The following is a 67,505-nucleotide window of genomic DNA, read 5'->3' as shown; positions in this document are numbered from 1 at the left end:
AATTTTCCCTAAATGGTAGAAAAGAGTCAGACATTATAATTTCAATGGAAGACTTGACACAAAAGTTTCTATATCTTCCCCATAAAATGTTTCTGAGCTATACTTAATGCTCAATTACAGTAACTATTGTTTAGTTTTTCTATAACTTTATTTTTTCCCCTAGCCCAAGTCCCTTCCCCCAAATTATTTTAATATCTAGCTTTACAGCATAATGTGGCCTTTATTGTAAGATGCTTCTAATCTTTTCTGTAAAATTATGGAGTGCAGAGGAGGAAAGATTGCTTAAATAGGTTTTAAAAACAGTAGTACACCTTTTACATATTTTGAAAAATGTCTCTTAAAGGTAGCCTTTGGTGACTTCTCTTAAAATGTGACTAATAAACTCTTCCATTTTATACTTAGTAATTTTTGTTTTCCACACTCAGTAGTCATTCACACATGATCTCTAACATAAAGTAATTGAATGGAACTGCATTAAAACTAGAAGACATCCTGCACTTTGGGGTGGAGCCACATGAGATAGAGGGGGAATTTTAAATTCATTTTATATTATATATTCAAATTTCTGTTCAACAGAGGTGCACTTTTCATTTAATAAAATTTAAACTGCAAAGTGAGACATTTTTGAACTAACGGAGATCATTCAGTATCAAACAAGTGGGCAATCACCAAAGAGAATATAGACCATAGACACAGACACAGAAAACTCATGGTAGAAAAACGAAGACCTTCATATAGTCATTGCAGGCACAACACATCACATACACACAGCCATTAATGTCAGGGCTTATAGAAGAAAAACAAAACTTCCCACAGAAATTGTATTTCTACTGCAGAATAAATTCTGAGATATTGCCTTAATAGACAAATAAATTTATAAGCTGACTTCTATCCACCAAACCATCTTTACCTTTAGTTCCCTTACTCACTGATATTGAAAGTCAGAGAGATTACATAAATTGTCCAAGCTTACACAGCTTGATGACTGATGGAATAAAGATTTAGCCTAGAACATTTTTACAGTAAAAAGTATGTCCTTTGAACTTGTGGAAGAGGGAATATTTTCTTAGTGCTGATATTAATACCTTATCCTAGAAATGTTTGACTTTGAGCAGCAGGGCAGGATGAGGGAGAAGCTAAGCTTCACAACTAAGGTTAAACTATAAATAATCTTATTTCCAATGGCATCTGGGTTTACCCCATTATTATTATTATTATTCTGGCTGTGCCCTGCAGCTTGTGGGATCTTAGTTCCCCGACCAGGGATCAAACCTGGGCCCCTGGCAGTGAAAATGCCGAGTTCTAACCACTGGACCACCAGGGAATTCCCTACCCCATTATTGAGAGGGAAGAAACCTTTTGCCTTCTTATCAGATGATGAGTACCTGATATATCAAATATGGTTAAGTGAAAGCAGGATAAAAAACATGAGGAAAATACAAAGACCTGAGGGAAAAACCATGAAAGTTGCTTATCAAAAGGGTAAAATGTATTGAAAAAAGACATTATCTTTCCAATTCCTCACTATGATTTAGACGGCTACATTTTATAGTCAAAAGACAACATTAAAAAAATTCTAATTAAACAGTTATCCATCCCATGATTTTAACTTTTAAAAAATTCAACTTAAAATAAAAGAACTTGAGTTGAATCAATCCTGCATATTTGAGCTGTACGGTTTGGTTTTGTTCACTTGCAGTTTCCATCTGGCTGCCAAAGTAAGCCTAGGAAAGTGGCTTATGTGGCTTTCCCATCTGGGATCTCTGATATCAGGCCAGCAATCTCCTGGGAGACCTTGCATTGGGTCACAGCCAGATTTAAGGCTGTTATTTTGAGTGCTTAATGTTAAGCTTGAAACCAATAGGAAATTAAGTGAGGTGTGGAACATCCACAGGACGGGGCCTTCTCCAGTGGGTGAGCAATAGTGATTAAGAACACAGCTTTCAGAATCAAGCTTTTGATGCTGGATTTAGCTATTTATCATGTGTTTGACCATTGGCAAATCACTTAATTCCTCTAAACCTCAAGTTCATCACATGCAGTTATTGTAAGAATTAAAGGAAGAAATATAAGTGAAGCATTGATCACAATGCCTATTACCTAGTAGAGCTCAATAAATAATGTATTTACCAATTAACTCTAATTTTTAATGCCAATAGATTGAATATTCAAGTTCATCATCATTTATCATCTCTAATTGTATTGTCTAAACAATATTGTAGAAATAACACAAATAAAAGGTAAAAAAACACCCAAAATTTTATTCATCACCTTAAAAGTCAGGCACAAATTCTTATTTTTTAAATTATTAGTATATATATGCTAAGAATATTTATATGGGGAAGTCACACTATAGATACAGTTTCATAAGCCAATAAAATTTCAGTTCCATAAGGGCAAGGAACATGTTCACTGCTATATACCCATTGTGTAATACATATTTATTGAGTTGAATTGAACATGAATTTTAAGCATAGTCTCCATAACCATTATTTTAAATGAGTGGACTGTAATTTACCTAACTAAATTCATTATTGATGTAACCATAGTTTCCAGTCTTCAAAAGATAGTCCTAATTTATGACTGTTATAGATCAATGAATGCCTGTTAATTTTCAGTGCTATCTTTCTCTCTAAATAGTGGCCCAATTTGAATAAATTATATAATTTTGGTTAACTTTATTATTTTATAAATAATACTGTGATGGACATCTTTTCACATAAAGCTTTTACTCCTCTGGCATTATTCCTGTAGGAAGAATTGACAAGATTAGGATTTAGTCAAGTAGGGATATTTCAAAATAAATTGTAAATTCTTCCATTTTTGTGTGATTCTTTTAAGAAAGAAAAATGATAATCTATTCATATTCTTACAATTTCTTACTTAATTATGTAATTTCATCAAAGTTTAGATGGAATTAATCATATTGTCACTGTTATTTCTCTACCAATGGATTTTATGATCTATCAAAATCAAGCAAAGCAAAAATATTGTCTATTCTCAATAAACCTTTATTTTACAAGTGGCTTCCAAACTGTGGTTTGATTGATCAATTCACTCAAGAACTCTAATAGGTATTAATTGTTCCACAACATTTCCTTATTTATATAAATTAAATTAAAATTTCCTATATACTCCCAGCTTAGTAGGATTGTCAAGAAGTTGATTATCAATGTTTAAAGGACAGCTTTCCTTCTTTGGCACTTACACGGTCCTAACAAATAGGTACATGTAGAGAAGTCTTAAGAGTCTGGTTATTTTCATCAGTATCATTGTTTCCTTTGGTTTTTCAGGCAGTGTGCTGTGAACTATGAGTTTCATGGTTTTAGTCTTCCTGGAACACAGGGATCCTCAACATTCCCCTAGAGCTGAAGTTGTTTGAGCATAGCTTCTAAAGGAACCTGTATGGCGGCTTTCTATCCAGTTTTTAGGGAGACCACGCCTAGCCAGTTTCCAGGGTTACTCTCTGTTCTAGTCAGCTCTGGCAGCTATAACATATTACGATAAACTTGGTAGCTTAAACAACAAACATTATTTCTTATGGTTCTGGAGCCTGGGAAGTCCAAGATCAAGATGCTGGCAGATCCAGTGTCTGGTAAAATCCTGCTTTCTCATTTGCAGATGGCTGTATACTCATATGGTAGAAAGCAGAGAGAGAGGGAGTAAACTCTTCTATCTCTTCTTATAAGAGCACTAATCCCATTCATGTGGTCTCCATCCTAATGACCAATTACATCCCAAAGACACCACCTCCTAATACCATCACAATGAAGGTTAGGATTTCAACAGATGAATTTTGGTGGGGTCACAAACCTTCAGTCCATAGCACTCTCCTCTCGTCTAGTCCATAGGGCTTCCTTGTGAATAATTCGACCTAATTCCCTTAAGGGCTTAAGCCTTCCAGAACTTGTGCACGTTGAGAACGTCTTCAGAGCAGCTCCAATTCCAGTTGGAGTACATAAAACACAAAATGCTATTAATTCCTCCTAGTGGGGAAGATAGCCTAGAACTAAATAACTCCAGAGCCTACTTAGTCTCTATTCTTGGAGGGTAAAGCGTAGAATAAATGAGAGATGCTTTAATTTTTTCTTTGTTGAGATAATAATAGTTTAATAATAATAATAGTGATAATAATGTCTTCAAGTGATACCAGTTGAATCTTTTTTTTTTTTCTTTTTCCTTTCCATAGCATAATTATTTGCCAGCTATAAGAAGCTCTATTAGGTGCTGTGAGGAATCGGATATTTATGTGGGATGGGGGATGGGATCAAGGTAGAACTTGATGAAGTGGTGTTAAGAGAATCATATGCTCTCAAGTAGCTCAGAATCTAGTAGCAAGACAGGTAGCTCACCATGAGTCTAGTGGTTGAGAGCAGGCACTCTGTGTTCAAATCTCAGCTCTGTCACTATCTCTGCTCAAATTAGTTGATTTCTCTATACCTTAGTTCTCTCATCTCTAAAATGGTTAATAATGCTCTTCTAGGATTGTTGTGAAGATTGTGTGTTAATATATAATATTATTACTATAATAATAAAAGAACTTAGAAGAATATATGATGCATAATAAGGGATTAATAAATTTTAGCTATAATTATTAAGAAAAAGCAGACTATAATATGGTAGGAAGATCACAAACAATATATTAAAGGAAAATGAAAGAGAGAAATTAGATTCTCATGGGACGACCAGTGATGTTTTCACACAAGAGATGACTTTAAGTTGACCTTTGAAGAACGGGTAGAAATCAAACAGGTAGAGATAAGAAGATCATTCCATGTGAGAAAAGTGTGAGTACTTAGAAAGACATGAGGGTTTTTTTTTGGTATCTTTTGAAAAATATTCATTAGCCTCATACGTGAGGCAAATAGAATGCAAGAGAAGGTTTTCAAGTGATGTAGCCTGATATTATGTTGGAAACATGAGTTGAGGAAATTAAAAAGTCTTATATACCAAGTTAAAATATTATGATTTTAGCCTCTTAGGTAACAGAACATGATCAGAGGTTTTCTGAGCTAGTAATATAGACTTGCATTTTTTATGGAAACAATGACAGCAATGTTATGTCTGGTTTAGAAGGGAAGGAGACTGAAGACAGGTAGATTTCTGAAAGGGTTTGTGAGTGATGATGAAGCAGGGAGAGTTAAAGATAACGGTGACTTTTTGCCTGAGTGACTGAAAGAATATTTATCCTATTAACTGAGCTAAGAAAAATGCTGTACACATTGGGAATAATCAGTAAGGGAAGTCTGGCCTGTATGTTTCTACCAGTCTAAATTTGGGATCCAGATGGTACCTATTATTATTATTGTTTAACATTTACTGAGTGTCGACAGCAAGCTAAGCCTGGTGTGGAATATTGGAGAGACATGCATATCTCCACTTTTACACTCCCACTTCCATCTGGTCCCTTCACTTTGTTGTTGTCATATTTTCTGGGCACTTGTAAGTTGGTCACTGGTTTGTTATTCACTAATAATTACCAATTACTTGATGGTGAAAAGATTGAAAGTTTTTTTTTTAACATCTTTATTGGAGTAAATTACTTTACGTTGGTGTGTTAGCTTCTGTTGTATCACAGAGTGAATCAACTATACATATACATATATCCCCATATCCCCTCCCTCTTGCATCTCCCTACCACCCTCCCTATCCCACCCCTCTAGGTGGTCACAAAGCACAGAGCTGATCTTCCTATGCTATGTGGCTTCTTCCCACTAGCTATCTATTTTACATTTGGTAGTATATATAAGTACATGCCACTCTCTCACTTCTTTCCAGCTTACCCTTCCCCCTCCCCGTATCCTCAAGTCCATTCTCTACGTCTGGGTCTTTATTCCTATCCTGCCCCTAGGTTCTTCAAAACCATTTTTTTTTAAATTTTAGATTCCATATGTATATGTTAGCATACAGTATTTGTTTTCCTCTTTCTGACTTACTTCACTCTGCATTAAAGACTCTAGGTCCATCCACCTCACTACAAATAACTCAATTTTGTTCCTTTTTATGGCTGCGTAATATTCCATTGTATATATGTGTCACATCTTTTTTATCCATTCATCTGTCGATGGACACTTATGTTGCTTCCATGTCCTGGCTGTTGTAAATAGAACTACAATGAACATTGTGGTACATGACACTTTTTGAATTATGGTTTTCTCAGGGTATATGCCCAGTAGTGGGATTGCTGGGTCATATGGTAGTTCTTTTGTTAGGATTGTAAGGAACCTCCATACTGTTCTCCATAGTGGCTGTATCAATTTACATTCCCACCAACAGTGCCAGAGGGTTCCCATTTCTCCACACCCTCTCCAGCATTTATTGTTTCTAGATTTTTTGATGATGGCCATTCTGACTGGTGTGAGGTGATAACTCATTGCATTTTTGATTTGCATTTCTCTAATCATAAGTGGTGTTGAGCATTCTTTCATGTGTTTGTTGGCAATCTGTATATCTTCTTTGGAGAAATGTCTGTTTAGGTCTTCTGCCCATTTTTGGATTGGTTGTTTGTATTGAGCTGCCTGAGCTGCTTGTATATTTTGGAGATTAATCCTTTGTCAGTTGCTTCATTTGCAAATATTTTCTCCCATTCTGAGGGTTGTCTTTTCGTCTTGTTTATGGTTTCCTTTGCTGTGCAAAGGCTTTGAAGTTGCATTAGGCCCCATTTGTTTATTTTTATTTCCATTTCTCTAGGAGGTGGGTCAAAAAGGATCTTGCTGTGACTTATGCCATAGAGTGTTCTGCCTATGTTTTCCTCTAAGAGTTTTACAGTGTCTGGCCTTACATGTAGGTCTTTAATCCATTTTTTTTAAAATAAATTTATGTATTTATGTATTTATTTATTTTTGGCTGTGCTGGGTCTTCGTTTCTGTGCAAGGGCTTTCTCCAGTTGCAGCGAGTGGGGGCCACTCCTCATCACGGTGCGCGGGCCTCTCACTATCGCGGTCTCTCCTGTTGCGGAGCACAGGCTCCAGACGCGCAGGCTCAGTAGTTGTGGCTCACGGGCCCAGCCGTTCCGCGGCATGTGGGATCTTCCCAGACCAGGGCTCGAACCCATGTCCCCTGCATCAGCAGGCGGACCCTCAACCACTGCACCACCAGGGAAGCCCCTTTAATCCATTTTGAGTTTATTTTTGCGTATGGTGTTAGGGAGTGTTCTAATTTCATTCTTTTACATATAGCTGTCCAGTTTTCCCAACACTACTTATTGAAGAGGCTGTCTTTTCTCTATTGTATATTCTTGCATCCTTTATCAAAAGTAAGGTAACCATATGTTCATGGGTTTAACTCTGGGCTCTCTATCCTGTTCCATTGATATATATTTCTGTTTTTGTGCCTGTACCATACTGTCTTGATTACTGTATCTTTGTAGTATAGTCTGAAGTCTGGGAGCCTGATTCCTCCAGCTCTGTTTTTCTTTCTCAAGATTGCTTTGGCTGTTCAGGGTCTTTTGTGTTTCCATACAAATTGTGAAATTTTTTGTTCTACTTCTGTGAAAAATGCCATTGGTAGTTTGATAGGGATTGCATTGAATCTGTAGATTGCTTTGGGTAGTATAGTCATTTTCATAATGTTGATTCTTCCAATCCAAGAACATTGTGTAGCTCTCCATCTGTTTGTGTCATCTTTAATTTCTTTCATCAGTGTCTTATAGTTTTCTGCATACAGGTCTTTTACCTCCTTAGGTAGGTTTATTCCTAGGTATTTTATTCTTTTTGTTGCAGTGGTAAATGGGAGTGTTTCCTTAATTTCTCTTTCAGATTTTTCATCATTAGTGTATAGGAATGCAAGCGATTTGTGTGCATTAATTTTGTATCCTGCTACTTTACCAAATTGATTAGCTTTAGTAGTTTTCTGGTAGCACCTTTAGGATTCTCTATGTATGGAATCATGCCATCTGCAAACAGTGACAGCTTTACTTCTTCTTTTCCGATTTGGATTCCTTTAATTTCTTTTTCTTCTCTGATTGCTGTGGCTAACACTTCCAAAGCTATGTTGAATAATAGTGGTAAGTGTGGACAACCTTGTCTTGTTCCTGATCATAGAGGGAATGATTTCAGTTTTTTACCATTGAGAATGATGTTGGCTGTGGGTTTGTCATATATGGCCTTTATTGTGTTGAGGTAAGTTCCCTCTATGCCTACTTTCTGGAGAGTTTTTATCATAAATTGGTGTTGAATTTTTTTGAAAGCTTTTTCTGCATCTATCAAGATGATCATTTGGTTTTTCTCCTTCAATTTGTTAATATGGTTTATTACATTGCTTGATTTTCATATATTGAAGAATCCTTGCATTCCTGTGATAAACCCCACTTGATCATGGTGTATGATCCTTTTAATATGGTGTTGGATTCTGTTTGCTAGTATTTTGTTGAGGAATTTTGCATCTATGTTCATCAGTGATATTGGCCGGTAGTTTTCTTTCTTTGTGACATCTTTGTCTGGTTTTGGTATCAGGGTGATGGTGGCCTCGTAGAATGAGTTTGGGAGTGTTCCTCCTTCTGCTATATTTTGGAAGAGTTTGAGAAGGACAGGTGTTAGCTCTTCTCTAAATGTTTGATAGAATTCACCTGTGAAGCTATCTGGTCCTGGGCTTTTGTTTGTTGTAAGATTTTTAATCACAGTCTCAATTTCAGTGCTTCTGATTGGTCTGTTTATATTTTCTATTTCTTCCTGGTTCAGTCTTGGAAGGTTGTGCTTTTCTAAGAATTTTTCCATTTCTTCCAGGCTGTCCATTTTATTGGCAAATTGTTGCTTGTAGTAATCTTTCATGATCCTTTGTATCTCTGTAGTGTCAGTTGTTACTTCTCCTTTTTCATTTCTAATTCTGTGATTTGAGTCTTCTCCCTTTTTTTCTTGTTGAGTCTGGCTAATAGTTTATCAATTTTGGTTATTTTCTCAAAGTTCGTCTTTTAGTTTTATTGATGTTTGCTATAGTTTCCTTCATTTCTTTTTTATTTACTTCTGAGTTGATTTTTATAATTTCTTTCCTTCTGCTAACTTTGGGGTTTTTTTGGTTCTTCTGTCTCTAATAGCTTTCGGTGTAAGGTTAGGTTGTTTATTTGAGATGTTTCTTGTTTCTTGAGGTAGGATTGTATTGCTATAAACTTCCCTCTTAGAACTGCTTTTGCTGCACCACATAGGTTTTGGGTAATCATGCTTTCATTGTCATTTGTTTCTACGTATTTTTTGATTTCCTCTTTGATTTCTTCAGTGATCTCTTGGTCATTAAGTAGTTAATTGTTTAGTCTCCATGTGTTTGTATTTTTTACAGATTTTTTTTCTGTAATTGATATCTAGTCTCATAGCGTTGTGGTCAGAAAATATACTTGATACGATTTCAATTTTCTTAAATTTACCTGTGCTTGATTTGTGACCGAAGATAGGATCTATGCTGGAGAATGTTTCATGAGCACTTGAGAAGAAAGTGTATTCTGTTGTTTTCAGTTGGAATGTCCTATAAATATCAATTATGTCCATCTTGTTTAATGTATCATTTAAAGCTTGTGTTTCCTTATTTATTTTCATTTTGGATGAGCTGTCCATTGGTGAAAGTGGGGTGTTAAAGTCCCCTACTATAATTGTGTTACTGTTGATTTCCCCTTCTATGGCTGTCAGCATTTGCCTTATGTTTTGAGGTGTTCCTATTTTGGGTGCATAAATATTTACAAATTTTATATCTTCTTCTTGGATTGATCCCTTGATCATTCTGTAGTGTCCTTTTTTGTCTCTTGTAATAGTCTTTATTTTAAAGTGTATTTTGTCTGATATGGGAATTGCTACTCCAGCTTCCTTTTGATTTCCATTTGCATGGAATATCTTTTTCCATCCCCTCACTTTCAGTCTCTATGTGTCCCTAGGTCTGAAGTGGGTCTCTTGTAGACAGCATATATACAGGTCTTGTTTTGGTATCCATTCAGCCAGTCTATGTCTTTTGGTTGGGGCATTAATCCATTTATATTTAAGGTGATTATCAATATGTATGTTCCTATTTCCATTTTCTTAATTGTTTTGCATTTGTTATTGTAGGTGTTTTCCTTCTCTTGTGTTTACTGCCTAGAGAAGTTCCTTTAGCATTTGTTGTAAAGCTGGTTTGGTGATGCTGAATTCTCTTACCTTTTGCTAGTCTGTAAAGTTTTTAATTTCTCCATCCAATCTGAATGAGATCCTTGCTGGGTACATTAATCTTGGTTGTAGGTTTTTCCCTTTCATCACTTTAAATATGTCCTGTCACTCTCTTCTGGCTTGCAGAGTTTCTGCTGAAAGATCAGCTGTTAACCTTATGGGAGTTCCTTTGCATGTTATTTGTCGTTTTTCCCTTGCTGCTTTTAATATTTTTTCTTTGTATTTAATTTTTGATACTTTGATTAATCTGTGTCTTGGTGTGTTTCTCCTTGGATTTATCTTGTATAGGACTCTCTGCTCTTCCTGGACTTGATTAACTTTTTCCTTTCCCATATTAGGGAAGTTTTCAACTATAATCTCTTCAAATATTTTCTCAGTCCCTTTCTTTTTCACTTCTTCTTCTGGGACCCCTATAATTCAAATGTTGGTGCATTTAATGTTGGCCCTGAGGTCTCTAAGACTGTCCTCAATTCTCTTCATTCTTTTTTCTTTATTCTGTTCTGCAGTAGCTCTTTCCACTGTTTTATCTTCTTGGTCACTTATCCTTTCTTCTGCCTCAGTTATTCTGCTATTGATTCCTTCTAGAGAATTTTTCATTTCATTTATTGTGTTGTTGATCATTGTTTGCTCTTTAGTTCTTCTAGGTCCTTGTTCAATGTTTCTTGAATTTTCTCCATTCTATTTCCAAGATTTTGTATCACCTTTACTGTCATTACTCTGAATTCTTTTTCTGGTAGACTACCTATTTCCTCTTCATTTGTTTGGTCTGGTGGGTTTTTACCTTGCTCCTTCATCTGTTTTGTGTTTCTCTGTCTTCTCATTCTGCTTAACTTACTCTGTTTGGGGTCTCCTTTTTGCAGACTGCAGGTTCATAGTTCCTGTTGTTTGTGGTGTCTGCCCCCAGTGGGTAAGGTTTGTTCAGTAGGTTGTGTAGGTTTCCTGGTGGAGGGGATTAGTGCCTGTGTTCTGGTGGATGAGGCTGGATCTTGTCTTTCTGGTGGACAGGACCACGTCTGGTGGTGTGTTTTGAGGTGTCTGTGACCTTATTATGATTTTAGGCATCCTCTCTGCTAATGGGTGGGGTTGTGTTCCTATCTTGCTAGTTGTTTGGCATAGGGTGTCCAGCACTGTAGCTTCTGGTCGTTGAGTGGAGCTGTGTGTTAGTGTTGAGATGGAGATCTCTGGGAGAGCTTTCTCCTTTTTATATACATGGAGCTGGGAGGTCTCTAGTGGTCTAATGCCCTGGACTAGGCTCTCCCACCTCAGAGGCATAGGCCTGACCCTTGGCAGGAGTACAAAGGTCCGGTCAGCCACACAGCTTTGGGGAAGTCTGAGGTCTTCTGCCAGCATTCAGCAGGTGTTTTGTAGGAGTTGTTCCACATGTAGATGTATTTCTGATGTAGTTGTGGGGAGGATGGTGATATCCACGTCTTACTCCACCACCATCCTGAAGGTCTCCTTAATTCTTAGATTTATTAAAATGCACCTAAAGTTTCATCATAGAACATGATGTTTATGGTTGACTTTTAGTAGTTATCTCATTAATGAGGTTAAGGGAATTTTCTCTATTCCTACTTTGCTAAAACATTATTGTTATTATTTTTAGTTATCAACAAATTTTGAATTTTAGTAATTTTTAATTTATTAAGCTAATCTGAATATTTCTCAAATTTAATGTGTTAAAATATATAAGTAAATCAATTACTTTTCTATTTGAGTATAATTTCTCTCATGATAAATCCCACTGATTGATGATATAATTCATACACACACACACACACAGTTGTATTAGATTTACTTATTTAATATATTTACAGTTTATGTTCATATGTAAGAATGTATAATTTTTATATTGTCCTTATTGCTGATATCATAGTTCACCAAGGTTATAAAATTAGTTGTACAAAGTGGCCTTTTTTGATTCTCTGTGATATTTAGTATAAGAAATATTATACAATTTTATTTTATTAATTTATGGTTTTATCTGCTCTCCCTTCTATGTACTTTAGACTTATTCTATGGTTCTTTTTCTGGCTTCTTGATGCAAATTTTTAGCTCATTTATTTTCAGTTTTTCTTGTTTTTGATTACAGAATGTGTTTTGTCTGCTAGCAAGCATTTAAGAATTTTTTAAATAATTTCATTGATCCTGAGAAATATACTCTCCATGTATGCTCGAAAAGAATTTATATTCTCTTTCTGGCATACATATAATATAATTGTATACAATATATACCAATTATATAAGTACTAAATGATAAAAATAGCATAAATATGTATATATTTATATATAATTATCTTATAAATATATTTATACTCATTACTATCTATCTGTTTAATCTACTGCAGTATGGTATTGGCTAAAGTATAGACCTATAAATAATAATAAAGAGATTCCAGACATAGGCTCACATATATGGTTAACCAATTTTCATCAAGGAAGCCAAGGAAGTTCAGGATAGTAATTTAAACAAATAATGCTGAAACTATGAGATATTTTTCTACAAAAGAACTCTCAATCCCACCTTGCACTATACAAAGATTAATTAAGTTGAAATGAATGATAAACATAAATATCAAACTTAAAATTATAACTATTAGAATAAAACATAGAAGAAAATCCTTGTGGCCTTGGGTCAAACAAAAATTTTCTTAGCTACAACACAAAAGTCATGAACCATAATGTTTTTAAAAAATTGATGAATTGGACTTCCTCAAAATTTAAAACTTTTGCATTTCAAAAGGCACTCTTTAGAAAATGACAGGATAACTTTAGACTAGGAGACTATATATACAAAATAATTCTCTGATGAGGGATTTGTATTCAGAATATATAAAGACCCGTTATAACTTAATAAGAAAATAACTCAATTAAAAATGTGCAGAAGATTTGAGCAGAAACTTCATCAAAGATGATGCATAGGTAGCAAGTAAAAACATGAAAAGATGTTCACTACCATTAGTCATTAAGGAAATGCAAATGAAAATCACAGTGAAATATTATTACATATGTATTAGAATGACTAAAATAGAACAGACAGTACCAGGTACTGGCAAGAATGTGGAATATTTATACATTGTTGGTGGGAATGCAAAATAGTATAGACATGTTAGAAATCAGTTTTCTCACAAAGTTAGATACTTATCATTTGACTCAGAAATCTCGTTCCTGCATATTTACTCAAGAGAAACAAAATACATGTTCACAAAAAATCCTGTATGGGAAATTTTATTGCATGTTGATAATTGACAAAAACTAGAAACAACGCAAATGTCAATCAACTGTTAAATGGATAAACAAACTGTGGAACACCATGGAAAGGAATTCTATGCAGCAATAAAATGGAAGGATTTACTGATGTATGCAACAGATGGATGACTAGCAAATACATGATGCTAAGTGTAAGAAGCCAGATTCAAAAAGCCACAAATTGTATTATTCCATTAACATGATGTTCTGGAAAAGCCAAAACTGTAAGTTTTTTTTTTTTTTAATTGCTAACAGCAAATGTTTATTCATGATTGAAGCCAAGAAGAATTTATAAATGCATTTTAATACCTTGCTGATAAAATAACATTTCACCTTTTCAAGCTCGTAAGGAATACAGGAAGATATTGTAAAGGCTTTGATGTGTATATCTATCTATCTAACAAAAAAAGAACAGTGGTAACCATGGGCTGGATGTGGGAAAAGTAGGTTGACAAAGGAGCATTTGAGAATTTTGGGGAGTGATGCAAATGTTCACTATCTTTAGTGTGCTAGTGGTTACACATCTGCATGCATTGTTAAAAATCATAGAACTGTACTTGGAAAAAAGAAAAATATATTGCATATAAATTATAGCTTAATAAACCTGACTTAATTTTTTAAATTTCTTTTTTTATGGAGGTCTCATATGTATTTGTGGGACATTTTTCTTGAATGCTTTATATTTTTGTTAGTATTTTAGATAGTATATTTTTTAATTTGTGTTGCACCATTTATTAAAGCATAAAGTTAGGGTTAATTTTTATGATATCTGTTAAGTTCCAACAAACCTGCTGAACTGTTACATTATTTTATTTTTCAAATGCTTTTGAATTTTTCTCTGCACACAATTATCTCATTAGTGGATTATAAACATTTTGTTTATTCCTCAAAAAATAAAAAAACAAGGAAAGTAAAGCTCACAGAGTATTTATCATTTACTTAAGTCCACAGGGCTTGAAAGTGCCAGAACCATAATTCCAACACTGTTCTTTCAAATGTAAATCTCAGAGCATTCTTTAATTCGTGTTTTACTTTTATTATTTAATTGCTTTAATTACTTTATTTCAGGCATTTGTATTGGATGTGTATTGTTTGGATATCTCATTTATGCCAGTTCAGCCCCTATTTACTATTTTCTAATAATAAATTCTCAGTTTCCATCAAGAAAACACCCAGTGCTGCACTCCATCTGTGACTTTGGTTGAGGTTGATGCATGCACATCTGATCAGAGCAGCACATGTGCTGTCCACAGTAAATGGTTTAGGGATCAACACATGACTTACTCCAGGCTTATCATTCAATCTTCGAAATTTAACTGGACATATAAAAGGGAGGAGCACTCTTTCCACTAGGTTTACAGTGCTATAGAATATAAGTGTGAAGCTTTCACAGTGTTCTGTGGGGAGAATCTCCCTGAGGATGAAGCCAGAACACAGGAAAGCAGAATCAAGGGGCAGAGACAGAATTATGATGGCATCTTTGATTCAATTTTCCTGAAAGCCAAATTTGTCCCTGGACTTTTCAGTTATGTGAAATAATAAAATTTTTGCTTGAACTGGTTTGAGTATGAGAGTATCCTCTGATATACTGAAGCATAAAATAAAACATTGATCTGGAAACTGAGAGGTGTCACATGTAATGCATGGTATCAAGGGCCTCACAGACTTATAAAGAAGAGAAAGAATGCACATAAATTTGTAAATTTATTATGATAATAACTCTTTTCCGTTGCCTCAATGTCTGATTACCTCACTTTTGAGACCATTTGTAAGAATAAATTGTATTAGATAAATGTAAGCCATTCCCTCATTCAAGCCAAGAAGCAATAGTACTTTCAATTCTACCAAATACAGGGAGAAAAAAATGAAGTAAATCCTGATCTGAGTAAGGAGATGTCGTCCTAAAAAGCTCAGTTTCAGATTTTATTTAATGCCATTGACATATCCTTGGACGTACTTTATTTCAAAATCTAGATTCCCTAATCATTGTGAATTTTAAAGATCAGAAGAAGACGTGATTCTAAACATTTAAAAATAAACAGCTTTAGCATCTGTGGAATAAAAGCACATGAAGATGACTTCAAGATTTGCTATCTGAAGCTGGGAATAAAACCAAGGACCTTCTCAGTGCTCACAACTCTCTCCCATTTCTGTAAATCATACTATTGTTAAATTAAAAAGCTGAAGAAATAAGTGTACAAATCTATGCATTGAAAATATTATATAACAGTTTTTAAAATGCTGTAAATTGGAAATCAGTCAAAATCTATAGGCTTCGTAATCTCAAATGACATTTAACACTTTCTACCCAGCAAAAGGTTAATTAAAAGTAATTTTTAGACCATACCAATGTGAAATGGGAGAAGAAATTTTATGACATGAAGAGAGTTAAATTGTGAAAATTTATGCCTGTAAATACTGATAAAATGTCAATCTCTGTATATATGGACAGTGTATAAATTGGCTAAGATCAAGTATGTCTTTGACACATTTTTTTTTACAGAATTGCATTAAACCTATAGAACAATTTAAAGAGAATTGACATCTTTATAATGTCCAGTGTTACAATCCATGAACATGAATTGTAAATCATGAATCCATTAGGGTCTTCTTTGATTTCTTTTGTCAACATTTTGTGATTTTTAGGATAAAAGTCCTTTACATGTATTATTACAGTTATACCTGACTATTTTATTTTGGGGGGACAATTGTAATTTTTTTTTAAAAAATTTTGATTTCTACATGTTTCTTTTGATTTTTTTTAAAATTGGGATATAGTTGTTTTACAATGTTGCATTAGTTTCTACTGTACAATGAAGTGGAGCCCCTGTGCTATACAGTGGGTTCTCATTAGTTATCTATTTTATACATATTAGTGTGTATTTGTCAATCTCAATCTTCCAATTCATCCCATACCCCTTTTCCCCCTTGGTGCCCATATGTTTGTTCTCTACGTCTGTGTCTCTATTTCTGCCTTGCAAACAGGTTCATCCGTACCATTTTTCTAGATTCCACATATATGCATTAATATATGATATTTGTTTTTCTCTTTCTGACTTACTTCACTCTGTATGACAGTCTCTATGTCCATCCATGTCTCTGTAAATGACCCCATTTCATTCCTTTTTATGGCTGAGTAATATTCCATTGTATATATGTACCACATCTTCTTTATCCATTCATCTGTCAATGGGCATTTAGGTTGTTTCCATGACCTGGCTATTGTAAATAGTGCCACAATGAACATTGGGGTGCATGTGTCTTTTTGAGTTATGGTTTTCTCTGGGTATATACCCAGTAGTGGGATTGCTTCTTAGTATATACAAATACAATTGATTTTTATGTGTCACTCATGAATCTTGCAACTGTGTTGAAATCTCTTAATAGTTCTAAGAATTTTTTTGTATATTCCTTGAGATTTTCGATGTAAACAATCATATCATATGGAAATAGGGCCAATTTATTTCTTTAATTTTTTTCTCACCCTATTGCACTGACTAGAACTTCTAGTTTAATAAGAGTAGTGAGTACAGACATCCTCACCTTATCCCAATTTTAGAGGGAAAATATTCAGTTTTTCACTCTGTTTTTTTTTTTTTTACACCCTTGTACAATCATCTTTATTGATTTGTAAAAGCTGTATACACATCTAAAACCCTGAATTTACTTTGTAAAAATAAATCTTTAGCAATAAATGTCACTATCAAAATCCCATTATTCTCAGGCTATTATGTAGTTATTTACATGCTTTTCAGCAACGGTTGAAAAGAATCTTAGAGGACGAAAGCCAGTATATCAAAAAACCCTGTAAATTGCATTTGCAATTATACTGTTGTTTAACCGCCATATGAAAATACGGCTACATGCCTTACATTAATGATAATGTAGCTATCTGTGTTGCTATGGTGTGCTAGCAGCACACAAGCTGCCACCGGTCTCCACTCTGTCATCAGTGCATGCTTTACTGCACGATACTTTCCCAGTGGAACACCTGTGACAAACTACTTATGGAGAATGATAAAGTGCTATGAAAAAGAGGGACTAGGCCCACACCTGTCTCTGCCATCTGGTCTTTTTCTCACTCAAGCAGTGTTGTATTTTTAGAAAACCATGCCTCTACTGAACATACTTCATATTTGATTTTAAAAAAAGTCAGTATTTTAAAGTTGGTGAGCTTTGTCTAGGTGTTTTGAGACAGAAACATGAAAAGCTTAAAGGCACAATAAGAGGGAAGTGAATGCTACATATAAAATATATTTCAAGTCTTCTAGGTTACTCAAATCCAAAACCTTCTGAATTTGAAATTCCAATAATCAATTTCTGTTTCAGGTCCTTTTTGTTCTTGTAGGGGGGAAGGCAAAGTTGACTGAAGCAGGTGTGGGCCACAGGCAACCAGTTAGTAGAAGTTTCATTCTTTGAGATTTTAAAGTTCAAATCAGTCATTCCTCCTACAGGTACTCTGTCACTTCTTGTGGTAAAATGTAGCAACTTCTTTTGAAGATCAAGAGGAAATCCAAGCACAACATCCCAAAAGTATCATATAGTCAAGTCGGTTTTCGCATAGCCATCATACTGAGCACTTCTCTGCAGGGCGTGCATATCCAGTTCAGGACTTCCACAGACCAGAATTTCAACCTCTTCTGGACGAAGCAGCATTAGGGCATTTGAAGCACACACACTGTGAAATCCATAATAAAATGCAGCAAACTGCTTATACATGGATTTGTTGAGAAGAAAGTCAATATAAAGCTGTGCATATTCTTTCCTATTTTGATTGGTAACTGGAATTTTATCACCACCTGGCTTTAAATTATGGGACTTGATTATTCCGAATTCTTCTTGAAACACCTGAAATGTTGAATAGAAATCTTCTTCAACATTGCCTTCATATGACAGGAGTTCACTTAATCTATCTTTGATTTCTTCAGTGATCCATTGGCTGTTTAGTAACATATTGTTCAGCTTCCATGTGGTTGTGTTTTTTTCTGCCAACTCAGGCATAATTTGACACAGGTCGTCAGTGGTAACACTGCAGATGCCCACTGGCGTATTTTGATCTTTAGGAACGATGGGAGGGCTCAATAATTTCTTGTAGCAGCAGGGGGGGAAACGAATATCCAAAACAATGCTGTTATAAACAGCTAGTCCCATAAGAATTCCAACCAATCGGAATTCAGAATAGTTGTCACATTTAAAGCTGCTAAACCAATGGCAGTATGAATCCTTATAATACGTAAACATGCCATAATCTGGATGAAAAATTTGGCGAATTAGAAGAAGGAACCATTCTTTAGTCAAGCCGCCCATACCCAAACCAGCTTCCCCTACAAAGGTAACTTTCAACTTCTTTTTCAAGTCTGCTCTTTTCTGGGTTAACTCATCAAGAGAATCGCTGACCAGATGTGTCCGCCTTACTTTCATATTTAGAAATAACATATTCATATCAGGTCTCTGTCTTCTAGATACTTTATCCACCAGACTTTGCTGTGAGAATTTCCAAAGCTCTGCCAGGTGTGGTATTCTTCCATGAGAGCAATATGATCCAATGTAGAATTATAGAAATCAGTATAAGGAATAAGGGGAGGAAGAACCAAATTGTTTGCAGGATTAAGTAAAGCCAACTTTAGATGATGATGGGATCCACCAGGAACGCTTTGATATAGGTGGAAATTCTTCAGGCTTTGCAGGAAACAGGCGTAAAGAAATAAATTGCAGCAATCTCTCTACCAGTTGTTTGGACCTCTTCTGGGATAATTTTTTAAACCAGTGAACTAGGAAATGATGGTCAGCTTCCACTAACGTAGCTATCTGTCGTAGCAAGTGAGCATAGATGACATATGTAGATGTGTTATTAAATTGAGGATTCTGTAAAAGTATAAAATATGCTCTAAGGTAATCTTTTGTTCGTGGACATTTCCATTCTTGTAACAGGCTGTTAATGATTTCCTTTAATACTGTCTTCTGAATGTCTTGAGGCTGCTAGTGTTGGAGGGTCTCCTGCAGAGGCGGGGGGTGGCTCTGTCTCACCGTGAGGACAAGGACACAGGCAGCAGAAGTTCTGGGAAGTACGCCTTAGCGTGAGCCCTCCCAGAGTCAGCCATTAGCCCCACCGAAGAACCCAGGTAGCTCACTCTGTTTTTAATTAATTTATTTTTATTGAAGTATATTTGATTTACAATATTGTATTACTTTCAGGTGTCCAACAAAGAGATTCAAAGTGATTCAGTTATATATATATCAGATACATATACATATCTGATCCTGGACTTTTGCTTGTTGGGAGTTTTTTAATTACTGATTCAATTTCAGTCCTGGTAATTGGTCTGTTCATACTTTCTATTTCTTTCTGATTCAGTCTCAGGAGATTGTACCTTTCTAAGTATTTGTCCATTTCTTCTAGGTTTTCCATTCTATCAGTGTATAGTTGATCATAATAGTCTCTTATGATTCTTTGTATTTCTGTGGTGCTGGTTGTAGTAACTTTTTTTTCAATTCTGATTTTATTGATTTGGGCCCTCTCCCTTTTTTTTGATGATTCTGGCTAAAGGTTTATCAATTTTATTTATCTTTTCAAACAATCAGTTTTGGGGTTCATTGATTTTTTTAGTCTATCTTTCATTTATTTCTGCTCTGATCTTTATGATTTCTTTCCTTCTACTAATGGGGTTTTGTTTGTTCTTCTTTCTCTACTTGCTTTAGGTGTAAGTTTAGGTTGTTTATCTGAGATTTTTCTTGTTCCTAAGGTAAGCTTGTATCATTATAAACTTCCCTCTTAGAACTGGTTTTACTGTGCCCCATAGGTTTTAGATCATCTTGTTTTCGTTTTCATTTGTCTCTAGGTTTTTTTTTCTTTTAATTTCCTCTTTGATTTCTTCAGTGATCCATTGGCTGTTGAGTAACATATTGTTCAGCCTCCATGTGGCTGTGTTTTTTGCAGTGGTTTTTTTTTTTTTCTTGTAGTTGATTTTTAATCTCATAGTGTTGTGGTCATAAAAGATGCTTGATATGATTTCAATTTTCTTAAATCTACCAAGGTTTGCTTTGTGGCCCAGCATGTGATCTATGTTGGAGGCAGTCTTTCACTCTTGATGCATGGTGATAGCTGGAAATTTTAGTAGATGCTCTTCATCAGATTGAGGTAATTCCACTTTATTACTAATATGCTTAGAGTTTTTATCATGAATTAATGTTGGATTTTCTAAAATGCTTTATCTTTGTCAATTGATATGCCACTTGATTTTTCTTTTTCAGCTTATAGATATGGTGAATTAAATTGATTGATTTTCAAATGTTGAAGAAGTCTTCCATACCTGTTATAGATTGCACTTGGTAATGATGTATTTTTTTAATACTTTTCTGGATTCAATTTTCTAATATTTTGTTGACAGTTTTTATGTGTAAGCTCATGGAGATACTGGTCTGTAGATGTTTTTCCTCTTTCTTTCCTTTTTATTTTGTGCTGTCCTTGTCTGGTTTTGATATCATGTTGATACTAGTCTTATAGAATGTGTTGGAAAATGTTTTACACTTTTATATTCTGGAAGAGATTATATAAAATTGTTGTATTCTTTAACTGTTTGGTAGAAATCTTCAGTGAAACATCTGGGTCTGGTTTCTTTTTGGAGAGCTTTTAAATTACAAATTCAATTTCTTTAAAGGTAATAAGATTATTTAGTTTGACTATTTCATCTTTACTGAGCCTTAGTAGTTTGTGGGTTTTGAGGAATTTGTCCATTTCTTCTAAATTGAATTTATGACTGCAGAATTGTTTGCAGTAGTCTCCTCTTATGCTTTTAATGACTACAAGATCTGTAGTGATGTTTCTTGTTTCATTCTTAATATTAGTAATTTATGTCTTTGCTAGTTGCTTTCTTTGTCAGTCTTAGTAGAGCATTATCAATTTTAATTTTTTCCAAAAGAAACAACTTCTTTTTCATTGATTTTCTCTATTGTTTTCCTGTTTTCAATTGCATTGATTTCTACTTGTGTCTTTATTATTTCTTCCTTATTCTTGCTTTGGGTATATTTTGCTATTCTTTTCCTATCTTTTTGTCATTCTTTTTAAAATTTTTTTTACATTATTGATTAGAGGCTTTTGGTGAATCTCACGTATTTTAATATGTTGTATTTTCATTTTTATTTAGTTCTATGAATTTTTAATTTACTTTGAGATTTCTTCCTTGACCCAAGGATTATTTAGGCTGTTTCCAAGTATAGAGACTTTTTTAGAGACTAGACTAATTTCTAGTTTGATTCTATTGTTTTCATAGAACATACTATAAAAATTACAAGTATCTTACATTTGTTGAGGTTTGTTTTATGACTCAGGATATGGTTTATCTTAGTGAATATTCCATAGTGTTTTAAAAAAAGTGTATTCTGCTATTGTTGTATCAACCCATATATTTGAGTAACCACTAAATTTAAATGATATGAGGTATACATAAGGCCTAGTCTCTATCTTTGAGTATCTAATAAAATGGTCCAAGAAAATCTATTTATAAAAATAATTATACATATATCCTCATTAAAAATAATAATAATTATAAAATGGTGATAATCAGAGATTTCCAAATGATTTAGATGAGAATGTTTTTATAGAAAGAGTGGTATTTTTGTCAGACATTAAAGGATGGGTAAAGCTCCAACATACGAGATTTGAAGGAAATATATTGGTTTTGTTTATGTAGGGCATGGAGGCAGAGAGAGGAAAAGGGAAGGAGTTTGACTACCTACTCTTCTAGGATATAGGATTCTACCAATCGAATGTTAAACATAACCAGATCTAAGCACTGGGTGTTGATATAAAAAGATTTCAGATCTCATGCCTCTGGTGTTTTATGTTTTCCTTCCTGGGGAAGCTCTGTTCTAAGGCTATTAAAAGTCAGTGATTTACAGAATGTTAGTACAAAATTGGACTTTGAGAAATTAAGAAATCTAGGTCTGTGAATGTTTCACAACAATAGTTGATTTCCATTTGAAACAAAAGAGAAAGACCTGTTACAAACTATACAAATTATAATATGCCAGAACAGGCAAGAACTAAAAGTGTAAGGCTTTGGGTAAAGAACCAAAACATTTTTTTTTTTTTTTTCTGTTAAATAAGAGAAAGCACAGTTTCCCTAGAAGTTAAACATGTATTAAGAAATTATAAAACATATTAATCATATAATTTTTCCTACTACAACAAACAAGTCAAAATACGAAGAAACATTGGAATTATTCATAGCATGTAGGGGAAATGAAATACATAGGATATTTTATGTCAAATTGATAAAAATAAAGTTTCTTATTTGCACACATTTTACATATCCATTATTTATATTTTGCAGATGAAAAATGGAGGGTTAAAGACATATGCAGCACTTGACCAGCATCACATAGTTGATTAGAGGTAATTTTTTTCAATTTTATTCAGGATCTTGGCCTCCATAGTTCATGCTCTTTCTTGTAAAACAAAAACCACAGCTCTCTGCTCATAATAAAAATCTTTACAAAAAGGCAAAAAAAAAAAAAGCATGTCAGTGTTCCCAAAGAGAATATTAACTACATATTCCTTAATAATGCTCACATTTCTATATCTTGGTTTTCCCTGTAGCTCATAGGTTAGTCTTGCTCAGTGTCATTAGCTGGGCTTCCTCTTTTCCAGATTGATAACATGGAAGAACCCAGGGCTCAGTCCTTGATCTTCTCTTCTCTATCTTCACTCACTCCCTTAATGATCTCATCTAGTCTCATAGGTTTAAATACCAACTTTATGCTGATGGTTACCAAATTTGTTTCCCAAGCTCTGACTCTGTATACCCAACTGTGTCCTCAACATCTCCTTTTGGATAATTTATAACATCTCACCCTTCACCTGTTCAAATGAACTGCTACTTCTGTGCCCCAAACTTGCTCCAACTTCAGTGTCCTCCCTCTCAATTGATAGCAATTTTATTTCTCCATTTGGTTAGGCAAAAAAAAGAAAAAAAAAAAAAAACCTTGGCGACATTACTGATTGTTTTCTTCATTTAATACCCTATATTCACTTTGTAAGGGAATCCCATTGCCTCTACTTTCAAAATATATCTTGCAGAGACCTTCAAAATGGCAGAGAAGTAAAAAGTGGAGATCACCTTCCTCCCCACAAATACATCAGAAACACATCTTCATGTGGAACAACTCCTACAGAATGCCTACTGAATGCTGGCAGAAGATGTCAGATTTCCCAAAAGGCAAGAAACTCCCCACGTACATGGGTAGGGCAAAATAAAAAAGAAAAAACAGAGACAAAAGAATAGGGATGGGACCTGCACCTCTGGGAGGGAGCTGTGAAGGAGGAAAAGTTTCCACACACCAGGAAGCCCCTTCACTGGTGGAGATGGGGGGTGGCGGGAGGGGAAGCTTCAGAGCCATGGAGGAGAGTGCAGCAATAGGGGTGCAGAGGGCAAAGCAGAGAAATACCTGCAGAGAAGATCAGTGCCGACCAGCACTCACCAGCCTCAGAGGCTTGTCTGCTCACCCGCTGAATGGGTAGGGGCTGGAAGCTGAGGCTCTGGTTTTGGAGGTCAGATCCCAGAGAGAGGACTGGGGTTGGCTGTGTGAACACAGCCTGAAGGGGGTTAGTGTGCCACAGCTAGCCGGGAGGGAGACTGGGAAAAAGTCTGGACCTGCCTAAGAGGCAAGAGACAACTGTTTCAGGGTGCGCGAGGTGAGGGGATTCAGAGCACCACCTAAACGAGCTCCAGAGACAGGCGCAAGTCACGGCTATCAGCAGGGACACCAGAGACGGGCATGAAATGCTAAGGCTCCTGCTGCAGCCACCAAGAAGCCTGTGTACAAGCACAGATCACTACCCACACCTCTCCTCCTGGGAGCTGTGCAGCCTGCCACTGCCAGGGCCCTGTGATCAAGGGACAACTTCCCTGGGAGAACACAAGGCACGCCTCAGGCTGTCACAATGGCACGCCAGCCTCGGCCACTGCAGGCTTGCCCCGCATTCCGTACCCCTCCCTCCCCCCGGCCTGAGTGAGCCAGAGCCCCAGATCAGCTGCTCCTTTAACCCTGTCCTGTCTGAGTGAAGAACAGACGCCCTCAGGTGACCTACACGCAGAGGCAGATCCAAATCCAAAGCTGAGCCCCGGGAGCTGTGCGAACAAAGAAGAGAGAGGGAAATTTCTCCCAGCAACCTCAGGAGCAGCAGGTTAAAACTCCACAATCAACATGATGTACCCTGCATCTGTGGAATACCTGAATAGACAGCAAATCATCTGAAAATTGAGGTTGTGAACTTTGGGAGCAACTGTAGACTTGGGGCTTGCTTTCTGCACCTAATTTGTTTCTGGTTTTATGTTTATCTTAGTTTAGTATTTAGAGTTTATTATCATTGGTGGATTTGTTTATTGATTTGGTTGCTCTCTTCCATTTTTTTTTTTATGTAGATATATATATTTTTTTCCTTTTTCTCTTTTTCTGAGTGTGATGTATATGCTTCTTTGTGTGATTTGTCCTAGGGTTCTCTCTGTCTGTTTTTTTTTTTTTAAATATAGTTTTTAGCACTTGTTATCATTGGTGGATTTCTTTTTTGGTTTGGTTGCTCTCTTCCTTCTTTCTTTCTTTTTTATTTTTTCTTTTTTTAATTACTTTTTAATTTTTTTAATCTTAATTTTTTTTTAATTTTTATTTTAATATTTTATTTTATTTTTTTCTTTCTTTCTTTTTTTCTCACTTTTCTTCTGAGCTGGGTGGATGACAGGGTTTTGGTGCTCCGGCCAGGTGTCAGGCCTGTGCCACTGAGGTGGGAGAGCTGAGTTCAGGACATTGGTGCACCAGAGACCTCCTGGTTCCATGTAATATCAAACAGCGACAGGTCTCCCAGAGATCGCCACCTCAGTGTTAAGACCCAGCTCCACTCAATGACCAGCAAGCTACAGTGCTGGACACCCTATGCCATGCAACTAGCAAGACAGGAATGCAATCACACCCATTAGCAGAGACGAAGCCTAAAATTATAATAAGGTCACAGACATCACAAAACACACCACCGAACGTGGTCCTGCCCACCAGAAAGACAAGATCCAGCCTCATCCACCAGAGCACATGCACTAATCCCCTCCACCAGGAAACCTACACAGCCCACTGAACCAACCTTACCCACTGGGGGCAGACACCAAAAGCAACGGGAACTACGAACCTGCAGCCTGAAAAAAGGAGACCCCAAACACAGTAAGTTAACCAAATGAGAAAACAGAGAAACACACAGCTGAAGAAGGGGCAAGGTAAAAACACACCAGACGAAAAAAATGAAGAGGAAAAAGGCAGTCTCCCTGAAAAAGAATTCACAGTAATGACAGTAAAGATGATACAAAATCTTGGAAATAGAATGGAGAAAATTACAGGAAACATTTAACAAGGACCTACAAGAACTAAAGAGCAGACAAACAATGATGAACAACACAATAAATGAAATGAAAAATTCTCTAGAAGGAATCAATAGCAGAATAACTGAGGCAGAAGAACGGATATGTGACCAGGAAGATAAAATAGTGGAAATAACTACTGCAGAGCAGAAAAAAGAAAAAAGAATGAAAATAATTAAAGACAGTCTCAGAGACATCTGGGACAACATTAAATGCACCAACATGCAAATTATAGGGGCCCCAGAAGAAGAAAAAGAAAGGGACTGAGAAAATATTTGAAGAGATTATAGTTGAAAATTTCCCTATTATGGGAAAGGAAATAGTCAATCAACTCCAGGAAGGGCAGAGAGTACCATACAGGATAGATCCAAGGAGAAACATGCCAAGACACATATTAATCAAACTATCAAAAATTAAATACAAAGAAAAAATATTAATAGCAGCAAGGGAAAAACAACAAATAACATAAAAGGGAATCCCCATAAAGTTAACAGCTGATCTTTCAGCAGAAACTCTGCAAGCCAGAAGGGAGTGGCAGGACATATTTAAACTGATGAAAGGAAAAACCTACAACCAAGATTACTCTACCCAGCAAGGATCTCATTCAGATTCGACAGAGAAATTAAAACCTTTACAGACAAGCAAAAGGTCAGAGAATTCAGCATCACCAAACCAGCTTTACAACAAATGCTAAAGTAATTTCTCTAGGCAGGAAACACAAGAGAAGGAAAAGACCCACAATAACAAACCCAAAACAATTGAGCAAATGGAAATAGGAACATACATATCGATAACTACCTTAAATGTAAATGGATGAAATGCGCCAACCAAAAGACATAGACTGGCTGAATGGATACAAAAACGAGACCTGTATATACGCTGTCTACAAGAGACCCACTTCAGACCTAGGGACACATAGAGACTGAAAGTGAGGGGATGGAAAAAGATATTCCATGCAAATGGAAATCAAAAGGAAGCTGGAGTAGCAAGTCTCATATCAGACAAAATGGACTATAAAATAAAGACTATTACAAAAGTCAAAGAAGGAAACTATAGAATGATGAAGGGATGAATCCAAGAAGAAGATATAACAATTGTAAATATTTATGCACCCAACATGGGAGCACCAAAGTATATAAGGAAAATGCTAACAGCTATAAATGGGGAAATCAACAATAACGCAATCATATTAGGGGACTTTAACACCCCACTTTCACCAATGGACAGATCATCCAAAATGAAAATAAATTAGGAAACACAAGCTTTAAATGATACATTAAACAAGATGGACTTAATTGCTATTTATAGGACATTCAATCCAAAAACAACAGAGTACAATTTCTTCTCAAGTGCTCATGGAACATTCTCCAGGATAGATCATATCTTGGGTGACAAATCAAGCCTTGGTAAATTTAAGAAAATTGAAATAGTATCAAGTATATTTTCTGACCACAATGCTATAAGACTAGATATCCATTACAGAAAAAAAATCTGTAAAAAATACAAACACATGGAGGCTAAACAATACGCTACTTAATAACCAAGAGATCACTTAAGACATCAAAGAGAAAACCAAAAAATACTTAGAAACAAATGACAATGAAAACACGACGACCCAAAACCTATGGGATGCAGCAAAAGCAGTTCTAAGAGGGAAGTTTATAGCAATACAGTCCTACCTCAAGAAACAAGAAACATCTCAAATGAACAATCTAAACTTACACCTAAAACAATTAGAGAAAGAAGAACCAAAAAACCCCCAAAGTTAGCAGAAGGAAAGAAATCATAAAGATCAGTTCAGAAATAAATGAAAAAGAAATGAAGGAAACAATAGCAAACATCAATAAAACTAAAAGCTGCTTCTTTGAGAAGATAAACAAAATTGATAAACCATTAGCCAGACTTATCAAGAAAAAAAGGGAGAAGACTCAAATCAATAGAATTAGAAATAAAATAGGAGAAGTAACAACTGACACTGCAGAAATACAAAGGATCATGAGAGATTACTACAAGCAACTTTTGCCAATAAAATGGACAACCTGGAAGAAATGGAAGAATTCTTAGAAAAGCACAACCTTCTGAGATTGAACCAGGAAGAAATAGAAAATATAAACAGACCAATCACAAATACTGAAATTGAGACTGTGATTAAATCTTCCAACAAAAACCCAGGACCAGATGGCTTCACAGGAGAATTCTATTAAACATTTAGAGAAGAGCTAACACCTAACCTTCTCAAAGTCTTCCAAAATATAGCAGAGCGAGGAACACTCCCAAACTCATTCTATGAGGCCACCATCACCCTCATACCAAAATCAGACAAAGATGTCACAAAGAAAGAGAACTACGTGCCAACTTCATTGATGAACCTAGATGCAAAAATCCTCAACAAAATCTTAGCAAACAGAATCCAACTGCACATTAAAAGGATCATAAACCATGATCAAGTGGTGTTTATCCCAGGAATACAAGGATTCTTCAATATACGCAAATCAATCAATGTGATACATCATATTAACAAACTGAAGGAGCAAAACCATATGATCATTTCAATAGATGAAGAAAAAGCTTTCAACAAAATTCAACACCCATTTATGATAAAAACACTCCAGAAAGTGGGCATAGAGGGAACCTACCTCAACATAATAAAGGCCCTATATGACAAACCCACAGCCAACATCATTCTCAATGGTCAAAAAGTGAAACCATTTACTCTAAGATCAGGAACAAGACAAGGTTGTCCACTCTCACCCCTATTATTCAACATACTTTTGGAAGTTTTAGCCACGGCAATCAGAGAAGAAAAGGAAATAAAAGGAATCCAAATTGGAAAAGAAGAAGCTGTAAGTGTTTGCATATGACATGATACCATACATAGAGAAACCTAAAGATGCTACCAGAAAACTACTAGAGCTAATCCATGAATATGGTAAAGTAGCAGGATACAAAATTAATGCCTAGAAATCTCTTGCATTCCTATACACTAATGATGAAACATCTGAAATAGAAATTAAGGAAACATTCCCATTTACCATTGCAACAAAAAGAATAAAATACCTAGGAATAAACCTACCTAAGGAGGTAAAAGACTTAGAAAACTATAAGACACTGATGAAGGAAATCATCGATGACACAAACAGATGGAGAGATATACCACGTTCTTGGATTAGAAGAATCAATATTGTGAAAATGACTATACTACCCAAAGCAATCTACAGATTCAGTGCAATCCCTTTCAAACTACCAATGGCATTTTTCACAGAACTAGAACAAAAAATTTCACAATTTGTATGGAAACACAAAAGACCCCGAATAGCCAAAGCAAATCTTGAGAAAGAAAAATGGAGCTGGATGAATCAGGCTCCCAGACTTCAGACTCTACTACAAAGCTACAGTATTCAAGACAGTATGATACTGGCACAAAAACAGAAATATAGATCAATGGAACAGGATAGAAAGCCCAGAGTTAAACCCATGAACATATGGTTACCTTACTTTTGATAAAGGATGCAAGAATATACAATAGAGAAAAGACAGCCTCTTCAATAAGTAGTGCTGGGAAAACTGGACAGCTATATGTAAAAGAATGAAATTAGAACACTCCCTAACACCATACACATAAATAAACTCAAAATGATTAAAAACCTAAATATAAGTCCAGACACTACAAAACTCGTAGAGGAAAACATAGTCAGAACACTTTATGACATAAATCACAGCAAGATCCTTTTTGACCCACCTCCTAGAGAAATGGAAATAAAAACAAAAATAAACAAATTGGACTTAATGAAACTTAAAAGTTTTGCATAGCAAAGGAAACCATAAACAAGACGAAAAGACAGCCCTCAGAATGGGAGAAAATATTTGCAAATGAAACAACTGACAAAGGATTAATCTCCAAAATTTACAAGCAGTTCATGCAGGTCAATATCAAAAAAACAAACAACCCAATCCAAAAATGGGCAGAAGATCTAAACAGACATTTCTCCAAAGAAGATATACAGATTGCCAACAAACACATGAAAGAATGCTCAACATCACTTATCATTAGAGAAATGCAAATCAAAACTACAATGAAGTATCACCTCACACCAGTCAGAATGGCCATCATCAAAAAATCTACAAACAATAAATGCTGGAGAGGGTGTGGAGAAAAGGAAACCCTCTTGCACTGTTGGTGGGAATGTAAATTGATACAGCCACTATGGAGAACAGTATGGAGGTTCCTTAAAATCTGACAATAGAACTACCATACAACCCAGCAATCCCACTACTGGGCATATACCCTGAGGAAACCATAATTCAAAAAGAGTCATGTACCACAATGTTCATTGTCATTCTATTTACAATAGCCAGGACATGGAAGCAACCTAAGTGTCCATTGACAGATGAATAGATAAAGAAGATATGGCACATATATACAATGGAATATTGCTCAGCCATAAAAAGAAACAAAATTGAGTTATTTGTAATGAGGTGGATGCACCTAGAGTCTGTCATACAGAGTGAAGTAAGTCAGAAAATTGAAAACAAATACCGTATGTTAATACATATATATGGAATCTAAAAAAAAAGAAAAAAAAGGTTCTGAAGAACCTAGGGGCAGGACAAGAATCAAGATGCAGACGTAGAAAATGGACTTGAGGACACGGGGAGGGGAAGGGTAAGCTGGGACAAAGTGAAAGAATAGCACTGATATATATACACTCCCAAATGTAAAACAGATAGCTAGTGAGAAGCAGCCACATAGCACAGGGAGATCACCTCTGTGCCTTGTGACCACCTAGAGGGGTGGGATAGGGAGGGTGGGAGGGAGATGCAAGAGGGAGGAGATATGGTGATATATGTATATGTATAGCTGATTCACTTTTTTATAAAGTAGAAACTAACACACCATTGTAAAAAAATTATACTCCAATAAAGATGTTTAAAAAAAAAAAAAAAAATATATATATATATATATATATATATATATATTGCAACCGACCACTTCTTTCCGGTCCGCTTGTGAATATTATGTTTTGCCTAGATTACTTTGATAGCCGTTAACTATTCTCCCTATATCTATCTTTGTTCACATCCAGTCCATTTTCATCATAATAGCCAGAGTGATCATTATAAAATATTGTTGGGACTTACCACGTTTCTGCTTCCTGCAATAGTCTCCTATTTAAATTTCACTCAAAATAGGGATAGTCCTACTTAGGGGGAGTACAGGTTATCCCAAAACTGAGAAGCAACTTCATAAGAAAAAACTAGAAATTTTATATCTACTATGTCTATATTAACAAATTCCATTCCCTCTTACTCCTTCAAAAAAAGTGTTTACAGTTGAAAGAGTAGCTTCTTACATCTTTTAATACCATTCATGAAATGGCAAATTTCCACCAAGAAAACAGGAGTATTCAAACTGACTTTTAGGTTTGATTTTTAAAATTTGGGTCTCAAATCTGTTGGTTTCACTTAATAGGAAAGATACTATGTAACATATTATGCACTGTTATTGCAAAAGAAGGAAATTCCTGAACCATCTGTAAGATTTTCTTTTGGTTTAAATAACCTATTACTCATATTCTCTCCTCTAGTTAAATCTATTATACTTCTCACTTACACCAGTATCTTTCAGTAGTAGTTTATAATTACATTTATTGAACATCTACTATAGGTCCTGAGCTGCCTTACATACATAATTTAGTATAATTCTTACATCACTGTAAAGCAGATTTTATTATTAACTGTTTTGCAGGTGAGAAACTGATGATATGAGCAGTTAAGTAAATTGTATTGATACAAGGTCACAAATCTGCTAAATAGCAGAACTGGGATTTGAACTCAGGCTTGAGGCCATATTCCTTCCTTTAGCCATATTGAATTTAATTCATTGATTGAAATTATTTACCATTAAATTTCTTCTTCACATTAAGCTGCCTTCCTGTAACTAACATCAGTTAATCCTGGGTCTCTTTTCCAGAGTAAAACAGAATGGATCTTCTTGTTAATTTTATAACAGTTCTTGTTATATTGTACTGATGAATTAATTTTTTACCATTATGAAATAACCCTCTTTAACCATTGTAACTTTCCATGGTCTGAAGTCCACTTTATTTGATAATGATGTAGCCACTCTAGCTTTCTTCTTATTTTTTTACTTTCGTTTTATTGAGGCTAAATTCACATCATATAAATTTAACCATTTTAAAGTGTACAACTCAGTGTCCTTTAGTACATTTCCAGTAGTGTACAACTATCACCTCTATGTAGTTCCAAATCGTTTTAATCACCCTGAAATAAAACCCCAAGCCCCATAAGCCATCTCCCCAGTTTCCTCCAGCCCCTGGAAACCACCAGTCTGCTTTCTGTCTCTAAGGATGTATCTATTCTGGATATTTCATATAAACAGAATAACACAAAAAATATAATGTATCTTTTGTGTTTGACTTCTTTCAAGTGGCATAATGTTTTTGATGTTCATCCATGTTGTAATAAGTTTCAGTACTTTGTTCCTTTTTAATGACTAAATAATATTCCACTGTGCATATATAACACATTGTCTTTATCCATTCAACCATTGATGGACATTTGGGTTGTCTTCACTTTTTGACTATTGTGAATAATGCTACTGTAACATTATGTACAATTATTTGAGGACCTGTTTTCAGTTATTTATAGTATATACCTTAGAAAAGAATTGGTGCATCATGTGGTAATTCTATGTTTAATTTTTGAGATACCACTGGACTATCTACCATAGTGACTGTCTTCTTATTTCTTCACATAGTCTATCTTCTTCAATCTTTTTTCTTTAAATCTACATCTATGGATTTAAAATGCCTTTTTGATTTTTGATTTTGGAGAAAGCATATAGTTGAGTCATGCTTTTGAAAATATAGTTTAACTTTTTCTGCTCTTAATTCAAATGTTTATATCATTTACAGTAATTCAATTATCAATGCATTCCACTATTCACTGAAAATCTATTCATTTTCATCAGTCTTTATTGTTTCTGTGCTTTATTTTTGTTTTATTGCACTTGCCTTCAAGTTCATTACATTTATTTGGTAGATTCTAATTTACTGTTAATTTAATCCAGTGAATTTTGGTTTCAGATATTATATTTATTTTTCAGATCTGGAATTTTGTTTTCTTCTTGTATATCTTTTCTTTCTTTCCTTATTATGTTCATGCTTTTATTTTAATGCATGAATGTAATTGTAATAACTGATTAAGTCCTTGCCTGCTAATTCCATCATTTCTACTATATTGGGGTTGTTTCAATTGAGTCATTTTTTCTGACCAAGAGTCACATTTTCCTGTTCTTGGCATGTCTAGTAAGTTTTTATTAGATACTGGACATTGTGTATTTCATGTTGTTGAGTGTCAGGATTTTGTTGTTTTCTTTAAAATGGTTCTAATAGGGAGTTAAATTACTTGAGATTAAGTTTGATATTTTTGAGGCTTGGTCTTAAATTTTATCATGACAGTTATAGAGTGGCCTTTGCCAAGATAATAATTTAGCTACACTACACTAATAATTCAGAAGTACTTACCCAACTGGGGTCTTTATTGAATGCTTTAGTGATCAACAAAGATGCTTCATTCAGGATGGTGGAAATTTGAATAATTTCCACCCCTTTGAAAACTCTTGGAACCATTTACTCACAGCTTCCCTGTCCTCTATTTTCCAACATTGTAGAGACTCACTCAAGCAAGGCATGTACATCTTAATAAGAATAGAGAACCTGATTAGATTTCTGAAACCCTTTGGAATATATCCCTCCTTTCCATAACTCTGCCCTGCAAATTTCAGTTATTTCAAACTTACTGATTTCTGATCTGTGCATTCTCAAATCAGTGATACTACTGTACTTTTCATGGAATTTTCCTTTGTGATTGTTAAATTTACATGTCAACTTAGTTGGGTTAGTGCCCAGGTATGTAGTCAAACATTATTGTGGATGTTTCTGTATGGGTGTTTTTAGATGAGATTAACTTGTTTTTTGGACTATTATTATTATTATTTTTTTTTTTTAAATAAGAAGTTTATACCTCTTTTTTTTTAATTTATTTATTTATTTTTGGCTGTGTTGGGTCTTCGTTTCTGTGCGAGGGCTTTCTCCAGTTGCGGCGGGCGGGGGCCACTCTTCATTGCGGTGCGCGGGCCTATCTCTGTCGCCGCTTCTCCCGTTGCGGAGCACAGGCTCCAGACGTGCAGGCTCAGTAGTTGTGGCTCACGGGCTTAGTTGATCTGTGGCATGTGGGATCTTCCCAGACCAGGGCTCGAACCCGTGTCCCCTGCATTGGCAGGCGGATTCTTAACCACTGCACCACCAGGGAAACCCTGGACTACTATTATTTTTAATAAACCTTATTTTTATAATAGATTTAGGTTCACAGCAAAATTTAATAGAAGCTACAGAGAATTTCCATATACATTCTGCCCCCAGAAATGCATAGCCTCCTCCATTATCATCCCTTACCAGAGTGGTACATATGTTACAACGGATGAACCTACATTGACATATCATAGTCCATAGTTTACCTTAGGGCTCGCTATTGGTGTAATATATTCCATGGGTCTGGGCAAATGTATATTGACATGTATTCACCATTAAGGATTATACAGAGTAATATCATTGCCCTAAAATTTATCCATGCTCTGCTTACTTATCCCTCCCTCACCCAGCCCCTGACAACTACTGATCTTTTTAATTCATCCATAGTTTTGCCTTTTCCAGAATATCATATAATTGTAATCATAAAGTACATAGCCTTTTCAAACTGTTTTTTTTTTTTTTTCATTTAGCAATATGCATTTCAGGTTCCTCCATGTTTTTACATGGTTTAGTAGATTATTCTTTTATAGTGCTGAAAAATATTCCATTGTCTGGATGCACCACAGTTTATTTATCCATTCACCTACTGAAGGACCTCTTGGTTACTTCCAGTTTTGGCAATTATGTATAAGCTTCTGTAAACATTCCTGTACAGGTTTTTGTGTGGACAAGTTATTAACTTCTTTGGGGAGATACCAATGAGGGCAATTGTTGGGCTGTATGGGAAGAAAATGTTTAGCTTTGTAGGAAACTGCCAAACTACCTTCCAACGTAGCTGTACTAATTTACGTTCCCAATGAATGAAAGTACCTGTTGCTCCATATCCTTACCCACATTTGGTGTTGTCAGTGATTTGCATTTTGGTCACTCTAATAGGCATGTAGTGGTATCTCTTGTTTAAATTTGCATTTCGCTGATGACATGAGATATGGAGCATCTTTTCATATGCTTATTTGTCCTCTGCATACCTTCTTTGGTGAGACGTTTGTTAAGGTCTTTGGCCCATTTTTTAATCAGGTTGGTTGTTTTCTTACTGTTGAGTTTTAAGAGTTCTTTGTATATTTTGGACAACTGTACTTTATCACATATGTCTTTTGCAGATATTTTCTCCCGGTCTATGTCTTGTCTTTTCATTCTCTTTGCACTGTCTTTCACAGTACAGAAATATTTAATTTTAATGAAGTCAAGCTCATCAGTTCTTTCACTGATCATGCCTTGGATGTGGTATCTAAAAAGACATTGCCAAAAGCAAAGTCATCTAGATTTTCTGCTATTTATCTTCTAGGAGTTTATAGTTTTATGTTGAAATTAACTTTTAAATGGTGGACTCATAGTAAAGCAGATAGTGCTTTATAATGTTAATAGGCCTCATCTAATCAGTTGAAAGCCTGGGTTAAACAAGACTGGAGCAGATGGCCTTCAGAATTGAACTGCAACATTGGCTGTTCCCTGATTCTCCAGCCTACCTACCCACCCTGCAGATTTTGGACTTGCCAACCTCCATAATGCATGAACCAAATTCTTAAAATATTGATAAATCTCTTTCTCTATACATATAGACATGCTACTGTTTCTATTTCTCTGAAGAATCCTAACTAATACACTGTTCCTACTTTATGACCTGGAATATGTCTCCAGGAAGAAAGTTTGTGTGGCACAGCGCTCACCTTTGTTTGTTTTCTTTGTCTCAGAGACAATATTTCTGTGCTGTTTGTTGTCCAATATTTAAAAACTGAATTTTTAATATTTTGCTCAATTTTTAATTTTTTTAAGGTGTGAAGGTTAAATTCAGTCCCTGTTCCTTCATTGAGGCAAAACTTAAAGTCCAATGAAGGTATTTAAATAGGAAACAACTCAATTTCCATGCTCCTTATAAACTTTTATTTCCCTCTTCTCTCAATATTTGAATATCAATCCTTTTCTTAATTTGTCTGTTAATAAGATGTGACTGTTTTTTATTTAACTTGAGGTAATACATAAACATTTGTTTAAAGTCAAATCAACATGAGTTCAAATGATGTTTCCACCACACACTAAGTGCTATGAACACTTCATGTACTTTCTCAGAGCTTTTATTTCCTCACCTGACAACTGTGGATAATAACTGCTTCACAGACTTATTGGACATAAAGCACCTGGGACACTATGTACACTCAGTAATTGCTAGTATACTAGCACATATTTATGAGAAGTTCCCCACTCTTCTCCTCCATTCAAATGGACATAGAAAGTGAAGCCATTTGTATTCCAAGTTTATGTTTTCAAACCATATTCAGTCTAGGGGTAGATACCTGGTGGTTATAAAATTTAAAGCTCAGAAATTTCATATAGAAACCATGTTTCCTACCATAAATACCAGAGACAAGAAGAAAGAGAGACAGACAGAGAAAATTCCCAAGATGGGAATATATTCCTAATAAATACTCAATTCCTTGGATTCACTTGTTTCTAAGGCTCAGACATCAACTGCATTCTACTCCATGATTTCTGAGACAAACTACTACCCTTACAATAAATGTTTATTATGGCTGAAGTTAGATTAAATTTGGTTTTTGGACTTTGCAACCCACAGAGTCCTTAATAATAGTATTTATCATTTCTTCAACCTTGATTTTCTTTGTTACCTTGGGAATTTTAACTCATGTATTTCCCCTTTGTAATAACCTAGGTTATGATTCACTTGTTTACTCTGTAATATTGTGTAACATATAAAGGGAGATAGATTTTCTACAAAATATATTTTTTTAAAATGGTTTGCAATGTAGAAGTCAGCATAATTATAAACTGATCAGCAAAACTACACCTCAGATAAATATATTTTATAAGCCTTTCAATGTCCCCACTTGTACTGTTTCTTGTAATTCTAACTCTTTAATTTTAAATGACTTTATAGTCCAGCTTTTTGCAGGGAGAAAATAATGAAATATGAATCTTGTTCACAAAACGTAAATGAATTCAGAACTTAACAATCAACGTAAATGTAAATACAGACAGGTTTCCAATGTAACAAAAAATGTAACAGAGATATGCCTCAATTATACCTAAATAAATATTGCACAGAGTACTGCTCAACATTAATTCACGTCATGATATCTTACCATAATAATAGAAAGGCCCAGGGAACATTTTTGGTATATGATGAAGCATCTTCAGGAAAGACCCAAACTGCATTACACAGACTCAAACATCTAGAAAGAACATAAAGAGAGTATCTGATCCAGAATCCTGCTTTCAAGTGTTATCATCAGCCTTTATTTTACACATGGGTAACTTTGACCTAAAAATATAAAAGGTTGTGGTCAAGGTCACACTTTTTTCAAAATGAAGTCATGACAAGAATCTATTTTTCATCTATTCATTCATTTATCCATTCAGTTATCTATATAGCAAATAACAGTTCAGTGAGTCCTTGTGTGCTGGTCACTGTGGTATTTGCCAAGGATAAATGGTAAATTAACCAGACAGATTAATTTAACCAATGGGCCTCATAATTTTTATTTTTTAAAAAACACAATTCTTCCACATATATTATTTTCAAAGAATGTATTTATTTCTTTATTTATGTATAATGGACATAGATTCTTATTTTAATCAATAGATTATGACTCATTATTATTACTCCTTAATTTAATGCACAAAGTTTCACAGATTTGCTCAGTGAGAGCCTTTTAATACTGAATTGTGTGCCCTTTTGTCTTACAATCATGATTATTAAGGAATTCCTTACTCTCTGGCATAGCATATTGTTCCAGGATTATTCTGAGTATTTCTAGACCCAGCTCTAGAATTAGGCATTTCTCCAAGGAGCTTTGGTTCTTTTTAGTGGAAAATAATTTTTAAGAACCAAGATCTGGGTGATACTAGGTGTACTCATTGTTAGGTGTCTCCTGATATGATGCACTGACACAGCTCCAACATCAAATCAATGGTATTTTTGCCAAAATGCACTTGATTCCAATGATGAAAAAACATCTGAAAAGCCCAAACTGAGAGACATTTTACAAAATAAATGATTCACATTCTTCAGAAAATGTTAAGTCAATGAAAGATAAAGAAAGACTGGGGAAATATAGTATGTAAATGAAAATTTAAAAAAAAAAGATAATTAAATGTAACTTGTGGTCATGAATTAGATCCTGCTACAGAAAAAAATATATAAATAAATAAGTACACAACTATTTAAGTGTAGTTGTGATTACTGCTAACAAGAAAGGGTATGAGATGCAATGTTCTAATTATATTAATAAGGAAGTGAAAATAAAGAAAATGTATGATAAAGGAAATGTAGTTTACTATATGGAATTTCCTAGCAGTTTGGTATGGTATACTAAATAACAGTATATATAGACACAAGGAAATGGACAGGAGTTCAATTCCCAGTCTTATCAAATTATCAAGTCCCAGCCTCCTCATTTTTGAGTAAGTCACTTACAGTCACTCTCATTAATTGTGTGATAATTATGTGAAAATGTTTTAAAAACTAATGTATTTTACAAATAATAATCATTGTTAAACCTAGAATAATTTAGACCTTTTTTTTCTTTCTTTGACTTAATCCTGGTATCCTATGGCCACAGCTCACAATATTACCCAGTTTTTTCCCCCAAAAGCAACTGAAAATACCTTCTTCATTACTTTTTTGCTCTACAAAGCTTACATTATTTTCTGTATGTCATGACATAAACAACAAGCAAATTGATGGCAAGAAGTACGTCTTCATTATCTTCATCTCTTCCCAACAAAAAGCTCAATATCTGGAACAAAGGGTGGACTCAGTAGTATTTGCTGAGTGAATGAATGGTTATGGATAGGTGGAAACACCACTGTATTAGGTGTCCAAATATCTCACTATATTATCTTAGAAAGTCAACATATCACTCTGATTTCTACATTCTCACCTATAAAATCAAAACAATATCTGCCTTAAATGGCTTTTTGTTGTTGTTGTTGTTGTTGAGGTATAGTTGTTTTACAATGTTGTATTAATTTTTACTGTACAGCAAAGTGGAGTTCCCTGTGCTATACAGCAGGTTCTTATTAGTTATCTATTTTATACATATTCGTGTATATATGTCAATCCCAATCTCCCAATTCATCTTACAGCCCCTTTCCCCCCTTGGTATCCATATGTTTGTTCTCTATAACTGTGTTTCTATTTCTGCCTTGCAAACAGGTTCATATGTACCATTTTTCTAGATTTCACATATATGCATTAATATATAATATATATATTTTAAAAATCTAAAGCATTTACATTTTTTTAAAAAAATTATTTATTTATTTATTTATTTGGCTGTGTTGGGTCTTCGTTTCTGTGCGAGGGCTTCCTCTAGTTGCGGCAAGCGGGGGCCACTCTTCATCACGGTGCACGGGTCCCTCACTATCACGGCCTCTCTTGTTGCGGAGCACAGGCTCCAGACGCGCAGGCTCAGTAGTTGTGGCTCACGGGCCCAGTTGCTCCGCAGCATGTGGGATCTTCCCAGACCAGGGCTTGAACCCGTGTCCCCTGCATTGGCAGGTGGACTCTCAACCACTGCACCACCAGGGAAGCCCAATATATAATATTTGTTTTTCCCTTTCTGACACTTCACTCTGTATGAGAGTCTCTAGGTCCATCCACGTTTCTACAAATGACCCCATTTCATTCCTTTTTATGGCTGAGTAATATTCCATTGTATATATTACCACATCTTCTTTGTCCATTCCTCTGTCGATGGGTGTTGAATTTTGGAGAAAGTTTTCCTGCCTCTACTGAGATGATCAAATGTTTTTTATTCTTCAGTTTGTTAATATGGTGTATCACATTGATTGATTTGCATATATTGAAGAATCCTTGCATTCCTGGGATAAACACCACTTGATCATGGTGTATGATCCTTTTAATGTGCTGTTGGATTCTGTTTGCTTGTATTTTGTTGAGGATTTTTGTATCTATGTTCATCAGTTTTCCTGGCCTGTAGTTTTCTTTTTCTGTGACATCTTTGTCTGGTTTTAGTATCAGGGTGATGGTGTCCTCATAGAATGAGTTTGGGAGTGTTCCTCCCTTTGCTATATTTTGGGAGAGTTTGAGAAGGATAGGTGTTAGCTCTTCTCAAAATGTTTGATAGAATTCGCCTGTGAAGCCATGTGGTCCTGGACTTTTGTTTGTTGTAAGATTTTTAATCACAGTTTCAATTTCAGTTCTTCTGATTGGTCTGTTTATATTTTCTATTTCTTCCTATTTCAGTCTTGGAAGGTTGTGCTTTTCTAAGAATTTGTCCATTACTACCAGGTTGTCCATTTTATTGGCATATAGTTGCTTGTAGTAATCTCTCATGATCCTTTGAATTTCTTCAGTGTCACTTGTTACTTCTCCTTTTTCATTGCTAATTCTGTTAATTTGAGTCTTCTCCCTTTTTTTCTTGATAAGGCTGGCTAATGGTTTATCAATTTTTTTTTATCTCTCAAAGAACCAGCTTTTACTTTTATTGATTTTTGCTATTGTTTTCCTTATTTCTTTTTCATTTATTTCTGATCTGATCTTTATGATTACTTTCCTTCTGCTAACTTTGGGGGTTTTTTTGTCCTTCTTTCTCTAATTGCTTTAGGTGTAAGGTTAGATTGTTTATTTGAGATGTTTCTTGTTTCTTGAGGTAGGGTTTTATTGCTATTAACTCCCCTCTTAGAACTGCTTTTGCTGCATCCCATAGGTTTTGGGTCATCGTGTTTTCATTGTCATTTGTTTCTAAGTATTTTTTGATTTCCTCTTTGATTTCTTCAGTGATCTCTTGGTTATTAAGAAGTGTATTGTTTAATCTCCATGTGTTTGTATTTTTTACAGATTTTTTCCTGTATTTGATATCTAGTCTCATAGCATTGTGGTTGGAAAAGATACTTGATACGATTTCAATTTTCTTAAATTTACTAATGCTTGATTTGTGACCCAAGATATGATCTATCCTGGAGAATGTTCCATGTGCACTTGAGAAGAATGTGTATTTGTTGTTTTTGGATGGAATGTCCTATAAGTATCAATTAAGTCTATCTCATTTAATGTGTCATTTAAAGCTTGTTTTTCCTTATTTTTTTCACTTTGGATAATCTGTCCATTGCTGAAAATGGGGTGTTGAAGTCCCCTACTATGACTGTGTTACTGTCGATATCCCCTTTTTTGGCTGTTAGCATTTGCCTTATGTATTGAGGTGCTCCCATGTTGGGTGCATAAATATTTACAATTGTCATATCTTCTTCTTGGATTCATCCCTTCATCATTCTGTAGTGCCCTTCTTTGTCTCTTGTAATAGTCTTTATTTTAAAGACTATTTTGTCTGATATGAGAATTGCTACTCCAGCTTTCTTTTGATTTCCATTTGCATGGAATATCTTTTTCCATCCCCTCACTTTCAGTCTGTATGTGTCCCTAGGTCTGAAGTGGGTCTCTTGTAGACAGCATATATACGGGTCTTGTTTTTGTATCCATTCGACCAGTCTATGTCTTTTGGTTGGGGCATTTAATCCATTTACATTTAAGGTAATTATCAATATGTATGTTTCTATTCCCATTTTCTTAATTGTTTTGGGTTTGTTATTGTAGGTCTTTTCCTTCTCTTGTGTTTCCTACTTAGAGAAGTTCCTTTAGCATTTGTTATAAAGCTGGTTTGGTGGTGCTGAATTGTGTTATCTTTTGCTTGTCTGTAAATGTTTTAATTTCTCCATCAAATCTGAATGAGATCCTTGCTGGGTAGAGTAATCTTGGTTGTAGGTTTTTCCCTTTCATCACTTTAAATGTATTGTGCCACTCCCTTCTGGCTTGTAGAGTTTCTGCTGAGAAATCCTGTTAACCTTATGGGAGTTCCTTTGCATGTTATTTGTCATTTTTCCCTTGTTGCTTTTAATAATTTTTCTTTGTCTTTAATTTTTGTCAATTTGATTACTTGTGTCTTGGCATGTTTCTCCTTGAGTTTATCCTGCCTGGGACTCTCTATTCTTCCTGTACTTGGGTGGCTATTTCCTTTCCAATGTTAGTGAAGTTTTTGATTACAGTCTCTTCAAATATTTTCTTGGGTCCTTTCTCTCTCTCTTCTCCTTCTGGGACCCCTATAATGCGAATGTTGGTGTGTTTAATGTTTTCCCAGAAGTCTCTTAGGCTGTCTTCATTTCTTTTCATTCTTTTTTCTTTATTCTGGTCTGTGGCAGTGATTTCCACCATTCTGTCTTTAAGGTCACTTATCCATTTTTCTGCCTCAGTTATTCTGCTATTGATTCCTTCTAGTGTGTTTTTCATTTCAGTTATTGTATTGTTCATCTGTGTTTGTTTATTCTTTAATTCTTCTAGGTCTTTTTTTAAAACTTTTCTTGCATCTTCTCGATCTTTGCCTCCATTCTTTTTCTTGGGTCCTGGATCATCTTCACTATCATTGTTCTGAACTCTTTTTCTGGAAAGTTGCCTATCGCCACTTCATTTAGTTGTTTTTCTGGGGTTTTATCTTGTTCCTTTAACTGGTACATAGTCCTCTGCTTTTTCATTTTGTCTATCTTTGAATGTGGTTTTCATTCCACAGGCTGCAGGATTATAGTTCTTTTTGCTTCTGCTGTCTGCCCTCTGGTTGATGAGACTATCTAAGAGGCTTGTGCAAGCTTCCTAATGGGAGTGACTGGTGGTCGGTAGAGCTGGGTGTTGCTCTGATGGGCAAAGCTCAGTAAAACTTTAATCTACCTGTCTGCTGATGGGTGGGGCTGAGTTCCCTCCCTGTTGGTTGTTTGGCCTCAGGGGACCCAGCACTCGAGCCTACAGGCTCTTTGGTGGGGCTAATGGTGGATTCTGGGAGGGCTCAGGCCAAGGAATACTTCCCAGAACTTTTGCTGCCTGTGTCCTTGCCCCTGCACTGAGCCACAGACGCCCCTTCCTCCACTGGAGACCCTCCTAAACTAGCAGGTATGTCTCTTTCACTCTCCTATGGGGTCACTGCTCCTTCTCCCTGGGTCCTGGTGTGCACACTACTTTGTGTGTGCCCTCCAAGAGTGGACTCTCTACTTCCCCCAGTCCTGTCGAAGTCCTGCAATCAAATCCTGCTAACCTTCAAAGTCTGATTCTCTGGGATTTCCTTCTCCCCTTGCCGGACCTGCAGGTTGGGAAGCCTGACGTGGGGCTCATAACCTTCACTCCAGTGGATGGACTTCTGTGGTACAATTGTTCTCCAGTTTGTGAGTCACCCACCCAGTGGTTATGGGATTTGATTTTATTGTGATTGTGCTCCTCCTACTGTCTCACTGAGGCTTCTCCTTTGTCCTTGGATTTGGGGTATCTTTTTTGGTAAATTCCAGCGTCTTCCTGTCAATTGTTCAGCAGTTAGTTGTGATTCTGGTGTTCTCACAAGAGGGAGTGAGAGCATGTCCTTCTACTCCACCATCTTGAACAAATCTCTTAAATGGCTCTTGTAAATCAATGAAAATAATGGCCTTGAATGAGCTTAACTAGTGTAATATGCCATGTGTATCAGTTTTCTAAGGCTGTCATAACAAATTACCACAGGCCTGGTGGCTGAAAAAAACAGAAATTTATTCTCTCACAGTCCTAGAGTCCAGAAGTTCAAAATCACAGTGTTGGCAGGGTTGGTTCCTTCTGGAGTCTCTGGGAGAATCTGTTCCATGCTTCTTTCCTAACTTCTGGTATCTTCAACAATCCTTGGTATTCTTTGCTTTGTACATGCATCACTTCAGTCTCTATTTTTGTCTTGCATAGCTTTCCTTTGTGACTCTCTGTGTCTGTCTCTTCTTTTTTGTCCCTTTATAAGGGCATTCATGATTGTATTTACAGTATTTACAAAAGGGAAAAAGAAATTCTCCCATTCCTGAATGGAATACAAAGTTGCTTTTATGCTTTAGGGTTTAGCTGTTGATAGTGTCCCAGCATTTGGATGGGGTTGATATGGTGCTCAGTGCCTCTGGTTGTATCCCATACAAAGTTCTATAGATGATGATAATAGCTAGCGCCCAACTCTGTGTAGTAGAAAAAGCTGGTAAAATTGGTGGAAGTAGGTGGTAGCTGCTTTTGAAATTTCTGCAAAAATTGCCCACCAAAAATACTTAAAAATAGAACTACTATGTGATCTGGCAATCACTGCTGGGTATATATCCTAACAAAAATCACTATCCTAAACAGATATCTGCACCCACATGTTTAAATAAAGGAGAAGGGATGGATGTAAAAAATTGAAGGAAGGAAGGAAGGAAAGAAGAAAGAAAGAAAGGGAGGGAGGGAGGAAAATGGAAGGAAGGAAAAGAAAACATGTGATGTCAACATACTCCCATTTTATGCTAATAGGTGTATTACCTTGAATAACATAACTTCTAAAAATCATAAATTTGCCTTAGATATCTCTAAAAGAAGACATAATTGGCTTTAAGTAGTTTTCTCTGAAAATATTTTTATAATAGTAGGAAAGTATAATATTATAAATTTTTCTCATCTTTTAGAGGAGTCTGTATATACAATTCTTATCTTCATGGTTGAAAGGAAAATCAGTGCTATCACAGAAAGAACTTCATGACATTAAAGAACTTAATTCTGAGTTTAAAATCCTTCATATTTTAATCTCTTGTTAGGGATTTATAAAGCTACATTTCTTGGAACTTGAATTACTTTTGCTTTTGAATTGATAAATCATTTTAGCTAGTTCTCAGAAACCTGTATATCCCACCTTTTCGTACAAGCACCTTCTAAAAGCTCCTCCCATTTGGCCATAAGATGCTGTGTTAAGCTGCCTCCTTCACTGGACCCACTTCCCTGTTTCAAAGTCTTGCATGGTCCTTCCTAAGCCAAATTGCTATGTCTCGAAGGTTCTCCCCAGACTATGTCTATGTCTGTTTTCTTGGCCTGATGCCCAGTTGTACATATATATATATTTATATATGCATAAAGTGACATAGAGATTAAACTTCAGTGACTCCTCAAAATTAAAAAAGAATAAAATAAATTGTCTATTAGAAAAATCTTGAGATTCTAACAACTATATTGAAAAGAATACAATACTTGGTCAATACATCTAAGGTTTTTGCCATGTAAAGAAAAAAAATTATTTACACTAGATTATTAGTGTTTTATAAAGGTGGAAAACATATCCAGAATATTCTTTATTTTGTTCTAAAAAAGGGACTTCAAGTAGAAATATAGTATCTGTGTCCTCAAATGTATAAAAGACATTTAGTGAATGATATCTTCAACCATGTTTCCATATTTTTCTTAATCTCCCTTTAGTGTTACCTTACTACCATTTCATATATGATCTCCAAATTATTAGCACTGTGAAAAAGTTGAAGCCAGCTGAATGAGGAAATAGTCATCACCCAAAGCTTTCAACCCTACCTTTACAAAGACAATATATCTGAAAAGAAAGACCTATCACCAAGGAAACATCAAATCACCAAGGTCTCCATTTCCCAGAATATACCTGCAAGCCAGTACACAACTTTCAGGTTTCATTACAAAATAAACTATTGACGTTTACTTATGCAGTTTTTCTTTCAGACATTTAGCTAGGTCAATATTCACTATTTCTTTTTATATTTCATTTTTCAATTCTCTTCAAGATATAAATAAGAGATATGTGGATTGAGCGAATGATGTCTGTTTGATCTGTGTATTTGTAAGAATCCAAGTGTTCATTCATCTACAGCATAAGGTTGCTATTATATCAAGAACACTTGCTGCAATAGTATTAATTACCCAGGGCTTGCTACATAATTTATGGTGCTGAAATGAAAGTGTGTTTTCAAAAAGCAAAGGAAATGTGTCATTAAAATTACTAGCATTTTCCTTTCTTCCATGGTTTTTCTCTTGATTTATCATGGTGTTTTCTTAATTTGATGTCACTCTAAGCAAAGAAAAATTTAAATTTTAAATCATTAGTATGCATTTTTTTTGTACATCTTATTTTGTACAATGCCAAATCTAATGCAATTATAAAAGCACTTAAACTACATGCAGAATCACTGAAACTGCACAATTTGTATTTTGTACTTTGTGCATGTATACATATTTCATTCTTACCAGAACAGTGAAATGCTGCACAAAGCCAACTCGATTGATTTTATTTTACTTCTTGATATTGCATATTCTATTAGCACACTCTACTTCCAGGTACTAATGAGTGAGGAAGATTGAAAGGCAAAGGAATTATGGTTTACCCTATCTTTCCCTTTCCTTTTATGTCATTATTTTTACCACAAGTGATTGGCTAATATAAGGAAATAACATGAGTAAGAAAAGGATATGATGGAGTCCCTTGTTCATTCATGTTTCTTAGGACACAACTGCCTTCTATCCTTATTCAGATAGTTTTGGTTCAATTAGAAAGCATGGCTTCTCAGGGTTGTCAGTGCCACTCTTACTCTATTGTAAAAATAGCATGCTTATCTTGTATGAAGTTTGTCTGGCTGAACTCCCATGTATCTTGGGTCCACCAGAATTCAGTGCTTACAGAGCATCACCAACACTGTCTGTCAATGGAAAAGAGGACACACGTATTGTATTGTTTCACTAGGACATCACTCACAAAACACAAGTTCTAAATTCATCGATCAAATTATTAAGACTTTCAAGATAATGACAGCAGAACATTGAGCCCTTCTGAGCTTGGAGCCCTATGGACTGCCCAGATTGCATGCTCATGAGGCCATTCCTGTAATTATCATTTATTGAATGCCTCCATATGTCCAGGGCTTTACATGAATTTTCTTTATTAATCATGACAAAACTGTTATCCTTATTTTTAGAGGATAAAATAAACATTTGAGTAATTGACACAGAGATATAGATAACACATAGATACAGAGAACAGATTGATGGTTGCCAGAGGCAGAGGTGGGGAAGTGGGCAAAATGGGGAAAGGGGGTCAAAAGGTACAAACATCTAGCTGTAAAATAAATAAGTCATGGTGATGTAATGTACAGCTTGGTGACTATAGTTAATAATACTCTATTGCATATTTGAAAGTTGCTAAGAGAGTAGCCATTAAAAGTTCCCATTAAAAAAGAGTAATTGATCAACTTAATCTGTATGTCCCCTGCTCTACCAACAGATACAATTCAAGACTGAGTGAAAGATCAAGCGGCAACAAAATCTGAACTTGGTAATTTTAACTAACTCTTTAACGTTACTATAATATATAATCAAAATAAAGGGAATTGATTATATTGCATGGCTTATAGAAATCAATCATAATTTAAAAACTATACTATAGGTAGTCCTTGCTTTGCATGGTATTATGTTAACTGGAACTTGTGAATATTAGTATAGTGTCATCATTTTCTATTTCCATGGAATGGTGCAAAGCAAGTATTACCTTACTGAATTCATTATGTTTGTATAGTGATTTACAGTGCATATTTTTTTTTGTTTTTGGATCATTAAGATGTTATTTACTGTGAGGATTAATTCCAGTAGGCCTAGAATTGGCCTCAGCTATGTTACTGGAGTACCTACACAACACTGACGCTTGGTCCAGGCATGAAATATAATTGTTAATAGTGTCACTTTGTAATCATATGTCCAAAGAGGTTTGAAGATGGTTTGCACTAGTTTGTCAACATTATTTAATCAACAACAGTGAGACTGATGGTTTGTATCTGGTTTTGGTGAGACCCCCAGAGAGTTGTGCCATTGGGGCTGTTTACATGTCAAGAATATGCCTATGTGGCCAGGAGGAGTATAGGATACCCCAGTCAAGACTCCATTATGGACTCCATGGTTCCCAGATGTGCTGTGCACACATTGGTAGTTTCTGATCCAAGCAAGAAAGCACTTGCACAGCCTTACACACAATCAGAGCTCTTGCCTGGATTCTCAGGCTGTGAGGTCTTTGGCTATGAGGCATACCCTTACTTTAATACTGTTTCTCCATTGTACCCTTTCCTTTGAATAAGCTGTAGATTGCTACACATTGTCATTTTGGGTCCTATCATCTTCTTTAGCAAGCAATCCTGTCTAACCAACACCATTAGTTCATTTACATATACTATCTTTCAGTAATTTATGGGCACGATATTATAAATTTTATTATTTCTAAAAACTTGTATAAGCAACACCATAATCAGGATATAGATTACTTCCTCAACCTAAAAAGTTTCTTGTGCCTCTTTGCATCTGATTCCCCCTGCCCCACTTTAGGCAACCAGATATAGAAAGTTCAAATTCACTTTTCTGTTCTAGGAAAGCAGAACACAACATGACTCCCAAATTGTATACCTAAGTGCACTGAGACACTACAGCCAATTTACAGGGGTGTATTGGAATCTTTTACATATTTGAATAAAACACAGATACCACATAAATTACAACTGTTAAATTATTTGAATCTAACTACTTAATAAACAGAATTGCTAGGTGTTTCTTTGATTTGAAGCATCATAAAGAAATTACTGATACATCAGTTAGTTCTTTGAACTTAGAAAATTTGGGAACGTCTTATATCCATCTCACTGTGAAGAGGAAGGCAGATGTTATTGAGGCCTGAATGGTGGGGGAGGCATATTGGTCACAATTACATTGGCAAAAAATAACAACAACAACTAGCCATGGCTATAACAGATAGGAGTTTTTTCTTTCAAGAATCAAGAAATTCAGAATAAGATGTTGATGACTGAGACAGCTGCTCAAGATGTCATCAGAGCTGTAGGCTGTCCTGATCTGCTATCAGTAGTGCATGGCTTTCACTGTCATGATGACAATATGACTGCCACACTCCCAACATCACATCTGCTATCCAAGAAGGAAAAAAACAAACAGAACAGCTGAGATGTAAAATGACAAAGACATCCTAACAGTTTAGTCTGTATTTAAAAATAACTTCCTTAGAAACTAGCCTAGAAAATTCCTTTTGCATCTTATTGTTCAGAAAAGGGTTACATGATCATGCCTAACTACAATGAAGTAAAGCAAATGGAATTTTTTTTTTTCTAGACTTTAGAGGAAGTCAATTGAAAATGACTTTGAGTGCAAATAAACATGAAACATGTTTCAGATATGTTAATATCGCAAAATATTATTCCACTAAGTGCTACCAGAACTTATTTGTTTCTAAATCTTCTAATGCACTGCTTATAAGTTAGCTGCTTTGGTACAGCATAGGAAAATGATATAAAACATTGTATTGCTTTTGTTGGGAAAAAAACATCTAGTTTGTGTGCTGAAATAAATCTTTACCATTATGTAAAGGTAAAGTATCCTATGATTGTATCTTATACCATCATCTAAAATCCTGTTGAGTTCAAAAAATAATGGTTGTGGAAAAATTGTCTATTTGTTGGGGTTTTAATTTTTTGCGTTCTTACCAGAATATTGTGCCATACTCCATCAGGCAGCCTGCCCATTCCCATTTCCTCCACTTCATTGAATAATCAGACTTCTTGATGTAGAAGAGATGGATAGAAACTTGTCTATGATGGACATTTAATCAACGACCGGAATTGGCTTTACTAGTTTTGAGACGTGATAAATTTAGAAAGTACTGACAACTGTCAGAATTTTGAGGTTAAACATAATAATGAATAACTAAAACTTTCTGAACATGCCAAATTCTGTAAATACACTTGAATGTTTAATTCATTCTTTGGGCATTAGATGGCAACAAGAAATGAATTTAAGGCAGTGTTTAGATTTTATGTATTAAGCTTGATGCTTGACATTTTATGGGACATTTATTATTTTTCTAGATGAATATCCTTTTAAGGAACTTAGAATAAACAGTCTACATAGGAAACAAGTGTGCTGATAGCCCAAGATTGAATAGATCATATAAAACAGGAGGCAATAAATGGGGAATGCATTCAATAGTTAATGTTATTTTTTAAAACATCATGAATTTTTATAACATTTCTAAGATATTTAACTTCCACTTGAAATTGGAAGCAATTTTAGATCTCAAAATTCAAGTAATTCTGAAAGTCTTCAAAAGATTTTTTAATGTGAAGCACATAATAATACATAACCCAAGTTCCCTACTCATTTCTTTATAGTGCTACCAACCTGAATATCTGTAATAAGTTTCTATTCATTCTATGTCTTTGGAATAATTTAAATAGAGGCACTATAACTGAGGCTAATTTTTTTAGCTACTAAAGCTATGGTTTTGTCCCATATAATCCTATTTCCAAACTCACCTGTGCCTGAGGGTCTCAATAATAGGATGCCCATTAAACGATTAATGTTTAACCCTGAGACTTGGTGTCCTGGGAATAAGAAAGATATGAAGAAATGAAAGATTTATGTCAGAAGAAAGGCAAAGTATACAGCCGGTCATTTCTACCTTCATGGATTATGAAAAGAAAAAAATGGAGACAGAGGTATATTTACGAGGTCAAATATCAGGATTATTACTTCCCCACACTACTTCCCATGAAGTTATCAATACATAGCAGTTAAAATTTTTAAAAATATATACAGAAAGGTATAGATATGGAAGAATCTAAAACCTCTTGACCCAGGGTGAGAGGAATAATATGGAGATATGACTAAGAGGAGGACAAGTAGATGAGCCTAAGGTAGGACCCTGGTGTTTCATGGCGTGTTGCCTGCACATGGCAAGCAAGGGTTTGGAAGTTCCCACTGCCCTGGTGAGAAGATTGAAAGTTACTGAAAGGGCCAGTGGACCAGCAGATGCCAGGTTGGAGAAAGGAGTAGGGAACATAATTTTTATGGCTTTTTAGTAGTGAAAATACTATCTTCTACAAATCCCTCTGATACCGGAATTTCCTGCACTAAGCGGTGTACCAAACCATTAGGACATTTTTCCTGATTTTGCCCCATGTACTTATTATACAAGGGGCTATAGCCTCTAATGCTTACTTATAATAGAATGTGGTGGAACGAGGTCCATTAAAGAGTACATGTCTTTTCTTAAAGGGTTGGAATCCACTCAACTTAGGGACCAGTTGCCATAGAGGAGTACTGGCCCAATGTTGCTAGATTTTCTAATTTTTAAAGAAAAGTCATAAATCTTTATCTTCCATGGATCTTCTACATTTTTCAATAAGATCAAATAATACAGTTTAAAAGAAAAACAGAAGCCAAATAAAGCATATGATTCATTAACCACCAGTTTGCTGACTTTGTTATAGAGAATGTGCTGGGTTGCTCCTTCACAAATCAGCCCTTTAAATACGTGAGAACATATAAAGAGCCCCTAAAATTTAGTTTAACATGGATTTTTTCCCAGATAAGCAGGGAGTATGGCACATACACATTTTCCTTGTATTCCTGCTTCCATTTATTTTTTTCAAGTACTTCAGTTTGAGAGTCTTGGGCTCACCCAATCCATGTGAAATGTATGTGTTTTTCTGCATCACTCCATGTAAGTTTAAGCACCAAGATACTTAATCCAAGGACATAGCAGTCAATATCAAATGAACTTATTTAGATCTACCTGAAATAATCACTAATGAAGAGAAACTTTTGTTTTCTTTTTCCTGGTTTGTTTATAATATTTTCTTTTGTGTACCTTTGAGATTTCACCCTGATGTCCCTATGTTGAGTTTTTGTTGTTGTTGTTTTGTATTTTTTTAGTTCTGAGCATTTTATAGAATGTTTCTTTCTCAAAAAAAAAAAAAATACAGTAGCATTACGAAATGATAATCACATTTCATTTAGTATTCATTTGGTTGGAAAATAGCATAAATCTTCTTGAATTCACTTCTACCTAATTTCCGTGCACACAGGATGACAATAGCCAGTAGTGACATTGTTTTACATTTACTTTACCAGAAGAGTGTACCAAACATGTGCTTTTTCATATTTTGTTTGCTTGAAAAAATATTAGTTCAAAGTAGTCTTATAAATAATTATAAACAGAAGTTGGAGTCACATGGCAAATATGCTGATGCGGCACGTCCTCTCCTTCTACACACATCTACCTTACAAATCCTTTTGACATAAAGTTGAGCTCAATAATAAAACATAAAATCCCCAGAATCACGAACCGAAGGGAAAAAACCCTCAAAGCCAGTTTGGTAAATATGAGCTTACATAGTAGTGACCCATGAGGTGTTTAGTTCTAAATATAAGCCCAGGAAATTGGTAGTCATTTTCTAGTACCCGAAGTGGGGAGAAAAAGACATGAACTTGGAAGTATTTAAGATGGAAGCACTGAAATTGAACCCATTTAAGGTAATTCTAAAAAGTGTTTAGCTATTTAAATCAGTAAACACAATATTCACTGTAGACCTATAAGTATTTAGCTATTTAAAACAGTAAACAAAATAGTGACTGTTTAAAACTGTAAATGTCATGATTGGTTAGATTTAAATATATGGAGAATTAAAATGATGGTATATAATGTGTTTTGGGGAAATGAGAATAAAGGGTTCTTAAGGTTCTTGTTATAGGCAGAAAGAAGTTAAAAGCAACTGTTAATGTTAGATTTTATTAATAATGTATGCTGTACCCTCTGAGAGAAACCTTAAAACAGGAAGAGTACAATATGTAACTTCCAATCAAAAAGAGAGAAAAATACTGTAAAATATTTCATCATTTCTAAGAGGCCAAAAAATAGAGGAAAGTAAATACAGAGCAAGTGGCAACTGGTAAAATAGTATTTTTAAATAAAAGTATGTCATGAATTCCATTATATGCAAATGGCTCATTGTCCGCTTTAATACATAAAGATTATTAACATTTTATATAAAAGTAAGTCCAATTATATGCTGCTTCCAATAGATAGGGAATTGGAAATTGTATCTGTGGAAATCACTCCATGTATAGGACAGATGTTAAAGAAATAGAAAATATTGTAGAAAACAAGCTAAGATATATGGATGACAGAATGAGAGGGCACAACTGATATTTAATAGTATTTCTAAACAGTGAGATTAGAAAGAATTTTGAGGGAAAGAATCTCTGAAGAGATGACTGAGAATTTTCAGAATTGAAGAATGACATGATGAGTCTTCAATCTGAGACAGGGCCCCCCCAAATTTTAATGAAAAATAAATAAAAATAAATAAGCATTCAGACACATTATGTTTAAATTATAGAGTATCACACAGGTGGAACAAATAAGTAGATAAGATGAGTTTTTCTGACTGAAGGGAGGGTAAAGATCAAGAGTCTTTCTCACACCAGACTGTTAGTTCCTAAAGAGCAGGGATCAGTTCTTGTTTTTCTCTAAACTTTTGGTGTCTAGAATAGTATCTCACTTTCAAGTACTGTCTGACCTTGAAGAGCTTCCAAGGCAGAATGAAATTCACGTTATGATAAAAGCAAAAATTAAAGTGATGTAAGAGCAGAGAGGAGGAAATAATTCTTTTAAAATAGATAATGGAAAAGACATAGCCAAGCAAATAGCGTATGAGACAAATATGAAGGATTAAAAAAGGTGGCAACAGCCCTAAAAGAATGGCATGAGCAAAAATATGGAGACAAATATCCCATTTGAGGAATGTTGACTGGCTCTATTTGGAGGGATTACAGAGGAAATGGAAAGGTGTATTGAGGACTGTAGACTGCCCATGGTTGACAGTACAAATCTGGGAGGGGCAGACTGAAGAGCTGTAGAGTTGAGCTCTAATCAGTAGAATCTGGAGTTTTTCTGAAAGGCAAAAAAAAAAAAAAAATCCAGCAAGTTTGTTTTGTTGTTGTTCAAGCAGGGAATCATTATGATCAGATCCATGCTTTAAAAAGATAGGATATATTAAAAGAAGGAGTTACTGTGGGCAAGAAGTTCAATTAAAAAATCAAGAGAATGGTCCAGATGAGGAGAAAGTATGCTTTTGTCTTTATGATGTTTTGAGTACATCTTAAAGTGGTGTGTGTGTGTGTGTGTGTGTGAACATTGGTTTTAAATTTGCACATTTTTTTTGGCTATGGTATAGTACAATTAACTTTGAACTTTGAAAACTCAGTACTGCCACTTTTGAGCTATGTAGTCACGGGAAAACTATTTTAAAGGTTAAATAACTGGATAGCAACTTTCTCATCTTACCTTATCTTTAAAATTCCTGATTGCTGTGAGAATTAAATGAAATGAATAATTAAATGAAATGAATAATTAAATAATTAATAATTAAAATAAATAATTAAATTAATAATTCATTAATTCATTATTAATAATTAATGAATAAGTTTTGCATATATAGAAGCTCCAATTACTGTGCTTAGGACATATAGACAGTAGTTATTGTTGAATAATAGAATGAAAGACTGGAAAGCAGCATCCATATTTTCCCGTTTGACTTAAACCTTTCCAGAGCTTTGTGCTGTTAGGTAGTGGCAGCTTAACCTCTTAGCCATGGGTCAGAGTTGATCATGTGAGAACATCTTTCATGTGACTCAGAGACTCACACATCTATTTAACGTCTACCTTGTTTTAATCATGGGCTCTCAAAAGATGTTCTTTCTTCCTCTGGTACCATAGAGCTAATCATGTTGCATATACTATGCACAATATTGTTCACAAGGTTAATGTCATATTTAGAAAACTTTGACCTCTTAGTTAACAATAAGTTCTAATTTGATCCAATAACTTGCAGCTATCAGGCTGCATAAATAGAAGCAAAGTACCCAGAGCATAAGATAAAAGAGCGCTCTCTATTAGAACACAGGGGAGTACACATTCAGTTCTGAACATTACTGTCCTACATTGTCTGCACAGTTGTCTTGAGCAAAAAATAAAATAAAAATGTTTTGTATTGTTGAGCACCTTGAACTAGGATCACCGGGTTGATATAAAGACACAATGTGATCTTGACATTAGGTAGCATTTTCTAATGACTAAAGCTGCCAGACAATAGAATGGGCTGTGTTAGTATTGAATGATTTCTGTGCCAGTGGGCTCTGCTCACATATAATCAGGCTCACTCTTTAGGAAGGGACTGGAGGAAAGATCACATAACTCAAAGGCCACTGAGTTTTAGTCTTGTGATCTTAGCAAAACCCTTTTACACTCTCCTTCTCTTTGCAGATATGGCTTTGCTGTATTTGAGTATTTTAAACAGAAAAATTATTTCATGTTTATTAGAGTCTAAATGGAATTAGCATTATGTCAGTGATTGCTACCTGTCAGGTGCCATTGTAGGGGCTTTTACATTTATTTGTTTAGTACTTATAATAGCCCCGAAAGATACTATTTTCACAATTTTACAACTACTCAGTGCCTGAAAAAATGTCCATGATGTGTTGTTCAATGAAGAAATTACAAAACATTATGTGTAGTGTGTTACTAATTATGGAAAACAGTGATTCTCCACGTCTACTCACTTGTGTGTAAAGCTATATATACATACACCACACATAGATGAAAATGGTCAGAATAATACACACTAAAATGGTCACTGTAGCCATATCTGGGTTATAGATTGTGAGAGCGTCTTAGTTTCTTTCTTGGACTCTTCTGATTTTCTGACTCTACAATGATAAGCATTACTTTCATATTCAGAGAACAATTACTATATTAATATTTATACAGCTTTTTAGAAAAACAAATAACTCAAGATGACACAGAATAAGTAGCAAATTAGGCATTGTTTCCTGACATAGAAGCAGTTGAGGGAAGGGAGTTCGCTCTTACCTAAGTCCATAATTTGGAGTTGTTCTTTGTCCCACTTTTTTTTTCCAGTCCAGTTTCACTGCCACTGATTAGAGTACAGAAGGAAGAAGAATGGCCTATTTGCTTAATGATGAAAAATGGCAGCTTTGGTCCTTACCTGGGAGGCTGTGGTAACCTGGGCTTGCCTTTTGTGTGTGCCCATGGGCAGCAAGCAGGAATTCAGCGTTGTAGTTGAAGCCTGGCTGGTCTCCAGTTTGGCGTGTGTCTAACATTGTTTGGGGAACACTTTGTGCCCGCTGAGATACACTTCTCTCCCGCGGCCTACGGCTGAGAAAACAAAAGCTCTTGGTGCCAAGGCTATTGGCCTTATCTGTAAATCACTTATTCTTTTTTCTTGTCTCCTCAAGGGTGCTTTGACCTCAGCTCAGAGCTTGAGCAGGCTCAACGCATCAATTTTTAACTGACAAGTTAAGAGACCAAGTGAATTTAGCTTCCCTGATTGCTGAAACTGTGACAGGTCTTACATATGACCTATTGGTAATTAGTGCTACCAGGAATACGTGTGTAGTCTGTGTCTGTACACGTGTGTGCACACGTGCATGTTTATAACTATACATAAGTGATCATTTATCAAAATTGTAAATGTACGTGAGAATTAATTTTGCTTCTTAATAGTTTCAACCACATTAACTTATTTAATCCTTTCCATGTCTCTGCGCACTAGGGTGTTGAAAAAAGAGAAAAAAGGACAATAGAACTTTATTTCTAATGTTCATTTATAGTGGAGAGGACCATTAGTGATTTTCTAGTTCTACTTTCACATTTATAGAGGTGAAAATGGAAACTAGGGAGATGGAGAGAATCTCTCAAGGTCAGAAAGCTAGTTCACTGCAGAGTTAGACTAAAACCTTAATCTCCCACTTTTAATTCAGTACTCTTTACACAAAATTTCTCAGGGAGAGCTATCTTAGTATCCACAACATAGTTAGAAAATATAATTTACATAGCTATCATTATTTTAATGATAGGAAAATGATTGGAAAGTGGTAACAGGGATTATTTTTGCGGCAGGAGCTGACTGGTGATTTTATTATGTTTGATGTTATCTGAATTTTCTAAGATATCGGCTTAAATATTTATTACCTTAGTGGTATGTATTTTAACACACATATTAGCTCTTATGTTCTGAGCATGCTGCTAGGCGCTTCACACATCAGTTTTGTGATTTAATCCTCATAGCCCATCTCGATAATAGGTTCTTGTAAATGTGTGTTGAATATAATAGAATCCGAAAGTAACAATGTTCAGAGATGGCTCTAAAAATCCCTCCTAGAATTCTTCCTGAGATGCCTATGTGACTTCAGGCCCAACGTTATCCTAGTAACAGTGAGTGATTCCAGATAGCGCTCAAACTTTAATATTTTCCTAAGAAGCCACTAAACAATCTGAAGAGGAAGGTTTCTGCTGTGAATGAGTCTAGACTGCTCCCAGGTCACTGACCAGGAACATTTACCCCACAGGGTCAACAGATAGGCAGCTGAGTTGGCTGTTTTTTAAATGTGTGCAAATAAACAAAGACTTAAAATGATCAGTTATATCTGCACCCATTAAATATTAAACATTAGCGACTCCAAAATGAATAGTTGAAGCAGAGGAATTTGGTGGTATGTTTCAGGCCTCCTTTTATTTGTTAATGTGCCTCCATCCTCCTTGGCATGCTGTCTGACACAGGGCCCAAGGTTGAAGTTTAAACGACAGTAGAAATCCACTGTGCTTTGATGTGCCCAGAGCGTGCAGCCAGTGTTAATAACTAACAGTGCAGACTGAGCGTTGCTATATGGACCTTTAGAAGTAACTGTCTCAAGTTGTGTCCAGGTCAGGAAGGACCAGGGCTCCCTGTGTTTAGGCCTGCTTAGGCTCATGCTTTCTAGTGACACATAGACTTATGTATCTAGCAATGGATATGCCTTGCTTGTTTCCCTTGAGTAAAGTTCAGACATCCCTGTTGAATTTCTCTTTGGTATTGGATAAAATTTAAGGAGACCTGCAGGAAGGCGGTTTCTCTTCCAGAATTTGCAGCTCTGGGTTTCAGGATGCTCAAACCTGAATCTATACATAAGTTGCCAGCTTGTTTCTTGGCCTTCTGCTTATCTCCTATAGATTTTGGGTCTAGAAACAGATATGCTCATGGTCACTGGGCAGAAAAAAAAAAAAGAAGCAGTCCAGAGGCACATGAGATCATACTCCAAGTACCACACCCTGTGTTTCCTCAAGTTAGAGCCAGCTCAATGAGTGCTTGTCCCATGTACTCTTCTAAGGGGTCAGATGTAGGCCTGAGTGAGGAAAGCTGCTGGTCAGGGCCCTACAGTCTTCTCCACACCTACTCTCTCAGGAGTCTAGTTTCCCTCTGGAGCTTGAATAGTCTCCAAAACTCAATGAAATTCCAACCTGTGCCTCCGAAGTGTTCAAATTTGTAAGGTCAGAGTCAGAAGCCACTGTTGTGCTCACTGTCTAGAGTCAGAAGCTATAAGAGCTGCTCTTGGTTCAGAACAAAACTGAAAGGTCCCACAGACTCTCTGGTGTAGTCTGGAGAAAGTAAGAGGAGAATGCTCTTCACTGTTGATAAGTAGCTCAGATCTTCACTCCTTCACTGAGGAGGGGTGGCTAGTTTTAACCCCTGGACCATGGCTTTGGCCTAATATAGAAGAGGGTTCCATTGCCTACCTGGGCCCAGACCCCTGGCTACTGCCTGCCCACATGCCTAGTCATCACTTGGGTTGTCTCCTCCTTGACCTCCATGACATCAGACACCTATGTGGGTGGCTGGCATTTGCCTGTCTCTGGACTTGTTTTCAGCCTTATTGGCCCTTCTTAATTACTTGCAGCTGGGCCCGTCTTTCTCCGCTGTCTCTCCCTCTTGGACATCCAAGTACCCACCCTCTCTGTTTCTCTAGTGATGGAACTTCTGATCTATGTTTGTGATCTATGTTTTTAAGCCAGAGAGGAGCTATTTGGCCATCGGATGCTATCAGTTTTATGATGTTGGTGTTCAGTAATCAGAATCATTCTTTGGAGTGTATGTAGATCAAGGAGAGCCACAAAGCCAGGACCACAACTGGTCCCATCAAAATGAAGCAAACCAAATCAAACACTTGTTGGGGGTTCAGTATATCTGGATCCCTATCTAGCATCATTGTGATATCAGGAGGAAATTTTTGCTGCTTCTACTCTGGTTACCAGTTTTCTCAACTGTTAAAAAAAAAAAAATGTTGGACTCACTGTTCACTAGAGTCATAAACACAACTCCCCCAAACCTTTATTTTCAAAAAGGTAAAATGTACATTAACAATTAATCTTAAATGAGAAGATGGACATCAGAGCAAACGGTGTAACTGTGGTTGGGGGAATGAGATGAGGATCTGCCACTAAGCTGTTCTGTGTTTCCTCTCTATATGGACTTGGAGTGAGGGCAGAGGATAAAACTGCACTGACCGTGTGTGTGGACCCTCACATAGAGTTTCTGACCACCCTGTGGTGAAGCCACCTCTTTCCAGGTGGGATAGGTTCCTTCTCTGAGTCACCGCTCAGCCCTTGTTGACTGTGGCTTTCATGGGAATGAGAATATTATCCTTGGAGGGATGGATTTTCTGTTTTTCCCAGGAGCACAAGTGGCTTTATGAATAATCTGTATACTCCATTTTTCTCAGCCCAACAAAACATCACAGATATAATCTCTGCGTGAAATGGTATCAGAGCTCAGATTTAATTGTGTCCTGAAAGGTGTAATCCAATTTCATTAGCTAACCATGACTACGACTGTCACTTTTATGTGGTTCATATTTCACTGATATTTCCACATTCATTATCATACTTTGTTCCCAGAATAGCACTCCAAGGCAAGTGAGAGAGATTGAGACACAAAACTGAGGAAACTGAGACACAAAACTGAAGGCACTTAGATTCACATAGCTAAAATCCAGATTTCCTGACTCCAGATGAGTGATTTTTCTTCATAGTCTCAAATATGAAGTCTGATGTCAGGGTGCTATCAGCCTACAGTATTAATTGACCACATACTATAAATCCGTATTTTGTAGTTTATTACGTGCACATACAAAAGCAAGAATATTATCCCAGTTTACCTCTTTATAATCTAAGGTTCGTATCTAATAAAGGGAATAGCTTATCACAGTGGCTATTGCTACAGTTTCTTAATACCATTATGTTAGCAAACATCTAACCATGGCCAGGGCTAAACAAGTCTTTCCATAGGAAACAAACTTCAATATTTTTGCGAGTACCAAGTTGGTTTCAAATTTTTGCCAGCAGATGGCGCTGTGCATTAGCAAACACCCTGCCTGGGAAAAGAATCGCAGCACGGGGGTTTAAGGTGAACGAGACAAGTATTATGAGGGAAAAATGTTGAATAGTTGATACAGAAAAAAGGCACATTTGTGTGGTTTAGAAACGGGGGTATAAAAATGTGAGTTAACCTTTTATAAAGGTATTTGAAACAACTCTTATTTAGCTTTTAACTCAGAATAGTGCTGGTGAGTAAAATCAAATAGAAATTTTATTCACCCCAACGGAGAGATGTAATATAGAGGAACGTTTGTGTCCTGGTGACATCAACCTAGCTCTACAAGTGTTAAATAATTGCCCCGTTATTTTCCAATATGAAAACTTCTTCTTTGCCCCTCATTCTTCCCCATCCCTAGGTTCTATTCCTCATGCTTAAAAGCTCTCTTCTAGAACCTGTATTTCTATTATATAAGAACCAGATATACCTCATATTTTCTTAAAAGTATCTTTGACAAGAGTGGGAACTCAAAGGATTCTATTGATTTTATCTCAACATTCCTAACATTAGACTTTTGTTCAATAAATATTTATTTAACATTGAATAATTGATTAGTGAATCACACTATGCCTTAGTGATAGAATTTTCTGTACACATATTTAGTCACCCTTTTCAAAATATATTTACTGAGTATCTGTTAGGCTCTTGGTCTCAGAGCATATGATCTAAGAGAGAAAATAAGAGGCAATTAAACTATAGTGTGGTAGGTGTAAGATTGTGGGAGAATAAGATGTTGTGAAAGGATAGAGGAAAGTTCCTTCCTTTCACGTTGATATTAGGAGTTAGGAGAGGCTTTCCAAAAGAAATGAAGTCTAATTTTGTATCCAAATGATGAGTAAGGGATTGCTATCTATTAAGAATATTCCAGGAAAAGAGGACAACATTTGAAAAAGACCAGAGGACATAAAACACATCACTGGATACATGAGTAACTTAAAGAAATTTGTTTTACCTGGGAAATATAGTGTGATGGGGAATGTCAAAAGGTAAGGTGGGAAATATAAGTCCTGATAGGTATTGAGATTTTGCTTAAGAGAAAAAGAAAATTACTATAATAATTCATGTATGAGAGTGATATAATTAGATTTGTATTTTTCAAAAATCATTCAGGCTGAAGTGTGGAAACTCAATTGTTCGGTATATGTGTGGTAGAAAAGAGCATAGTGCAATACTGGAAGCAGAGAGACCAGTTAGGCAGCTGTTGCAAAACTCCAAGTGTGAAATGCTCTGGCTGACCTGGATAGAGAGATGGGCCAGCAAGAAAGTTTTTTGGGGGGATGCCAACCCAGAAGGGTAAAAAAAAAATCATCAAAGTGATGAAACTGCTGAAAATGTAAGAAAATGGAGAAATTTATAATTATCAAAGCTCCTCCCTGGGAGGATGCAATATGTTTTTGGAAGGAATACTTTGATAAGCTGCTTAGGATGATGCTAGAGATCCTTAAACAACAAACTCAAACTTTCCACAGATGGAAAGCAACATGCCATTTTAAATGGTAAGTCTTATTATCAATATTTACTAAGGTTTTGTTTTGCTGACATATATGCAAGTTTGGAGTCAGAGATAATAGTTCAGGAAAATAAAAGAAAGGCAGAGCACTTGCACCAGTGGTCATATTTCTCTACTCTCCTTTTCTTTTTCAAAATGATGATTGAACAGATATATAAAGAAAGCCTGTCTAGAGGCACACCAAATAATTAGCTTCCATTAAGGAGTCCCTCAATGCTCTATTGAGAATTAGTAGTGGTAGAAGGATTAAAGAGAAATAGATGGCACCAAAATATGTTTACAGGATAGCAGTGATAGTTCTCTGTAATTATTTGGATATAAGGATAAGGGAGAAAACAGAATCAATTATGATATTATACAGGATTTAGACCTGGGAATCTGGATGATTCTCTGTGATAAGGAAGAGAAAGGGCAGGTTTCAGGTGGAATTAGGAGAGAGTAGGTGAAGAATTAAGTTTGCATTTTTAATATTTGAAGTAGGTGTGTTATTCAAGTGGGGAGAACAAGTAAAGCAAGTAAGTCTGAAGCTTAGGAAAGGGATCTGGGTTAAAGATCTGTGTTCAGTAATTAAAAACATGGGAATGGATTATATCACAAGGGAGAATATGTAGAATGACATACAATAGAGGACATGTGGATGAAATATAAAGAAATACAATTATTAACATTGTATTAAGAGATATATTAAATTTTAAACCTAAGAAATAGACACATTGTGTGTGTATGTGTGTGTGTGGATAGACTGGATACTGGGAAAAAGAATCCATGAGATCACAGGGCTCTGAAATTGCAAGTTTTCAAGACTGCAAGATTTTGAAACTGCAAGCCTGAAAGACTGAGAGATCCTTTCCGCTACCCAGGGCTACCTCTAGCCTCTGCTTACTTAGCAAATTTCTTGTATAAGAGAAACACTTAACAGAGAGGGTTGTCTTTGCTTTGGGGTGTTTTACAGAATAAATTCTGGCATACCAGAAGACAGGTTAACCCAAAGTTTGGCTTCTCTTCATCTGAGAAACTGTCCTTCTCTGGCAGGATAGTTTCTTCCCAACCCACTGCCTCCAACCTACTCCAGGTAGAGAAGCATCCTTTGTCTCTTGCGATCATCATTCTTGAATTGACTCTTATACTTTTGAAATACTTAGGTCCATTACTTTTCAGTGAATTTAAGGAAAGGTTTTTTGTTGCTCTTGTTTATCTGGAGATTTCATACTGTTTCAGTGATGTAAAGGGATTTCACCTCCTGCATTTTTATAGTGCTGGAGTCTTGCAGTCTCCAAAGGCTCATCAAGGTATTGCAGCCTGAAGGTCTGGCAGTGTTATAGTTTCATAGTCTCAAGGTGTAGAAGACTCTTTCTGTTTTGAGACTTTACCATCTTGCATTATTTATTCGGTCTTGAGCAAGCTTTCAAAGCAATTAAAGACAAAGTTGTAATCAGTCTAACTAAGGTTGCAGCTAATGAAACTCCTAATAGCATCAAAATTTTAGCCTTTTTGTGGCCCCAGTAGTTGGAGCTAGGCTGAAAAGAAAAGGAGAACTTCTTCAATTCCTGGAGATTTAATTCCAAACCCTTCTAGAGGGATTAAAGTCACAACACTTTCATAATCACTTCAATTTCTGCTTGAAGCAATGAACTAATCAGTCCCTCAGGCTCACTACCTAAAAGGGGAAAGTGCATTACTTCTTGGAGAGGCATATGTATATATATCTTAATATTACATAGATAGATAGATAATGTATATTCTACATCAGCCTTTCTTCACACAATATCATCATAAAAATTGCAAAATATATGAGAAAACAGGAGTATATGACCCATGACAAAAGAATATTCAGTAAATTGAAAGCAACCTAAAGACAATCCATATGCTGAAACTATTAGGCAAGGACTTTGAAATAACCATAATAAATATATTAAAGACTCTAAAAGAAAAGATACGTAGGGTGAGTAAAGAAATGGGAAATTTCAGAGACTTGAAAGTAGTAGAAAAGAAATAAATGGAAAACCTAGAAATTACTAATGTGGTATCTGAAATTAAGAAAATAACAATACATTAAGAGGATCATACACCATAATCAAGTGGAATTTATCCCAGGGATGCAAGGATGCTTCACTATCCACAAATAAATCAATGTGATACACTACATTAACAAACAGAAGAATAAAAAATCATATGATCAGCTCAACAGGTGCAGAAAAAGCTAGTGACAAAATTAATCATCCAGATATGACAAAAACTCTCAACAAAGAGGGTATAGAGGGAATGTACCTCAACATAATAAAGGCCATATATGACAAAGCTGCAGCCAACATAATCAAAGGTGAAGAGCTGAAAGCATTTCCTCTAAGATCAGGAACAAGAAAAGGATGCCTACTCTCGCCACTTTGATTCAATATATTATTTGAAGTCCTAGCCACAGCATTCAGAAAAGAAAAAGAAATAAAAAGAATTCAAATTGGAAAGGAAAAAGTAAAACCATCATTATTTGCAGATGCATTATAGTATCTATAGAAAATCCTAAAGGTGCTACAAAAACCTTTTATAACAAATGAATTAAGTAAAATTGCAGGATATAAAATTAGTATACAGAAATCTGTTGCATTTCTATACACTAACAACAAACTATCAAAAAGATATTTACCTGAAGAAAACAAAAACACTAATTCAGGGACTTCCCTGGTGGTGCAGTGGTTGAGAATCCGCCCACCAGCGCAGGGGACACGGGTTCGAGCCCTGGTATGGGAAGAGGCCGCATGCCGTGGAGCAACTAAGCCCACGCGCCACAACTACTGAGCCTGCGCTCTAGGGCCTGCAAGCCACAACTACTGAGCCCACGTGCCACAACTATTGAAGCCCGCGCACCTGGAGCCCATGCTCTGCAACAAGAGAAGCCACTGCAATGAGAAGCCCGCGCACCTCAATGAAGAGTAGCCCCTGCTCACCGCAACTGGAGAAAGCCCGCATGCAGCAATGAAGACCCAACGCAGTCAAAAATAAATTAATTAATTAATTTTTAAAAACCACTAATTCAAAGGATATATGCGCTCTAATGTTATTTTCAGCATTTTTTACAGTAGCCAAGATATGGAAGCAACTTGAGTGTCCAGTGATAGATGTATGGATAAAGAAGATGCGGCATTTGTGTATATCTTCACATACACACACACACACACACACACACACACATATACAACGAAATGTTACTCAGCCATATAAAAGAATGAAATCTTGTCATTTCTGACAATGTGGATGGATCTAAAGGGTATTATGCTAAATGAAATATGTCAGAGAAAGACAAGTAAGCAAAATAAGTAATAATATTTAGAAAACAAATTGTAATGAAGGTGGATCTGCTTTAGTAAATATTATATTTTATGACTATAAAAGTAAATAATACAAGTAATTTTAACGTTGATAAAAGATGCTGAATCTGATAGAGTGTATAAACCTGAAAGACAATAATGCAAATACAAGTGTAATATGTGAAAAAGAAGCAGCACAAACTACTGAGTAAATGTTGAATTATTCAATAGAGACTAGAAAAATCAAATTAAGGTAATTATTAGATTTTACTCATTTCATTTTCATACAAACTTTTATTCAAATGTACTATTAATTATTTTATAATACCTCAAACTGCCTTTTATAAATAGATGGTCTCTCATACCTCACCTAATCAGTTTTAATCTACTGCATGCTGGTGTTATTTTGAGAATTTGAGCTTGGTTATTTGGAGAAAAGATGAAAACCACTTTTTAAACTTTTGAGGGTGGTCTACCAGTCCCCCAGTTTGAAAGTAATTTTATATTGTGTGAAACAAACATGATAACCACTACACTATGGAAACAGAGCTAGTAATTTTATATTGTATACATCATGTATACTCAACTCATACAGAATTCTGTATCTATTACTTTATCTAATCTTATAAGAATATTTCAACATCATATTTTTCATTCATTCTATGTACACACATTAGCGATATTTGTGCATAATAAAGAACAAAATCATTTAATATTTAAAAATTTTTGTCTTCAAAAGCAATGTTGTCCAAGTTGTGATGCAGAAATGGAATGATCTTTTCAGCTGTTTTTACCATGGTGTTTGGGGGAAAAGAAATTGAATCTTTAATTAATGGCATTCAGTTAGTCTGTGTCTGGATCCTGCTGGCCCTGTTAAAGATCAAGAACTCTAGCATAATAATAGAAATGTGTTCAAGGATTTGTCTTTACCCATTTTCTCTTCTAAATGATCTTCTTCAGAACCAGCTTTGAAGATTTGTGAAACAGCTGGCATCAGTTTAGGAGTCCTGGCAGAGAGGGAAGTGAAGTAGCCATACAGAAGTTATACATGTAAAGTTAAGTGTAACATGGATAGATATTTGCAGTTGTCAATGTTTCATGGATTCTCCTGAAGTTCTGGAAACACTAAAAGAAGGAGGAAAATGGGGGTAGGGATGGCTATTGTGTACTGCTGAATTAAACACAAAATAAAGCAACATAAAGAGTTGTATTACTATTATCTTTGGCTCTCTGAAAGGGAAAGAGTTTCTGGCCATCTCTCTTGGACCCTCTTTCCATGTTGGTCTCTCCCTTTCTTCATGGTCTCTCCATGTGTGGAATACAAAGAACACTCACCTAGGATTCAGGAGCCCTGGATTCTCTAATCCCCATTGCCTTTCTGCACAACAGTGTCTTTCCCCTCTTTGACCCTCCCCATCCATACATTCAGGAATTTAAGTAAATGATATCTAAAAGCAGTATAATCTCCAGAGTCTGTAAGAAAAGGGAAGGACTAAAGGGCAGATAGTTTGTATTGAACAGGAGGATAGGCTTCCTGGCATGACATAAAATTTAGGGGAAAAAATCAATTACCCATATCAAAGAATGGGATATATAAGTTCCTTCACTCCAATATTCCTCTAAAAATATCTACCTTCTGAGGTCTACTACATCTGTCATTCCATATTTCTAGGATTCCTTCCCAATTCACTCACCCTGCCCACCAAGCCACATTTGTGGGTTACCAGTTGAGTGTGGGTGACAGCCTCTGGAGAGAAGCAGTTGTACCTAGTGTTTAAGAACACAGACTCTGCAGTCAGATTTTCTGAGTCCAAATCCTAGGTCCACCTTTTCCTAGCTGTGAACTCTTGGGCAATTTACTTAGTCTCCCTGTGCCCCACTCTGTTTGTTATCTGTAAAAGGGTTATATAAGCAGGGCCAACATCATTGTGCAGTTGTGAGATTACATTCATTAATACTTGTAAAGGTTTAGGACCAGTGATTTATCTATAACAAAGCAATTAATAAAGGGTTGTTCCTACTAATGTTTATCTTAATTCAATTTGGAGTTGCTAAAGATTGATATTTTATGTAATTCTGTCTCTATGCTCTCCTTTCCTTCCTTCCTTCCCTCCCTCTTTCCCTCCTTCCTTCCTTCCCTGCCTTCCATCCTTTCTTTCTCTCTCCTTTCTTTCTCTTCCCTTCCCTCTCTCTCTCTCTTCTCACTTCTATGTGCTCCTCCCTTTCTAGGTAAGTGTTTTAGGAGGCTTTCACTTGTTTCCCAATACCTTGGGCCAATCTGGCTTGATCAAGCAGGCCAGAGGCCAGGGTCTTGCTGAGCCTCTCTGGGGTCCAAGCTATAGCTCATTGTAAGCTCCATCGAGCCGTGGAGAGTGCCAGACATGGATTTCATTAATCCTACCATCAGTAGGTCTGAATTCACTGCAACTAATACAATACCTGTTTCTCTAACTATGCCAACATTTTCTTGACACCGTGTATGACCTCCTGTTATTTCTCAACAAAAGCTGGCAAGCACGACTTGACGGTGAAGTAAAACAGCCCAGTGGGCCAAAAACTGCTGAGTGCATCCATGCTGAAATGAACAGCACATTCCAAAGAGATCCAAAGAAGCCAAGAAGAAAAAAAAGAGTAAGAATACAGAATCACTTAGAGGAGAGAGTAACCCTCTAGGCCACCACACTTACATATTTATCTTCCCTACAATGAAAACC

General features: G+C 35.7%; 1 pseudogene across 1 annotated transcript; it reads right to left on the bottom strand.

Moving 5' to 3' along the window:
• Positions 1 to 6,815: 6,815 nt before the first annotated feature.
• Positions 6,816 to 33,423, bottom strand: LOC309629510 (putative E3 ubiquitin-protein ligase HECTD2 pseudogene; annotated as a pseudogene). The gene is made up of 2 exons: positions 33,319 to 33,423; positions 6,816 to 19,349 (listed from the first exon to the last, which is right to left on the bottom strand). The product of its transcript is annotated as a putative E3 ubiquitin-protein ligase HECTD2 pseudogene (transcript).
• Between the last annotated feature and the right edge of the window lie 34,082 nt (positions 33,424 to 67,505).

This window comes from Balaenoptera borealis, assembly GCF_965194805.1.
Source record: "Balaenoptera borealis genome assembly, chromosome: 5".
NCBI lineage: Eukaryota > Metazoa > Chordata > Mammalia > Artiodactyla > Balaenopteridae > Balaenoptera > Balaenoptera borealis.
This window is presented reverse-complemented; position numbering and strand designations above follow the sequence as displayed.